Genomic DNA, 71,419 nt, shown 5'->3' on the forward strand with positions numbered 1-71,419 from the left:
GACCATAGAAGGTTTTATTCATCTAAACAGAAAAACAATTATTCTCTAACTTAAATGAATAATCATATCGCGGTAAAAATGATACAATCATATTCATGCTCAACGCAAATACCAAATAATATTTAATTAGTTCTAATATTAATCCCGAAGGTAGAGGGAGTATGCGATGGTGATCTTATCAACCTTGGAATCATTTCCAACACACATCGCCACCTCGCCCTCAACTAGTCTCTGTTCATTTTGTAACTCCTATTTCGAGTTACTAATCATAGCAACTGAACCGGTATCAAATACCCAGGGGCTACTATGAACACTAGTAAATTACACATCAATAACATGTATATCAAATATACTTTTGTTCACTTTGTCATCCTTCTTATCCGCCAAGTATTTGGGGTAGTTCCGCCTCCAATGACCATTCCTTTGCAGAAGAAGCACTCAGTTTCAGGCTTAGGTCTAGCTTTGGGCTTCTTCACGGGAGTGGCAACTTGCTTGCCATTCTTCTTGAAGTTCCCTTTCTTTCTTTTGCCCTTTTACTTGAAACTAGTGGTCTTGTCAACCATCAACACTTGATACTTTTTCTTGATTTCTACCTTCGCCGATTTCAGCATCGCGAAGAGTTTGGAAATTGTTTCCGTTATCCCTTGCATATTATAGTTCATCACGAAGTTCTAGTAACTTGGTGATAGTGACTAGAGAAATCTGTCAATCACTATCTTATCTAGAAGATTAACTCCCACTTGATTCAAGTGATTGTAGTACTCAGACATTCTGAGCACATGCTCACTAGCTGAGCTATTCTCCTCCATCTTGTAGGCAATGTACTTGTCAGAGGTCTCATACCTCTTAACATGGGCATGAGTCTGAAATACCAATTTCAGCTCTTGGAACATCACATATGCTCCGTGGCGTTCAAAATGTTTTTGATGTCCCGGTTCTAAGCCGTAAAGTATGGCGCACTAAACTATCAAGTAGTCATCATACCGAGCTTGTCAAACGTTCATAACGTCTGCATCAGCTCTTGCAATAGGTCTGTCACCTAGCGGTGCATCAAGGCATAATTCTTCTGTGCAGCAATGAGGATAATCCTCATATCACGGACCCAGTCTGCATCATTGCTACTATCATATTTCAACTTAGTTTTCTCTAGGAACATATCAAAAATAAAATAGGGGAGCTATACGCGAGCTATTGATCTACAACATAGATATTATGCAAATACTATCAGGACTAAGTTCATGATAAATTAAAGTTCAATTAATCATATTACTTAAGAACTCCCACTTAGATAGACATCCCTTGAGTCATCTAAATGATCACGTGATCCAAATCAACTAAACCATGTCCGATCATCACGTGAGATGGAGTAGTTTTCAATGGTGAATATCTCTATGTTGATCATATCTACTATATGATTCAAGCTCGACCTTTCGGCCTCAGTGTTCCGAGGCCATATCTGCATATGCTAGGCTCGTCAAGTTTAACCCGAGTATTCTGCGCGTGCAAAACTGGTTTGCACCCGTTGTATGTGAACGTAGAGCTTATCACACCCTATCATCACGTGGTGTCTCGGCATGACGAACTGTAGCAACGGTGCATACTCAGGGATAACACTTACACCATGAAATTTAGTGAGGGATCATGTTATAATGCTACCGCCGTACTAAGCAAAATATGATGCATAAAAGATAAACATCACATGCAATCAAAATATGTGACATGATATGGCCATCATCATCTTGTGCCTTTGATCTTCATCTCCAAAGCACCGTCATGATCTCCATCGTCACCGGCTTGACACCTTGATCTCCATCGTAGCATCGTTGTCGTCTTGCCAACTATTGCTTCTACGACTATCGCTACTGCTTAGTGATAAAGTAAAGCAATTACATGGCGATTGCATTTCATACAATAAAGTGACAACCATAAGGTTCCTGCCAGTTGCCGATAACTTTTACAAAACATGATCATCTCATACAACAATTTATATCTTATCACGTCTTGACCATATAACATCACAACATGCCCTGCAAAAACAAGTTAGACGTCCTCTACTTTGTTGTTGCAAGTTTTACATGGCTCCTACGGGCTTCTAGCAAGAACCGTTCTTACCTACGCATCAAAACCACAATGATTTTTCGTCAAGTTTGTTGTTTTAACCTTCAACAAGGACCGGTCATAGTCAAACTCGATTCAACTAAAGTTAGAGAAACAGACACCCGCTAGCCACCTGTGTGCGAAGCATGTTGGTAGAACCAGTCTCATGAACACGGTCATGTAATGTCGGTCCGGGCCGCTTCATCCAACAATACCGCTGAATCAAAGTAAGACGTTGGTGGTAAGCAGTATGACTATTATCGCCCACAACTCATTGTGTTCTACTCATGCATATAACATCTACGCATAGACCTGGCTCTGATGCCACTGTTGGGGAACGTAGTAATTCAAAAAAATTCCTACGGTCACACAAGATCTATCTAGGAGATGCATTGCAACGAGACGAGAGAGTGTGTCCACATAACCTCGTAGACCGAAAGTGGAAGCGTTTAGTAACGTGGTTGATGTAGTACAACGTCTTCACGATCCAACCGATCCAAGTACCGAACGTACGGCTCCTTGTTGGAAATATGCCCTAGAGGCAATAATAAATGGTTATTATTATATTTCTTTGTTCATGGTAATTGTCTATTATTCATGCTATAATTGTATTGTCCGGAAATCGTAATACATGTGTGAATACATAGACCACAACGTGTCCCTAGTAAGCCTCTAGTTGACTAGCTCGTTGATCGACAGATAGTCATGGTTTCCTGACTATGGACATTGGATGTCATTGATAACGGGATCACATCATTAGGAGAATGATGTGATGGACAAGACCCAATCCTAAGCATAGCATAAAAGATCGTGTAGTTTCGTTTGCTAGAGCTTTTCCAATGTCAAGTATCTTTTCCTTAGACCATGAGATCGTGCAACTCCCGGATACCGTAGGAGTGCTTTGGGTGTGCCAAACGTCACAACGTAACTGGGTGACTATAAAGGTGCACTACGGGTATCTCCGAAAGTGTCTGTTGGGTTGGCACGGATCGAGACTGGGATTTGTCACTCCGTGTGACGGAGAGGTATCTCTGGGCCCACTCGGTAATGCATCATCATAATGAGCTCAAAGTGACTAAGGCGTTAGTCACGGGATCATGCATTGCGGTACGAGTAAAGAGACTTGCCGGTAACGAGATTGAACAAGGTATTGGGATACCGACGATCGAATCTCGGGCAAGTAACATACCGATTGACAAAGGGAATTGCATACGGGATTGATTGAATCCTCGACACCGTGGTTCATCTGATGAGATCATCGTGGAACATGTGGGAGCCAACATGGGTATCCAGATCCCGCTGTTGGTTATTGACCGGAGAGGCGTCTCGGTCATGTCTGCATGTCTCCCGAACCCGTAGGGTCTACACACTTAAGGTTCGGTGACGCTAGGGTTGTAGAGATATATGTATGCGGAAACCCGAAAGTTGTTCGGAGTCCCGGATGAGATCCCGGACGTCACGAGAGGTTCCGGAATGGTCCGGAGGTGAAGAATTATATATAGGAAGTCAAGTTTCGGCCACCGGGAAAGTTTCGGCGGTTACCGGTATTGTACCGGGACCACCTGAAGGGTCCCGGGGGTCCACCGGGTGGGGTCACCTATCCCGGAGGGCCCCGTGGGCTGAAAGTGGAAGGGAACCAGCCCTTAGTGGGCTGGGGCGCCCCCCTTGGGCCTTCCCCCATGCGCCTAGGGTTGGGAACCCTAGGGTGGGGGGCTTCCCCCTTGCCTTGGGGGGCAAGGCAACCCCTTCCCCCCTTCTGGCCGCCGCCCCTTGCCCTAGATGGGCTTTGGCCGCCGCCCCCCCCTCCCAGGGGGCCTATATAAAGGGGGAGGGAGGGCAGCAACACACAGCCTTGGGCGCCTCCCTCCTCCCCTGCAACACCTCTCTCTCTCTCGCAGAAGCTCGGCAAAGCCCTGCCGGAGACCCGCTACATCCACCACCACGCCGTCGTGCTGTTGGATCTCCATCAACCTCTCCTTCCCCCTTGCTGGATCAAGAAGGAGGAGACGTCGCTGCACCGTACGTGTGTTGAACGCGGAGGTGCCGTCCGTTCGGCACTCGGTCATCGGTGATTTGGATCACGGCGAGTACGACTCCGTCATCCACGTTCATTGGAACGCTTCCGCTCACGATCTACAAGGGTATGTAGATGCACTCCTTTCCCTCGTTGCTAGTACACTCCATAGATGCATCTTGGTGAGCGTAGGAAAATTTTAAAATTATGCTACGATTCCAAACAGTGGTATCAGAGCCAGGCCTATGCGTAGTTACTATGCACGAGTAGAACACAAAGCAGTTGTGGGCGTTGAGTTTGCCAATTCTTCTTGCTGCTACTAGTCTTTTCTTGTTTCGGCGGTATTGTAGGATGAAGCGGCCCGGACCGACCTTACACGTACACTTACGTGAGACAGGTTCCACCGACTGACATGCACTAGTTGCATAAGGTGGCTAGTAGGTGTCTGTCTCTCCTATTTTAGTCGGAACGGATTCGATGAAAAGGGTCCTTATGAAGGGTAAATAGAAATTGGCAAATCACGTTGTGGTCATACGTAGGTAAGAAAACGTTCTTGCTAGAAACCTACAAACCACGTAAAAACTTGCAACAACAATTAGAGGACGTCTAACTTGTTTTTGCAGCAAGTGCTATGTGATGTGATATGGCCAGAAGATGTGATGAATGATATATGTGATGTATGAGATTGATCATATTCTTGTAATAGGAATCACGACTTGCATGTCGATGAGTATGACAACCGGCAGGAGCCATAGGAGTTGTCTTTATTATTTTGTATGACCTGCGTGTCATTGAATAACGCCATGTAAATTACTTTACTTTGTTGCTAAACGCGTTAGCCATGTAAGTAGAAGTAATCGTTGGCGTGACGACTTCATGAAGACACAATGATGGAGATCATGATGATGGAGATCATGGTGTCATGCCGGTGATGAAGATGATCATGGTGCCCCGAAGATGGAGATCAAAGGAGCATAATGATATTGGCCATATCATGTCACTATTTGATTGCATGTGATGTTTATCATGTTTTTGCATCTTATTTGCTTAGAACGACGGTAGTAAGTAAGATAATCCCTTATCATAATTTCAAGAAAGTGTTCACCCTAACTGTGCACCGTCGCGAAGGTTCGTTGTTTCGAAGCACCACGTGATGATCGGGTGTGATAGATTCTAACGTTCGAATACAATGGGTGTTGATGAGCCTAGCATGTACAGACATGGCCTCGGAACACACGCAATACACTTAGGTTGACTTGACGAGCCTAGCATGTACAGACATGGCCTCGGAACACGGAGGACCAAAAGGTCGAGCATGAGTCGTATAGAAGATACGATCAACATGGAGATGTTCACCGATCTTGACTAGTCCGCCTCACGTGATGATCGGACACGGCCTAGTTAAACTCGGATCATGTTTCACTTAGATGACTAGAGGGGTGTCTATCTGAGTGGGAGTTCATTAAATAATTTGATTAGATGAACTTAATTATCATGAACTTAGTCTAAAGTCTTTACGCTATGTATTGTAGATCAAATGGCCAACGTTGTCCTCAATTTCAACGCGTTCCTAGAGAAAACCAAGCTGAAAGATGATGGCAGCAACTATACGGACTGGGTCCGGAACCTGAGGCTCATCCTCATAGTAGCCAAGAAAGATTATGTCTTAGAAGCACCGCTAGGTGATGCACCAATCCCACAGAACCAAGACGTTATGAACGCTTGGCAATCATGTGCTGATGATTACTCCCTCGTTCAGTGCGGCATGCTTTACAGCTTAGAACCGGGTCTCCAAAAGCGTTTCGAGAAACATGGAGCATATGAGATGTTCGAGGAGCTGAAATTGGTTTTCCAAGCTCATGCCCGGGTCGAGAGATATGATGTCTCCGACAAGTTCTTCAGCTGTAAAATGGAGGAGAACAGTTCTGTTAGTGAGCACATACTCAGAATGTCTGGGTTGCATAACCGCTTGTCTCAGCTAGGAGTTAATCTCCCGGATGACGCGGTCATTGACAGAATCCTCCAGTCGCTTCCACCAAGCTACAAGAGCTTTGTGATGAACTTCAATATGCAGGGGATGGAAAAGACCATTCCTGAGGTATATTCAATGCTGAAATCAGCTGAGGTAGAGATCAGAAAAGAACATCAAGTGTTGATGGTGAATAAAACCACTAAGTTCAAGAAGGGCAAGGGTAAGAAGAACTTCAAGAAGGACGGCAAGGGAGTTGCCGCGCCCGGTAAACCAGTTACTGGGAAGAAGTCAAAGAATGGACCCAAGCCCGAGACTGAGTGCTTTTATTGCAAGGGAAGTGGTCACTGGAAGCGGAACTGCCCCAAATACTTAGCGGACAAGAAGAAGGCCGGCAACACCAAAGGTATATGTGATATACATGTAATTGATGTGTACCTTACTAGTACTCGTAGTAGCTCCTGGGTATTTGATACCGGTGCGGTTGCTCATATTTGTAACTCAAAACAGGAACTACGGAATAAACGGAGACTGGCGAAGGACGAGGTGACGATGCGCGTCGGGAATGGTTCCAAGGTCGATGTGATCGCCGTCGGCACGCTACCTCTGCATCTACCCACGGGATTAGTTTTGAACCTCAATAATTGTTATTTAGTGCCAGCTTTGAGCATGAACATTGTATTTGGATCTCGTTTAATTCGAGATGGCTACTCATTTAAATCCGGAATAATGGTTGTTCTATTTATTTGAGAGATATGTTTTATGGTCATGCCCCGCTGGTCAATGGTTTATTCTTGTTGAATCTCGAACGTGATGTTACACATGTTCATAGTGTGAATACCAAAAGATGTAAAGTTGATAACGATAGTCCCACATACTTATGGCACTGTCGCCTTGGTCACATTGGTGTCAAGCGCATGAAGAAGCTCCATGCAGATGGACTTTTGGAGTCTCTTGATTACGAATCATTTGACACGTGCGAACCATGCCTCATGGGTAAAATGACCAAGACTCCGTTCTCCGGAACAATGGAGCGAGCAACCAACTTATTGGAAATCATACATACCGATGTGTGCGGTCCAATGAGTGTTGAGGCTCGCGGAGGATATCGTTATGTTCTCACTCTCACTGATGACTTAAGTATATATGGGTATGTCTACCTAATGAAACACAAGTCTGAAACCTTTGAAAAGTTCAAGGAATTTCAGAGTGAAGTTGAGAATCAAAGTGACAGGAAAATAAAATTCTTACGATCAGATCGTGGTGGAGAATATTTAAGTCACGAGTTTGGTACACACTTAAGGAAATGTGGAATAGTTTCACAACTCACGCCGCCTGGAACACCTCAGAGAAACGGTGTGTCCGAACATCGTAATCGCACTCTATTGGATATGGTGCGATCTATGATGTCTCTTACCGGTTTACCGCTCTCATTTTGGGGTTATGCTTTAGAGACTGCCGCATTCACTTTAAATAGGGCTCCGTCGAAATCCGTTGAGACGACACCGTATGAATTATGGTTTGGGAAGAAACCTAAGCTGTCGTTTCTAAAAGTTTGGGGATGCGATGCTTATGTCAAGAAACTTCAACCTGAAAAGCTCGAACCCAAGTCGGAAAAATGCGTCTTCATAGGATACCCTAAGGAAACTATTGGGTATACCTTCTACCTCAGATCCGAAGGCAAGATCTTCGTTGCCAAGAACGGGTCCTTTCTGGAGAAGGAGTTTCTCTCGAAAGAATTGAGTGGGAGGAAAGTGGAACTTGATGAGGTGATAGTCACCCCTTCCGAACCGGAAAGTAGCGCAGCGCGGGAAAATTTTCCTGTGGTGCCTACACCGACTGGGGAGGAAGTTAATGATGATGATCATGAAGCTTTGGATCAAGTTACTGAACTTCGTAGGTCCACAAGGACACGTTCCGCACCAGAGTGGTACGGCAACCCTGTCCTGGAAATCATGTTGTTAGACAACGGTGAACCTTCGAACTATGAAGAAGCGATGGCGGGCCCGGATTCCAACAAATGGCTAGAAGCCATGAAATCCGAGATAGAATCCATGTATGAAAACAAAGTATGGACTTTGACTGACTTGCCCGATGAGCGGCGAGCCATAGAAAACAAATGGATCTTTAAGAAGAAGAAGACGGACGCAGATGGTAATGTGACCATCTACAAAGCTCGACTTGTCGCTAAGGGTTATCGACAAGTTCAAGGGGTTGACTACGATGAGACTTTCTCACCCGTAGCGAAGCTGAAGTCCGTCCGAATCATGTTAGCAATTGCCGCATACTATGATTATGAGATATGGCAGATGGACGTCAAAACGGCATTCCTTAACGGCTTCCTTAAGGAAGAGTTGTATATGATGCAGCCGGAAGGTTTTGTCGATCCTAAGAATGCTAACAAAGTATGCAAGCTCCAGCGCTCAATCTATGGGCTGGTGCAAGCATCTCGGAGTTGGAACATTCGCTTTGATGAGATGATCAAAGCGTTTGGGTTTACACAGACTTATGGAGAAGCCTGTGTTTACAAGAAAGTGAGTGGGAGCTCTGTAGCATTTCTCTTATTATATGTGGATGACATATTATTGATGGGAAATGATATAGAATTCTTGGAAAGTATAAAGGCCTATTTGAATAAGTGTTTTTCAATGAAGGACCTTGGAGAAGCTGCTTATATATTAGGCATCAAGATCTATAGAGATAGATCAAGACGCCTCATTGGTCTTTCACAGAGTACATACCTTCACAAGATATTGAAGAAGTTCAGTATGGATCAGTCCAAGAAGGGGTTCTTGCCTGTATTGCAAGGTGTGCAATTGAGCACGGCTCAATGCCCGACCACGGCAGAAGATATAGAAAAGATGAGTGTCATCCCCTATGCCTCGGCCATAGGGTCTATTATGTATGCCATGCTGTGTACCAGACCTGATGTAAACCTTGCCGTAAGTTTGGTAGGAAGATACCAAAGTAATCCCGGCATGGAACACTGGACAGCGGTCAAGAATATCTTGAAGTACCTGAAAAGGACTAAGGATATGTTTCTTGTTTATGGAGGTGACGAAGAGCTCGTCGTAAAGGGTTACGTCGACGCTAGCTTCGACACAGATCTGGATGACTCGAAGTCACAAACTGGATACGTGTATATTTTGAATGGAGGAGCACTAAGCTGGTGCAGTTGCAAGCAAAGCGTCGTGGCGGGATCTACATGTGAAGCGGAGTACATAGCAGCCTCGGAGGCAGCACAGGAAGCGGTCTGGATGAAGGAGTTCATTACCGACCTAGGGGTGATTCCCAATGCGTCGGGCCCGATGACTCTCTTCTGTGACAACACTGGAGCTATTGCCCTTGCGAAGGAGCCCAGGTTTCACAGGAAGACCAGGCATATCAAGCGTCGCTTCAACTCCATTCGTGAAAGTGTTCAAAATGGAGACATAGATATTTGTAAAGTACATACGGACCTGAATGTAGCAGATCCGTTGACTAAACCTCTCCCTAGGGCAAAACATGATCAACACCAGGACGCAATGGGTGTTCGATTCATCACAATGTAACTAGATTATTGACTCTAGTGCAAGTGGGAGACTGTTGGAAATATGCCCTAGAGGCAATAATAAATGGTTATTATTATATTTCTTTGTTCATGGTAATTGTCTATTATTCATGCTATAATTGTATTGTCCGGAAATCGTAATACATGTGTGAATACATAGACCACAACGTGTCCCTAGTAAGCCTCTAGTTGACTAGCTCGTTGATCAACAGATAGTCATGGTTTCCTGACTATGGACATTGGATGTCATTGATAACGGGATCACATCATTAGGAGAATGATGTGATGGACAAGACCCAATCCTAAGCATAGCATAAAAGATCGTGTAGTTTCTTTTGCTAGAGCTTTTCCAATGTCAAGTATCTTTTCCTTAGACCATGAGATCGTGCAACTCCCGGATACCGTAGGAGTGCTTTGGGTGTGCCAAACGTCACAACGTAACTGGGTGACTATAAAGGTGCACTGCGGGTATCTCCGAAAGTGTCTGTTGGGTTGGCACGGATCGAGACTGGGATTTGTCACTCCGTGTGACGGAGAGGTATCTCTGGGCCCACTCGGTAATGCATCATCATAAAGAGCTCAAAGTGACTAAGGCGTTAGTCACGGGATCATGCATTGCGGTACTAGTAAAGAGACTTGCCGGTAACGAGATTGAACAAGGTATTGGGATACCGACGATCGAATCTCGGGCAAGTAACATACCGATTGACAAAGGGAATTGCATACGGGATTGATTGAATCCTCGACACCGTGGTTCATCCGATGAGATCATCGTGGAACATGTGGGAGCCAACATGGGTATCCAGATCCCGCTGTTGGCTATTGACCGGAGAGGCGTCTCGGTCATGTCTGCATGTCTCCCGAACCCGTAGGGTCTACACACTTAAGGTTCGGTGACGCTAGGGTTGTAGAGATATATGTATGCGGAAACTCGAAAGTTGTTCGGAGTCCCGGATGAGATCTCGGACGTCACGAGAGGTTCCGGAATGGTCCGGAGGTGAAGAATTATATATAGGAAGTCAAGTTTCGGCCACCGGGAAAGTTTCGGGGGTTACCGGTATTGTACCGGGACCACCGGAAGGGTCCCGGGGGTCCACCGGGTGGGGTCACCTATCCCGGAGGGCCCCGTGGGCTGAAAGTGGAAGGGAACCAGCCCTTAGTGGGCTGGGGCGCCCCCCTTGGGCCTTCCCCCATGCGCCTAGGGTTGGGAACCCTAGGGTGGGGGGCTTCCCCCTTGCCTTGGGGGGCAAGGCAACCCCTTCCCCCCTTCTGGCCGCCGCCCCTTGCCCTAGATGGGCTTTGGCCGCCGCCCCTCCCTCCCAGGGGGCCTATATAAAGGGGGGAGGGCAGCAACACACAGCCTTGGGCGCGTCCCTCCTCCCCTGCAACACCTCTCTCTCTCTCTCGCAGAAGCTCGGCAAAGCCCTGCCGGAGACCCGCTACATCCACCACCACGCCGTCGTGCTGTTGGATCTCCATCAACCTCTCCTTCCCCCTTGCTGGATCAAGAAGGAGGAGACGTCGCTGCACCGTACGTGTGTTGAACGCGGAGGTGCCGTCCGTTCGGCACTCGGTCATCGGTGATTTGGATCACGGCGAGTACGACTCCGTCATCCACGTTCATTGGAACGCTTCCGCTCGCGATCTACAAGGGTATGTAGATGCACTCCTTTCCCTCGTTGCTAGTACACTCCATAGATGCATCTTGGTGAGCGTAGGAAAATTTTAAAATTATGCTACGATTCCAAACAGTCCTCCGTGTTCAGCACATGTTCAGCACGATGACGTCCCTCGAGCTCTTGATCCAGTAGAGGTTCGAGGGAGAGTTCCATCAGCACGACGGCGTGGCAACGGTGATGACGAAGTTACCGGTGCAGGGCTTCGCCTAAGCACTACAACGATATGACTGAGGTGTAAAACTGTGGAGGGGTGCACCGCACACGGCTAAGAGATTGTCTGTTGTGCTTTGGGGCCCCCCTGCTCCCGTATATAAAGGAGGGGAGGAGGAGGCCGGCGTCCAAGGAGGGCGCGCCATAGGGAGAGTCCAACTAGGATTGCCAATCCTAGTTGGAGTCCCCTTCCTTTCCAAGAGGGGGAGAGAGGGAAGGAGGAGGAGAGGGAGAAGGAAAGAGGGGGGCGCCGCCCCCTCCCTTGTCCAATTCGGACTTGCCACGGGGGAGGTGGGGGGCGGCACCCCTTGCGGCCCTACTCTCCTTTCCACTAAGGCCATGAAGGCCCAATACTTCCCCGGGGGGTTCCGGTAACCTCCCGGTACTCCGAAAAATACCTGAATCAGTCCGGAAACATTCTGGTGTCCGAATATAACCTTCCAATATATCAATCTTTACCTCTCGACCATTTCGAGACTCCTCATCATGTCCGTGATCTCATACGGGACTCCAAACAATCTTCGGTGATCAAATCACATAACTCATAGTACAAATTGTCATCGAACGTTAAGCGTGCGGACCCTACGGGTTCGAGAACTATGTAGACATGACCGAGACACATCTCTGGTCAATAACCAATAGTGGAACCTGGATGCTCATATTGGCTCCTACATATTCTACGAAGATCTTAATCGGTCAAACCGTATAACAACATACGTTGTTCCCTTTGTCATCGATGTGTAACTTGCCCGAGATTCGATCGTCGGTATCATCATGCCTAGTTCAATATCGTTCCCGGCAAGTCTCTTTACTCGTTCCGTAATGTATCATCCCTCAACTAACTCATTAGTCACATTGCTTGCAAGGCTTATAGTGATGTGCATTACCGAGAGGGCCCAGAGATACCTCCCCGATACATGGAGTGACAAATCCTAATCTTGATCTATGCCAACCCAACAAACACCTTCGTAGACACCTGTAGAGCATTTTTATAATCACCCAGTTACGTTGTGACGTTTGATAGCACACAAGGTGTTCCTCCGGTATTCGGGAGCTGCATAATCTCATAGCCAGAGGAACATGTATAAGTCATGAAGAAAGCAATAGCAATAAAACTAAACGATCATTATGCTAAGCTAACGGATGGGTCTTGTCCATTACATCATTCTCTAATGATGTGATCCCGTTCATCAAATGACAACACATGTCTACGGCTAGGAAACTTAACCATCTTTGATTAACGAGCTAGTCAAGTAGAGGCATACTAGGGACACTCTGTTTGTCTATGTATTCACACATGTAGTAAGTTTTCGGTTAATACAATTCTAGCATGAATAATAATTATTTATCATGATATAAGAAAAAATATAAATAACAACTTTATTATTGCCTCTAAGGCATATTTTCTTCATGACTTCCCCGTGTTCTCTTTCGGTAGTGTAGTCGTGCTCCCGATATCCCAGTATTTGCCGTGTTAGGCCTTGTACAATGGTAGATGCTTAGGGAGGTGCTTAGAAAAATAAACCGGGTTTTTTTGAAGCACCGGTGCCTATTTCTATAGGAGAGACGCTTAGTTAAGCGTCTACCCTGTACAAATAAGCACCGGTGCTTAAGGAAATCCTGGTTTATTTCTCTAAGCACCTCTCCTAAGCACTTCCCATTGTACAAGGCCTTAGAGGGCTATCTCTCCACTTTGTATTATTTGATCGTGTACTTTGTTTGCCGCTTTATAGATAAAGCGGGGTGTGAGTTGTGTTTCGAGTTACTGGATCAATGCAGTGGTTGGTTTCATCACGATTTTCCTCAGTTTTGGCTCCTGCCCTATTGTGAATATGCTTATATACTGACGTGGAAACTAGCTACGGTGTGTGTGTGTGGGGGGGGGGGGGGGGGGGGGTGCTCTAAGAAACTTTGGAGATGTGGCTTATTTTTTGTGCCGATTTGAGTCTGTAATGCCCCTGAACTTCAACTTTGCGGCCATGGAAATGTTACCTGGTCTACTGGTTGGGTGCAAGGCTGAGTGGAATGCGGGGGAGAAGAAAATGAGTTGCTCAAGCCTCCAGGGCCTTTGGAGCGCAAGCCGCGTCATACGTGTGAAATTTCAGTTCCTAGTTAGAGGAAAGCTGCTCGGGAGTAGCTTGCGCATTTGCACCAACAAACTCTTGAACTACCAAATTAAGTTGTCTGAAGTCTGCCACCTATTCTTTCAGGCTTCAGTACCCTCGAAGCTTGTTCAAAAGCTCAAAATAAGCGACCAATTTTGCAGCTTTTCCTTTTGTGTTTTTCTTGATGTTGCCCATGGTTTCTTCTGTTTCGGGAGCTAAGCAATATATTTGGTGATAATTACAACATAAGACCTCAAGGAAGCTACCGAGAACTCAGTGGCAGCAGCCGTCTAACAAATCACAATAGAGTACTTGTCAGTGCAATCTAAGAGGAAATTTTGATTGGAACTATGACAATGAGTTGCATAGACTGCGGATTGTTTATCCAAGACTCCTTAACGATAGAATTAGAAATGTAATTGCACACTTTGAGCATGTCTAAACTGAATCCATGAGTACTGAACCTTCTGGGATCGATGGAACTGTCGGTGAATCTTTTATATTGCTGACGATTATCTTTCATTATATCCGTGCAGACTGTAATGTCGGAACACTATAATGTCCAGGTAAAAAAAAAGTATATTCCTTTGTTTCTAACCAGTATCATCGCCACCACCTTTCTCGGCAAACGCTATCTCAAACAACAATCGCCGCGCCAGTCGCACACAGGCCGGTTGGTCACAGCTTCAATCTGGAAATTAACATCTACCGCACCTGGCTTTGCCTACTCCCGTTTTGTGTTTTATAGCTTTGTAGACAGCATAAATTTCATAGTGAACCCAAAGACCCAAAATTTGAACATTTTTCAGAGAAAAAGTGGAGAAGTCTTCAAACACCCCCACAAGAATTTTTGGTATATTATTACCCCTCCAAGAAAGCTTAGTAGTGAAGTAATCTTTTTTTTGAATCATCAATAACTTTATTCCTCAAACAATTTTTGGAAGATTTTGTTTTATATTATTACCCCTCCAAGAAAGCTTAGTAGTGAAGTAATCTTTTTTTTTTCTGAATCATAAATAACTTTATTCCACAAACAATTTTTGAAAGATTATGTTGTACTTCCTTCGTCCCATAATATAAGAACGTTTTTGACACTAGTCTAAAGTCAAAAACGTTCTTATATTATGGGACGGAGGGAGTATATTATTATCCCTTCAAGAAAGCTTAGTAGTGAAGTAATCTTAGCTGTGAAGAAAACTTGGCTATGTCCTACAGACCTCACAAAGGCTGGGATCCACTCTTAAATAGTCCACAAAGCACACGTTCGTATCCCCCAAATCTTTGCCCTAGCCACCTATACTCCCCCACCCAGCTTTTCAGCTTTCAGGCGGCGCCTTCCAGCGAGATGGATCTGAGATCTGACACAGGTGCTGCCGGGGGAATTGCTCGTTGATGTGCTCCGCCGCGTCGCACCGTGCGGCCTCGCCGCGTGGCGCTGCGCCTGCAAGGCGCTGCTGGGCATCATCGACGCACGCCGCCTGTTGCGCACGGACCTTCTCCCGCACTCTGTCGCCGGCATCTTCATCAACTTCCACAGCGAAGGTTTGCCGGAGTTCTTCGCCCGTCCCTCGACGGGCCCCACCATCTCCGGCAGCTTCGACTACCTGGCCCCTACCGATGGGCGCTCCCAGTATCGCGGTAAAATAGAGGATCACTGCAATGGCCTTGTCTTGCTCGAAGATTATTTGGAGAATCATTATGTGGTTAACCCGGCAACGAGACAGTGGGATTCTTTGCCGCCCCGCCTGTCCATGTCGAGGTCCAAGGAGATGGATGCGGACTTCAGGTACCAAGAGTACCTCGTGTTTGATCCCACGGTATCACCTAACTATCAGGTGTTTGTGATCCCAAATCCTAGGCGCAAAACGAAGCCCGAAGATTTTGGTTACAACAAAAGGTTGGATGAACTAGACCCCGTTATGGAGAAATCTGAATGGCCGCCATCTGTGTGCGCTTTGCACGTTTTCTCCTCGAGGTCGGGCCGTTGGGAGGAGAGGTCTTTTATTCGAGATGGGGAGGCTGCAGGCACCATTGCTGATATGCGGCAGCATTCGGAGTGGTACTATGACAAGCATTATGCTGTCTACTGCCGGGGTGCACTTTATGTGCACTGCAAAACTGATTTCATAATGAGGTACCTATAATCACTTCCACATCATTTTTTTATATCAGTTCATCAATGATTAAAATATTTACCACTTGTATGATTTATTAACAATTTGTTGTGCAGGATCTCTTTGTCAAATGACAAGTACCAAGTAATTAAACCACCGCTACATGGTGAACTGGGCGAGTTCCAAAAGCTCCATCTTGGACGATCAGAAAAAGGGGTTTACCTTGCATCTTGTGAAGCGTCTCTTATTATGGTTTGGGTCCTTGACGAATCGTGTGGCCAAATGAATTGGGTCTTGAAGCATAGCAGTTGCCTTCCACCCATACTGGATTATGATCGTCCTGTTCTTGGCCCATGGGTCTTACAAGATATTAACTATAATGGGTATCTCAAAGAGAGAAAGGAGCTCATTGAAGGTGGCGAAGATACGGAATACATGAAGGAACTAAAAGAAAACAAATTAGAGTTAAACTCCGGCAAGGAAGAGCTAGTGGAAGAAAAGTTTGAATGGGACTCTGAAAATGACAACATACTTCATAAGGAAGATGTGGTTGATGCTCGTGGCAATGGATACTTTGATATCCTTGGATTCCATCCATATAAAGAGATTGCCTTTCTGGGTGTATCAATGTACAGAGGAATTGCCTATCATTTGAAAGATTCGAAGGTTCAGGACCTTGGCTACTTATATCCAACAACTTGTCATTTGGCATTGCCGAACGAGTGTTTCATAACCGAGTCATTCCCATACACACCTTGTTTGACAGGGCACCGGTAAGCAATTAACAAGAATGTACAAGGGCATCTTAGAGACTGGTATGCTGGTTGGAACCCAATTGAACATCACAATAAATGGCCTAATCATGTTTAAGGCCTTGTTCATTTTTATTTAGCACTGGATTTATAATTATCCAATCAAGTGTCCATATTTTCCATATCGGTTCTAAAAACATGTGACGTAACAGTGTATCATGAGAAAAATGGGGAAAATATATCAAATATACTTCATTGCTCTGTTCAACAACGCCAGTGTGTTTCTTTCTTATGTATCATCTATGTCGGAAACCAATATTTCGCTCAGCGGTATTATTTTTCCCTATTAATTTTGTTGTTGTTTTCCCGGTCCAGTTGGTGGCTGGTTTCATCCTTGTCTGTTGTCTGAATTCTTGTCCTGCTTATATTCTGGTACTCTTGGTCTTGTATGCCTAAGCTTCTCCAGGAAAAGGTTTACGGATTGCAGTGGAAATAACATCCACTCTTATTCTTATTATAACCGAGTTGACAATCAGAATAAATGGCCTGCTCATGTTTATGGCCTTGTTCAGTCTTACTAGCATTGAATTATATATACTTATCCATTTGAATCAAGTTACCATGTGCGGTTCTAAAAACATGATACCTCACAATGTATCACTAAAAAAACATAGAGCCATTTATTTGTTCTGTTACGTTACCTCCTTCAATTCTTTGTTTAATAAACTATCAAGCTGCACACATATATATCTTCTTCTGTTTCATCTACATCGGGAGCCAATATTTTGCTCAGCGGTATCTTTCCCCCCCTCTTGGTTTCGTTGTTGTTTTCATGATCCGTTTTATAGTTGGTTTCATCCTGTTTTTTCCTTACTTTCGGTTCCTGCTGTGTCGATATTGTGTTACTTCTTTTGAGCTTAAGCCTGTAGAGAAACATGCTCCGATGGGGGTGGGGAGCTCTAAGAAACAAATTTTCCTATTCTTTTCAGCTTTTCAAATTTTGGCTTATTTTCTGTGATTTGTTGAATCTGCAACGCCACTGAGCTTCAACTTTGCGACGCTGGAAATCCTACCAGCCAGTAGCAAGGCCGAGTGGAACGGGTGGGAACAGGATGTTAGGCTCTCATGCCTCTTGGACCTTTGGAGGGTAAGCGGTGTCATCTTTGCAAATTACAGTTCGCCTTTTGATTACGGCCTATGAGAGAACCCTGGGAAACTGCTCAGGTGCAGCTTGCGAATCTGCACCAAAAACGCTGTAGCTATACCAAATAAAGTTGCGCCGAAGCCTGCTCTCTACTCTTTTTGGCTTCAGCAGCCTCAAATCTGGCTCAAAAGCTCAAAATAGGTGACCCTTTGTGTAGATATTCTCTTCGTGGTTTGTTCATCGCAGCTTGTGCTAGCTTCATTCCAACTAATATTCATGCTTCCAAATAATGGATGCATTTATGTTTTTTATGGTAGAGCACATATTGTTTTGAACATGACAGGAAGTAGAATATAATGGTTATTCGAACACCCTGCTGATGTGTTGAACTTTTTGGTCTGAGCTATATCTATTAACTTGTACTCCCTCTTAGTGGCAAAAAATGCCTTACATTTTGAGACAGAGGGAGTATTTTGTGCTTTTAAGCTTGAAAATGTATACAACAGGTCTTTGCCGGTGCAAAATAAAATAAAATAAAATAAGGTACTTGGGCACTGAGATATATTTTGACTATATATCAGATAAAATTACGTTTTTGAAATAGGTGCTCACTAATGTTATTAGTAAAACTATTAGTAAATGAATAGTTCAATTAATTATGGCATTTGGTACTGTACTCAAGCATTTGTATCAGAACAGTTTGTAACTTGTCACCTAGCTACATGTTTACTACACAGGTCTGTACTTCGATATAGGAGCTGATCATTCTGCAGCATGTTACACAATTGAGTATATATGTTGTAGTGTAGAGACTACTTGGTTCTTTTTTCGGTTTGCTGCCTCTTTTTTTTTTTCTGATTTGTATCCTCGATCAGCATTATGGCGCTTCAGATGAACTCGTGGAGATGGCAGCTGTTTCTGCAGAGCTTTATTTTTTCTTCTAATTGGTACCGATCCCATTAATCTAACCTTTATGACCTTGCTTTTTTTCCCACAGAAATCTAATACAACTTGGCTTGTAAAAAGAAAAATCTTTGACAGATGCAAGACAAATAGATAATCAAGGTGAAGTTAAAACATACTTCTTAAATCTAAAGAGTACTTTTCAAGTGTTGTTTCTGTATGTATGCTCCCAGCTAAGAGAAGAATTTTATTGTCTTGTTACCCAAATTACTTGCTTTTTGCAATGCCAGGTTCAGCAATTTGCAGGCAAACGAACTATGCGTGAAAGGTACTCCCTCCGTCCCAAATAATATAAGAGTAGTACTTGCCAGAATAACTTGATGTCCCCAATGCACTCGCTGAAGCTTTCTAGGAAGTTATCTGACCCATGTTGCATCATCAGATTTTTTATCCTGGTGCAAAATATATAATTTTTTATCCCTGATGTTTTTCATGTAGTTCTTTCATGACTATAGTTCCCCAATGACCTCGCTAAAGCTGCATGAACAACAACACCCCACAATGTTTTTCATGTAAAAGTTTTTTCATCCCCGAAAAACAAAACAGAGGGAACTTCTCCTTTAAATAAAACGGTAAGTAGACACAAGGTTTTAAATCATGCTTCATGGTCTCTCACATGAATAGGAAAAATCTATCATGCTTCATAGACAACCTCGCTTTTCAGTTACACTATATCCCTTTCTTACTGTTACAAATATGAAATATATTAACTGAGATTTATGTTGTAACAAAATTTGATTTTGCATTTATATTATTCCAGTGAACTACGGCAGGCATTGGATCAGTTTGAACCAATCTATTCATTATCAAGAGAAATATAGAAGGATCGGACAGCTACAAAATATAAGACTGTTTAGGACCTGAGTTACACAGAAACTATACAACAAACAAGATCAGTCGGGTAAGTACAACTTAACACCCCCCCCCCCCCCCCCCCCCACACACACACCCCTATGCACATATTTTCAACACTTCGGGACTCCGCTTTCTCTCCAGCAGGTATCGTCGACCGTCCTCTGTTCCTATTCAAGTAGGTGCTAGCTTGGTCCGCCTAAACATGTCTTCACTATGGTAAGTATGTGCTTTGTTTCGAGCCAGACCCTCGTTGAATAGAAAGAGAGCACAGGAGTGGAAGAGTAGAGCAGAATGTGACTATCTCTTCTGTTAGCTTTCTCAAGTTGAAGTAACTTGAGGCAGGTAAGAAACATTAAAGCATTTTTTTTACATTTATTTCATGGGGGGTGCATATAAGTTTTCTGACAATATAACTTTCAGTTCTTAAGCTTGCATTGTCACTAATATGAGCATACTATCTTAATTAAATTACTAATGCATCTGCCTTGATTTTAGGTCCTAAACATTAATATGAAACTAATACTACCATGGAGGCACGGGCAGGAACTAACCGTCGTGTCCTCATGTTGCGCCAGCAACTCGGCAAGCCACATAGCGTCACTTTCCGCCAATTCATTCATCCTCCCATGTATTTACATTCTTGCATTGCAAACTTCATTCGAGATTGCGATGACATATGACAGACCCAGTTAGAGGAAGAAAGGAGGCTAAGGCAGGAATCTGAAGTCGTAAGGGATCACCATGACAAAGAACGGAGTGCACATGAGCAGGAACATGCGCAGATGTTGGAGGAAACATAGAAACAACTACAGGCGCTTAGTGCACAAGTGCTAGCTCTTACTAAGGAGCTGCCTCCTCCACCTCCAACCCCACCTTCACAACAGTAGAGGACATGTCTACGGAGCTCATCTTCTGCACTCATGCCAGTGTTGCGCCGCTTTTGAACTTTGTAATATGACTTGTATAATGTGCTCGACTAGATCATCTTGAAGCTGAGAGTCAAGTGCTCAGCACCATTGTTCTGATAACAATGTGATCTCATTATTGATAACAACCTTGTTACTATAACAATGCTCATGATCATCATCAGTAAATGAGCTAGTTTTAGAGGCATGATTAGGTATCATATTGGCTGTCGTGTTCGTCGCAACATCCGCATGTTGAAGCGTTGCCGATGGCTGTTCTAGCAACGCTCGATGCAAGTTCTAGCACCCTGCACCACCACCCACAGCATTTTGTGCTGTCGGTTGCAACATTCGCGGTCAACGCTCATGTCGGTCGCAACACGCCCTACACTGGTGGTTCCAACGTCCCACGCTACCGGTCACAACTTCGGCTCCTGCCGGCCGTAGCACACCCGGCTGCTAGTTCCAACATCCTAAGGCCTCTGCTGGTTCCGGCATTCCTACTGTTGGTTCCTGCACTGTCGCATCCCTCCGTCGCCGTGGACGCATCTCGTAGGTGCCACGGTTGCAACTTTCCACTAGCTGGTTGCATCCCTACCGTTGGTTCCGGCATCCTGCGCCACCGGTCACAGCTTCGGCTCCTGCTGGTTGTAGTACACCCGACTGCTAGTTCCGACATCCCAGCACTGCTCGTCGGGTAGTCTGAGGATGCACCTCTGCTGGTTCCAGCACCATTGCATCCCTCGGTCGCCGTCGTCAGATCTCATAGCTGGTGCCACAGTTGTGTAGCTTTCTTCCAGCAGGCCGCAGCTCCGCAGATGGGCGGTTGCAGCTTCTCCGTCGAGGCTCGTGATGTTGTCACAACGCCCATGTGCTTCGGTCATAAAGAGGTTGTAGGGGGGTGGCGAGGTGGGGGAGGCCACTGGCGTGCCTGATGGCGAGAGGCGGGGCACCCCCTTCGCCCATGCAGCGACATCGCCTCCATCTTCCTCCTCCCTACGTCGTCGGCTCTTCTATCCTTCAGTGGACAATGCGCGCGTGGAGCAGCATGGTCGCTCTGTCACAAGTTGGAGGCAAAACTGTAGCAGCATTACGATTAGCGTAGTCCAGACGCGCGGCGGCCTTTGTGGTGGCAAGAGAGAGCAGAGGGGAGGCGTGCTAGGACGGCCATCCGTGATGATCCCCACACAAAGATGCAGGGGAAAAGTGAGATGGGAACGAGAGGACCGGGTTTCTCGGTCGACGACAAGGAAAGGGAAAAAGGGAAACGGCGGCATGTGTCCACAACGGTGGCATGTCTCCACTTCCAAAACCGCCCAGGTCTTCGCAGGCGGCGCCTTCCAGCGACATGGATCTGACACAGGTGCTGCCGGAGGAAATACTCGCCGACGTGCTCCGCCGCGTCGCGCCCACCTTCTCCGGCAGGTTCGACTACGTGCCCCATGCCGGTGGTACCGATTGGCGCAAAATCAAGGACCACTGCAATGGCCTCGTGTTGCTGGGTAATAATTGGGATTGGGAGGATTGTTACGTGGTTAACCCGGCCACGCGGCAATGGGATTCTCTACCACCGCGTTCGTCTGTGTTGGAGGAGATACATGATGACCTCAGATGCGAATATCGCCTCGTGTTTGATCCCATGGTGTCGCCTAACTACGAGGTGTTTGTCATCCTAATTCCTCGCTACAGCGGCGAACCAGAGGATGAAGCAGCAGACCCTGTTATATTGGAGGAACCTGTATCCTACAGCCGGTCAATGGTTTTTGCAAAAAAATTACGCAAGACGTGGTGCTTTCTGCAGCGAATCTGTATCCTAGTGTTTTTCGCAAACCTAGCCCTCAAAGTGGTGGTTTTATGCAATTTACTCGCGAACCAGAGGATGAAGCAGCAGACCCTGTTATATTGGAGGAACCTGAATCTGAATGGCCACCATCATTGTGCGCTTTGCATGTTTTCTCCTCAAAGTCGGGCGGTTGGAAGGAGAGGTCTTTTTTTCAAGAAGGGGAGGCTGCTGCCACAGTTTCTGGAATGCGGGGGCATTTCGACTGGTCTGACGACAGACGCCATGCCGTCTACTGCCAGGGCGCACTTTACTTGCACTGCAAAACTGATTTCGTAATGAGGTACCTAATTGCTCTTTAATTAGAAATCAGTTTTTTTATCAGTTCCTTATTGATTAATTTTCTTCCACGTCCATATGTTTTCTTAGCATGTTTATTAATGACATGTTTTGCAGGATCTGTTTGTCAAATGATAAGTACCAAGTAATTAAACCACCCATGCATCATGAACCGGGCGAGTACCGAAATTTTCATCTTGGACGATCAGAAAAAGGGGTGTACCTTGCAACTACTACTTTTGGAACGTCTCGTCTTATGGTTTGGGTCCTTGAGGAATCATGTGGCCACACGAATTGGGTCTTGAAGCATAACAATTGCGTTACACCTATACAGGATGATCTTCGTCCTGTTCTTGGGCCATGGGTCTTACAAGATATCAACTTCGGTGAGTATCTCAAAGAATGCAAGGAACGTAATCAACACGACGAAAACTTGGAATGGCTAATGGAAATGAAACTAGAGTTGAACTCCGGCAAGAAAGAGCTAGTGGAAGAAAAGTTTGAATGGGACTCTGAAAATGACAACATTCTTCACAAGGAAGATATGGGTGACGGTCGTGTATCTGGATACCTTGATATCCTTGGATTTCATCCATATAAAGAGGTTGTCTTTCTAGATGTATCAAAGTGCAGAGGGTTGGCCTATCATTTGAAAGATTCAAAAGTTCAGGACCTTGGCTACATATACCCAACAACTTGTCATCTAGCATTGGGGGCTGCGCGTTTTATAACTGATTCATTCCCATACACACCTTGTTGGACAGGACTGCAGAAAGCCACAAGAAAGTAGAAGGCCATCTTGGAGTCTTGTACGATGGTTGGGACCCAATTGACTGTGGGAATAAATGGTCTACTCATGTTTATGGCCTGGTTCAGTCTTATTAGCAACATTGAAATTATACTTATCCTTTTAAAGAAAGTTTCCATGTTTCAATTGTGGTTGTAAGAACATGGAACCTCAGGCTGTATCATTAAAAAAACATATAGAGTTGTTTACTTGTTCTGTTACGTTATCCATTTCGTTGTTTATTAAACTATGGAACAACGCCTATGTATTTCTTACTCTGTTTCATCTACATTGGGAACCAATATCTCACTCCGCGGTATCTTTCCCCCCTCTTGGTTCCATTGCTGTTTCCCCAATCAATTTGTTCGTTGGTTTCCAGATCCGTAGATCACCTAGCGACGACTACAAGCACCGAAGCGAGATGTAATTTTTATTTCTGGTGTTCGTTGTATTGCCATGATTGAAGATGAATAGATTGGAAGTTTTTCCGCCAAAAAAAAATCTGGTTGTTGGTTTCATCCTGATTTTTCCTTACTTTGGGGTCCTGCTCTGCCTATACTGTGTTACTTCTTTTGAGCTGAAGCTTCCCAAGAAATATGCTCATAGTTTGCAGTGCGAATAAGCTCCGGTGGGGATGATGGCAGCTCTAAGAAACTGTTTTTCCTATTAATTTCTGGTTATGTAATTTTGTCTTATTTTCTGTGCTAGTTGAGTCCGTAATGCCCCTGAGCTTTGCCGTGGTGGAAATGCTCTGAGCGAGGCTGACTGGAAAGGGAGGGAAGAGAAATGTGAGGCACTTGGGCCATGGAGGGTAAGAAGTATAATTTGTCTGAAATTACCGTTCCTAGTCAGACAGCATTTCTATCAGCCTCTCCGAGAAGTTCGGGAAACTGGTCGGGAGTAGCTTGCGACTTTGAGCATGTAGAAACTCTTGAGCTAACAAATTAAGTTGGCCTGAAGCCTGCCCTCTGTTTTTCATTATATTCTTTATTTTTTCTCTAAATTAGTGAAACCTGTTAATCATACACATTTTGTTAGTCATACACATTTTGCGACCACCTCAATAGTTTGTGGAGTGTTTTCGTACTGTACATGTACAAATGTATCGTTAAGAATCATGGTAGCAAATAAATTAATTGATGATGGCATTATATTATTATTCACTGTTGGGAAATGCTAGCTAATTGTGCTGCCACTACACATTATTGATTTACTTAGTTGTTACTTACATATTTTTTGCGGGGACTTAGTTGTTACTTACTGCTACTGAAAAGGGTAGATATTTGTTTAATTTTTCCCATTTCTATGATGGTTTGCCAAGTTACTGTGGAAAACTATTAGTAAATGAGCAGTTCGATTAATTATGGCATTTGGTACTCTCAAGCATTTGTATCAGAGCAGTTTGTATATTGTCACCTACTTACATGTTAACTACACAGGTCTGCACTTTGATATAGGAGCAGAATATTATGCAGCTTGTTACAGTTACACAATTGAGTTTGTTATAGTGTAGATGTTGGGAATCGTAGCATAATTTTGAAATTTTCCTACGCTCACCAAGATGCATCTATGGAGTATACTAGCAACGAGGGGAAGGGAGTGCATCTACATACCCTTGTAGATCGCGAGCGGAAGCGTTCCAATGAACGTGGATGACGGAGTCGTACTCGCCGTGATCCAAATCACCGATGACCGAGTGCCGAACGGACGGCACCTCCGCGTTCAACACACGTACGGTGCAGCGACGTCTCCTCCTTCTTGATCCAGCAAGGGGGAAGGAGAGGTTGATGGAGATCCAGCAGCACGACGGCGTGGTGGTGGATGTAGCGGGTCTCGTGCAGGGCTTCGCCGAGCTTCTACGAGAGAGAGAGAGAGGTGTTGCAGGGGAGGAGGGAGGCGCCCAAGGCTGTTTTGTGCTGCCCTCCCTCCCCCCCCCCTTTATATAGGCCCCCTGGGGGGGCGCCGGCCCTGGAGATCAGATCCAAGGGGGGGCGGCGGCCAAGTGGGGGGAAGGGGTGCCTTGCCCCCCAAGGCAAGGGGGAACTCCCCCCCCCCCCCAGGGTTCCCAACCCTAGGCGCATGGGGGGAGGCCCAAGGGGGGCGCCCCAGCCCACTAGGGGCTGGTTCCCTTCCACTTTCAGCCCACGGGGCCCTCCGGGACAGGTGGCCCCACCCGGTGGACCCCCGGGACCCTTCCGGTGGTCCCGGTACAATACCGATAACCCCCGAAACTTTCCCGGTGGCCGAAACTGGACTTCCTATATATAATTCTTCACCTCCGGACCATTCTGGAACCTCTCGTGACGTCCGGGATCTCATCCGGGACTCCGAAAAACTTTCGGGTTTCCGCATACATATATCTCTACAACCCTAGCGTCACCGGACCTTAAGTGTGTAGACCCTACGGGTTCGGGAGACATGCAGACATGACCGAGACGCCTCTCCGGTCAATAACCAACAGCGGGATCTGGATACCCATGTTGGCTCCCACATGTTCCACGATGATCTCATCGGATGAACCACGGTGTCGAGGATTCAATCAATCCCGTATACAATTCCCTTTGTCAATAGGTATGTTACTTGCCCGAGATTCGATCGTCGGTATTCCAATACCTTGTTCAATCTCGTTACCGGCAAGTCTCTTTACTCGTACCGCAATGCATGATCCCGTGACTAACGCCTTAGTCACATTGAGCTCATTATGATGATGCATTACCGAGTGGGCCCAGAGATACCTCTCCGTCATACGGAGTGACAAATCTCAGTCTCGATCCGTGCCAACCCAACAGACACTTTCGGAGATACCCGTAGTGCACCTTTATAGTCACCCAGTTACGTTGTGACGTTTGGCACACCCAAAGCACTCCTACGGTATCCGGGAGTTGCACGATCTCATGGTCTAAGGAAAAGATACTTGACATTGGAAAAGCTCTAGCAAACGAAACTACACGATCTTTTATGCTATGCTTAGGATTGGGTCTTGTCCATCACATCATTCTCCTAATGATGTGATCCCGTTATCAATGACATCCAATGTCCATAGTCAGGAAACCGTGACTATCTGTTGATCAACGAGCTAGTCAACTAGAGGCTTACTAGGGACAGGTTGTGGTCTATGTATTCACACATGTATCACGATTTCCGGACAATACAATTATAGCATGAATAATAGACAATTCCCATGAACAAAGAAATATAATAATAATCATTTATTATTGCCTCTAGGGCATATTTCCAACAGTCTCCCACTTGCACTAGAGTCAATAATCTAGTTACATTGTGATGAATCGAACACCCATTGCGTCCTGGTGTTGATCATGTTTTGCCCTAGGGAGAGGTTTAGTCAACGGATCTGCTACATTCAGGTCCGTGTGTACTTTACAAATATCTATGTCTCCATTTTGAACACTTTCACGAATGGAGTTGAAGCGACGCTTGATATGCCTGGTCTTCCTGTGAAACCTGGGCTCCTTCGCAAGGGCAATAGCTCCAGTGTTGTCACAGAAGAGAGTCATTGGGCCCGACGCATTGGGAATCACCCCTAGGTCGGTAATGAACTCCTTCATCCAGACTGCTTCCTGTGCTGCCTCTGAGGCTGCCATGTACTCCGCTTCACATGTAGATCCCGCCACGACGCTTTGCTTGCAACTGCACCAGCTTACTGCTCCTCTATTCAAAATATACACGTATCCGGTCTGTGACTTCGAGTCATCCAGATCTGTGTCGAAGCTAGCGTCGACGTAACCCTTTACGACGAGCTCTTCGTCACCTCCATAAACGAGAAACATATCCTTAGTCCTCTTCAGGTACTTCAGGATATTCTTGACCGCTGTCCAGTGTTCCTTTCCGGGATTACTTTGGTACCTTCCTACCAAACTTACGGCAAGGTTTATATCAGGTCTGGTACACAGCATGGCATACATAATAGACCCTATGGCCGAGGCATAGGGGATGACACTCATCTGTTCTATATCTTCTGCCATGGTCGGGCATTGAGCCGTGCTCAATTGCACACCTTGCAATACAGGCAAGAACCCCTTCTTGGACTGATCCATACTGAACTTCTTCAATATCTTGTCAAGGTATGTACTTTGTGAAAGACCAATGAGGCGTCTTGATCTATCTCTATAGATCTTGATGCCTAATATATAAGCAGCTTCTCCAAGGTCCTTCATTGAAAAACACTTATTCAAATAGGCCTTTATACTTTCCAAGAATTCTATATCATTTCCCATCAATAATATGTCATCCACATATAATATGAGAAATGCTACAGAGCTCCCACTCACTTTCTTGTAAACACAGGCTTCTCCATAAGTCTGTGTAAACCCAAACGCTTTGATCATCTCATCAAAGCGAATGTTCCAACTCCGAGATGCTTGCACCAGCCCATAGATTGAGCGCTGGAGCTTGCACACTTTGTTAGCATTCTTAGGATCGACAAAACCTTCCGGCTGCATCATATACAACTCTTCCTTAAGGAAGCCCTTAAGGAATGCCGTTTTGACGTCCATCTGCCATATCTCATAATCATAGTATGCGGCAATTGCTAACATGATTCGGACGGACTTCAGCTTCGCTACGGGTGAGAAAGTCTCATCGTAGTCAACCCCTTGAACTTGTCGATAACCCTTAGCGACAAGTCGAGCTTTGTAGATGGTCACATTACCATCTGCGTCCGTCTTCTTCTTAAAGATCCATTTGTTTTCTATGGCTCGCCTTTCATCGGGCAAGTCAGTCAAAGTCCATACTTTGTTTTCATACATGGATTCTATCTCGGATTTCATGGCTTCTAGCCATTTGTCGGAATCCGGGCCCGCCATCGCTTCTTCATAGTTCGAAGGTTCACCGTTGTCTAACAACATGATTTCCAGGACAGGGTTGCCGTACCACTCTGGTGCGGAACGTGTCCTTGTGGACCTACGAAGTTCAGTAACTTGATCTGAAGTTTCATGATCATCATCATTAACTTCCTCCCCAGTCGGTGTAGGCACCACAGGAACATTTTCCCGCGCTGCGCTACTTTCCGGTTCGGAAGGGGTGACTATCACCTCATCAAGTTCCACTTTCCTCCCACTCAATTCTTTCGAGAGAAACTCCTTCTCTAGAAAGGACCCGTTCTTGGCAACGAAGATCTTGCCTTCGGATCTGAGGTAGAAGGTATACCCAATAGTTTCCTTAGGGTATCCTATGAAGACGCATTTTTCCGATTTGGGTTCGAGCTTTTCAGGTTGAAGTTTCTGGACATAAGCATCGCATCCCCAAACTTTTAGAAATGACAGCTTAGGTTTCTTCCCAAACCATAATTCATACGGTGTCGTCTCAACGGATTTAGACGGTGCCCTATTTAAAGTGAATGCGGCAGTCTCTAAAGCATAACCCCAAAATGAGAGCGGTAAATCGGTAAGAGACATCATAGATCGCACCATATCCAATAGAGAGCGATTACGACGTTCGGACACACCATTTCTCTGAGGTGTTCCAGGCGGCGTAAGTTGTGAAACTATTCCACATTTCCTTAAGTGTGTACCAAATTCGTGACTTAAATATTATCCACCACGATCTGATCGTAAGAATTTTATTTTCCTGTCACGTTGATTCTCGACTTCATTCTGAAATTCCTTGAACTTTTCAAAGGTTTCAGACTTGTGTTTCATTAGGTAGACATACCCATATCTACTTAAATCATCAGTGAGAGTGAGAACATAACGATATCCTCCGCGAGCCTCAACACTCATTGGACCACACACATCGGTATGTATGATTTCCAATAAGTTGGTTGCTCGCTCCATTGTTCCGGAGAACGGAGTCTTGGTCATCTTACCCATGAGGCATGGTTCACACGTGTCAAATGATTCGTAATCAAGAGACTCCAAAAGTCCATCTGCATGGAGCTTCTTCATGCGCTTGACACCAATGTGACCAAGGCGGCAGTGCCACAAGTATGTGGGACTATCGTCATCAACTTTACATCTTTTGGTATTCACACTATGAACATGTGTAACATCACGTTCGAGATTCATCAAAAATAAACCATTGACCAGAGGGGCATGACCATAAAACATATCTCCCAAATAAATAGAACAACCATTATTCTCGGATTTAAATGAGTAGCCATCTCGAATTAAACGAGATCCAGATACAATGTTCATGCTCAAAGCTGGCACTAAATAACAATTATTGAGGTTTAAAACTAATCCCGTAGGGAGATGCAGAGGTAGCGTGCCGATGGCGATCACATCGACCTTGGAACCATTCCCGACGCGCATCGTCACCTCGTCCTTCGCCAGTCTCCGTTTATTCCGTAGTTCCTGTTTTGAGTTACAAATATGAGCAACCGCACCGGTATCAAATACCCAGGAGCTACTACGAGTACTGGTAAGGTACACATCAATTACTAGTATATCACATATACCTTGGGTGTTGCCGGCCTTCTTCTTGTCCGCTAAGTATTTGGGGCAGTTCCGCTTCCAGTGACCACTTCCCTTGCAATAAAAGCACTCAGTCTCGGGCTTGGGTCCATTCTTTGACTTCTTCCCGGTAACTGGCTTACCGGGCGCGGCAACTCCCTTGCCGTCCTTCTTGAAGTTCTTCTTACCCTTGCCCTTCTTGAACTTAGTGGTTTTATTCACCATCAACACTTGATGTTCTTTTCTGATCTCTACCTCAGCTGATTTCAGCATTGAATATACCTCGGGAATGGTCTTTTCCATCCCCTGCATATTGTAGTTCATCACAAAGCTCTTGTAGCTTGGTGGAAGCGACTGGAGGATTCTGTCAATGACCGCGTCATCCGGGAGATTAACTCCCAGCTGAGACAAGCGGTTGTGCAACCCAGACATTCTGAGTATGTGCTCACTAACAGAACTGTTCTCCTCCATTTTACAGCTGAAGAACTTGTCGGAGACATCATATCTCTCGACCCGGGCATGAGCTTGAAAAACCAGTTTCAGCTCCTCGAACATCTCATATGCTCCATGTTTCTCAAAACGCTTTTGGAGACCCGGTTCTAAGCTGTAAAGCATGCCGCACTGAACGAGGGAGTAATCATCAGCACGCTGCTGCCAAGCGTTCATAACGTCTTGGTTCTCAGGGATTGGTGCTTCACCTAGCGGTGCTTCTAAGACATAATCTTTCTTGGCTGCTATGAGGATGATCCTCAGGTTCCGGACCCAGTCCGTATAGTTGCTGACATCATCTTTCCGCTTGGTTTTCTCTAGGAACGCGTTGAAATTGAGGACAACGTGGGCCATTTGATCTACAATACATAGTGTAAAGATTTAGACTAAGTTCATGATAATTAAGTTCATATAATCAAATTATTTAATGAACTCCCACTCAGATAGACATCCCTCTAGTCATCTAAGTGAAACATGATCCGAATTCGACTAGGCCGTGTCCGATCATCACGTGAGACGGACTAATCAAGATCGGTGAACATCTCCATGTTGATCGTATCTTCTATACGACTCATGCTCGACCTTTCGGTCCTCCATGTTCCGAGGCCATGTCTGTACATGCTAGGCTCGTCAAGTGAACCTAAGTGTATTGCGTGTGTTCCGAGGCCATGTCTGTACATGCTAGGCTCGTCAACACTCGTTGTATTCGAACGTTAGAATCTATCACACCCGATCATCACGTGGTACTTCGAAACAACGAACCTTCGCAACGGTGCACAGTTAGGGTGAACACTTTCTTGAAATTATTATAAGGGATCATCCTACTTGCTACCGTCGTTCTAAGCAAATAAGATGCAAAAACATGATAAACATCACATGCAATCAAATAGTGACATGATATGGCCAATATCATCATGCTCCTTTGATCTCCATCTTCGGGGCACCATGATCATCTTTGTCACCGGCATGACACCATGATCTCCATCATCATGATCTCCATCATTGTGTCTTCATGAAGTCGTCACGCCAACGATTACTTCTACTTCTATGGCTAACGCGTTTAGCAATAAAGTAAAGTAATTTACATGGCGTTTATTTAATGACACGCAGGTCATACAAAATAATAAAGACAACTCCTATGGCTCCTGCCGGTTGTCATACTCATCGACATGCAAGTCGTGATTCCTATTACAAGAATATGATCAATCTCATACATCACATATATCATTCATCACATCTTCTGGCCATATCACATCACATAGCACTTGCTGCAAAAACAAGTTAGACGTCCTCTAATTGTTGTTGCAAGTTTTTACGTGGTTTGTAGGTTTCTAGCAAGAACGTTTCTTACCTACGTATGACCACAACGTGATTTGCCAATTTCTATTTACCCTTCATAAGGACCCTTTTCATCGAATCCGTTCCGACTAAAGTAGGAGAGACAGACACCCGCTAGCCACCTTATGCAACTTGTGCATGTCAGTCGGTGGAACCAGTCTCACGTAAGCGTACGTGTAAGGTCGGTCCGGGCCGCTTCATCCTACAATGCCGCTGAAACAAGAAACGACTAGTAGCGGCAAGAAGAATTGGCAAACTCAACGCCCACAACTGCTTTGTGTTCTACTCGTGCATAGTAACTACGCATAGGCCTGGCTCATGATGCCACTGTTGGGAATCGTAGCATAATTTTGAAATTTTCCTACGCTCACCAAGATGCATCTATGGAATATACTAGCAACGAGGGGAAGGGAGTGCATCTACATACCCTTGTAGATCGCGAGCGGAAGCGTTCCAATGAACGTGGATGACGGAGTCGTACTCGTCGTGATCCAAATCACCGATGACCGAGTGCCGAACGGACGGCACCTCCGCGTTCAACACACGTACGGTGCAGCGACGTCTCCTCCTTCTTGATCCAGCAAGGGGGAAGGAGAGGTTGATGGAGATCCAGCAGCACGACGGCGTGGTGGTGGATGTAGCGGGTCTCGTGCAGGGCTTCGCCGAGCTTCTACGAGAGAGAGAGAGGTGTTGCAGGGGAGGAGGGAGGCGCCCAAGGCTGTTTTGTGCTGCCCTCCCTCCCCCCCCCCTTTATATTGTTGGGAATCGTAGCATAATTTAAAATTTTCCTACGCTCACCAAGATGCATCTATGGAGTCTACTAGCAACGAGGGGAAAGGAGTGGATCTACATACCCTTGTAGATCGCGAGCGGAAGCGTTCCAATGAACGTGGATGACGGAGTCGTACTCGCCGTGATCCAAATCACCGATGACCGAGTGCCGAACGGACGGCACCTCCGCGTTCAACACACGTACGGTGCAGCGACGTCTCCTCCTTTCTTGATCCAGCAAGGGGGGAGGAGAGGTTGATGGAGATCCAACAGCACGACGGTGTGGTGGTGGATGTAGCGGCTCTCCGGCAGGGCTTCACCGAGCTTCTGCGCGAGAGAGAGAGGTGTTGCAGGGGAGGAGGGAGGCGCCAAAGGCTGTAGTGTGCTGCCCTCCCTCCCCCCCCCTTTATATAGGCCCCCAAGGGGGGTGCGCAGCCCTTGGAGATGGGATCTCCAAGGGGGGGGGCGGCGGCCAAGGGGGGAAGGGGTTGCCTTGCCCCCCAAGGCAAGGGGAAACTCCCCCCCCCCTAGGGTTCCCAACCCTAGGCGCATGGGGGGGAGGCCCAAAGTGGCGCCCCAGCCCATTAGGGGCTGGTTCCCCTCCACTTTCAGCCCACGGGGCCCTCCGGGACAGGTGGCCCCACCCGGTGGACCCCCGGGACCCTTCCGGTGGTCCCGGTACAATACCGATAACCCCCGAAACTTTCCCGGTGGCCAAAACTGGACTTCCTATATATAATTCTTCACCTCCGGACCATTCCGGAACCTCTCGTGACGTCCGGGGTCTCATCCGGGACTCCGAACAACTTTCGGGTTTCCGCATACATATATCTCTACAACCCTAGCGTCACCGGACCTTAAGTGTGTAGACCCTACGGGTTCGGGAGACATGCAGACATGACCGAGACGCCTCTCCGGTCAATAACCAACAGCGGGATCTGGATACCCATGTTGGCTCCCACATGTTCCATGATGATATCATCGGGTGAACCACGGTGTCGAGGATTCAATCAATCCGTATGCAATTCCCTTTGTCAATCGGTATGTTACTTGCCCGAGATTCGATCGTCGGTATCCCAATACCTTGTTCAATCTCGTTACCGGCAAGTCTCTTTACTCGTACCGCAATGCATGATCCCGTGACTAACGCCTTAGTCACATTGAGCTCATTATGATGATGCATTACCGAGTGGGCCCAGAGATACCTCTCCGTTTACACGGAGTGACAAATCCCAGTCTCGATCCGTGCCAACCCAACAGACACTTTCGGAGATACCCGTAATGCACCTTTATAGTCACCCAGTTACGTTGTGACGTTTGGCACACCCAAAGCACTCCTACGGTATCCGGGAGTTGCACGATCTCATGGTCTAAGGAAAAGATACTTGACATTGGAAAAGCTCTAGCAAACGAAACTACACGATCTTTTATGCTATGCTTAAGTTGGGTCTTGTCCATCACATCATTCTCCTAATGATGTGATCCCGTTATCAATGACATCCTATGTCCATAGTCAGGAAACCATGACTATGTGTTGATCAACGAGCTAGTCAACTAGAGGCTTACTAGGGACAGGTTGTGGTCTATGTATTCACACATGTATTACGATTTCCGGAAAATACAATTATAGCATGAATAAAAGACTATTATCATGAACACAGAAATATAATAATAACCATTTATTATTGCCTCTAGGGCATATTTCCAACAGTCTCCCACTTGCACTAGAGTCACTAATCTAGTTACATTGTGATGAATCGAACACCCATTGCGTCCTGGTGTTGATCATGTTTTGCCCTAGGGAGAGGTTTAGTCAACGGATCTGCTACATTCAGGTCCGTGTGTACTTTACAAATATCTATGTCTCCATTTTGAACACTTTCACGAATGGAGTTGAAGCGACGCTTGATATGCCTGGTCTTCCTGTGAAACCTGGGCTCCTTCGCAAGGGCAATAGCTCCAGTGTTGTCACATAAGAGAGTCATTGGGCCCGACGCATTGGGAATCACCCCTAGGTCGGTAATGAACTCCTTCATCCAGACTGCTTCCTGTGCTGCCTCCGAGGCTGCCATGTATTCCGCTTCACATGTAGATCCCGCCACGACGCTTTGCTTGCAACTGCACCAGCTTATTGCTCCTCTATTCAAAATATACACGTATCCGGTCTGTGACTTCGAGTCATCCGGATCTGTGTCGAAGCTAGCGTCGACGTAACCCTTTACGACGAGCTCTTCGTCACCTCCATAGACGAGAAACATATCCTTAGTCCTCTTCAGGTACTTCAGGATATTCTTGACCGCTGTCCAGTGTTCCTTGCCGGGATTACTTTGGTACCTTCCTACCAAACTTACGGCAAGGTTTACATCAGGTCTGGTACACAGCATGGCATACATAATAGACCCTATGGCCGAGGCATAGGGGATGACACTCATCTCTTCTATATCTTCTGCCGTGGTCGGGCATTGAGCCGTGCTCAATTGCACACCTTGCAATACAGGCAAGAACCCCTTCTTGGACTGATCCATACTGAACTTCTTCAATATCTTGTCAAGGTATGTACTCTGTGAAAGGCCAATGAGGCGTCTTGATCTATCTCTATAGATCTTGATGCCTAATATATAAGCAGCTTCTCCAAGGTCCTTCATTGAAAAACATTTATTCAAATAGGCCTTTATACTTTCCAAGAATTCTATATCATTTCCCATCAATAATATGTCATCCACATATAATATGAGAAATGCTACAGAGCTCCCACTCACTTTCTTGTAAACACAGGCTTCTCCATAAGTCTGTGTAAACCCAAACGCTTTGATCATCTCATCAAAGCGAATGTTCCAACTCCGAGATGCTTGCACCAGCCCATAGATTGAGCGCTGGAGCTTGCATACTTTGTTAGCATTCTTAGGATCGACAAAACCTTCCGGCTGCATCATATACAACTCTTCCTTAAGGAAGCCGTTAAGGAATGCCGTTTTGACGTCCATCTGCCATATCTCATAATCATAGTATGCGGCAATTGCTAACATGATTCGGACGGACTTCAGCTTCGCTACAGGTGAGAAAGTCTCATCGTAGTCAACCCCTTGAACTTGCCGATAACCCTTAGCGACAAGTCGAGCTTTGTAGATGGTCACATTACCATCTGCGTTCGTCTTCTTCTTAAAGATCCATTTGTTTTCTATGGCTCGCCGCTCATCGGGCAAGTCAGTCAAAGTCCATACTTTATTTTCATACATGGATTCTATCTCGGATTTCATGGCTTCTAGCCATTTGTCGGAATCCGGGCCCGCCATCGCTTCTTCATAGTTCGAAGGTTCACCGTTGTCTAACAACATGATTTCCAGGACAGGGTTGCCGTACCACTCTGGTGCGGAACGTGTCCTTGTGGACCTACGAAGTTCAGTGGCAACTTGATCCGAAGCTTCATGATCATCATCATTAACTTCCTCCCCCGTCGGTGTAGGCACCACAGGAACATTTTCCCGCGCTGCGCTATTTTCCGACTCGGAAGGGGTGACTATCACCTCATCAAGTTCCACTTTCCTCCCACTCAATTCTTTCGAGAGAAACTCCTTCTCTAGAAAGGACCCGTTCTTGGCAACGAAGATCTTGCCTTCGGATCTGAGGTAGAAGGTGTACCCAATAGTTTCCTTAGGGTATCCTATGAAGACGCATTTTTCCGATTTGGGTTCGAGCTTTTCAGGTTGAAGTTTCTTGACATAAGCATCGCATCCCCAAACTTTTAGAAACGACAGCTTAGGTTTCTTCCCAAACCATAATTCATACGGTGTCGTCTCAACGGATTTAGACGGTGCCCTATTTAAAGTGAACGCGGCAGTCTCTAAAGCATAACCCCAAAATGAGAGCGGTAAATCGGTAAGAGACATCATAGATCGCACCATATCCAATAGAGTGCGATTACGACGTTCGGACACACCATTTCTCTGAGGTGTTCCAGGCGGCGTGAGTTGTGAAACTATTCCACATTTCCTTAAGTGTGTACCAAATTCGTGACTTAAATATTCTCCACCACGATCTGATCGTAAGAATTTTATTTTCCTGTCACGTTGATTCTCGACTTCACTCTGAAATTCCTTGAACTTTTCAAAGGTTTCAGACTTGTGTTTCATTAGGTAGACATACCCATATCTACTTAAGTCATCAGTGAGAGTGAGAACATAACGATATCCTCCGCGAGCCTCAACACTCATTGGACCACACACATCGGTATGTATGATTTCCAATAAGTTGGTTGCTCGCTCCATTGTTCCGGAGAACGGAGTCTTGGTCATCTTACCCATGATGCATGGTTCGCACGTGTCAAATGATTCGTAATCAAGAGACTCCAAAAGTCCATCTGCATGGAGCTTCTTCATGCGCTTGACACCAATGTGACCAAGGCGGCAGTGCCACAAGTATGTGGGACTATCGTTATCAACTTTACATCTTTTGGTATTTACACTATGAACATGTGTAGCATCACGTTCGAGATTCATCAAGAATAAACCATTGACCAGCGGGGCATGACCATAAAACATATCTCTCAAATAAATAGAACAACCATTATTCTCAGATTTAAATGAGTAGCCATCTCGAATTAAACGAGATCCAGATACAATGTTTATGCTCAAAGCTGGCACTAAATAACAATTATTGAGGTTTATAACTAATCCCGTGGGTAGATGCAGAGGTAGCGTGCCGACGGCGATCACATCGACCTTGGAACCATTCCCGACGCGCATCGTCACCTCGTCTTTTGCCAGTCTCCGTTTATTCCGTAGTTCCTGATTTGAGTTACAAATATGAGCAACCGCACCGGTATCAAATACCCAGGAGCTACTACGAGTACTGGTAAGGTACACATCAATTACTTGTATATCACATATACCTTGGGTGTTGCCGGCCTTCTTCTTGTCCGCTAAATATTTGGGGCAGTTCCGCTTCCAGTGACCACTTCCCTTGCAATAAAAGCACTCAGTCTCGGGCTTGGGTCCATTCTTTGACTTCTTCCCGGTAACTGGCTTACCGGGCGCGGCAATTCCCTTGCCGTCCTTCTTGAAGTTCTTCTTACCCTTGCCCTTCTTGAACTTAGTGGTTTTATTCACCATCAACACTTGATGTTCCTTTTTGATCTCCCCTTCCGCTGATTTTAGCATTGAATATACCTCGGGAATGGTCTTTTCCATCCCCTGCATATTGTAGTTCATCACAAAGCTCTTGTAGCTTGGTGGAAGCGACTGGAGGATTCTGTCAATGACCGCGTCATCCGGGAGATTAACTCCCAGCTGAGACAAGCGGTTGTGCAACCCAGACATTCTGAGTATGTGCTCACTAACAGAACTGTTCTCCTCCATTTTACAGCTGAAGAACTTGTCGGAGACATCATATCTCTCGACCCGGGCATGAGCTTGAAAAACCAGTTTCAGCTCCTCGAACATCTCGTATGCTCCATGTTTCTCAAAACGCTTTTGGAGACCCGGTTCTAAGCTGTAAAGCATGCCGCACTGAACGAGGGAGTAATCATCAGCACGCTGCTGCCAAGCGTTCATAACGTCTTGGTTCTCAGGGATTGGTGCTTCACCTAGCGGTGCTTCTAAGACATAATCTTTCTTGGCAACTATGAGGATGAGCCTCAGGTTCCGGACCCAGTCCGTATAGTTGCTGCCATCATCTTTCAGCTTGGTTTTCTCTAGGAAAGCGTTGAAATTGAGGACAACGTGGGCCATTTGATCTACAATACATAGTGTAAAGATTTTTAGACTAAGTTCATGATAATTAAGTTCATATAATCAAATTATTTAATGAACTCCCACTCAGATAGACATCCCTCTAGTTATCTAAGTGAAACATGATCCGAACTCAACTAGGCCGTGTCCGATCATCACGTGAGACGGACTAGTCAAGATCGGTGAACATCTCCATGTTGATCGTATCTTCTATACGACTCATGCTCGACCTTTCGGTCCTCCGTGTTCCGAGGCCATGTCTGTACATGCTAGGCTCGTCAAGTCAACCTAAGTGTATTGCGTGTGTTCCGAGGCCATGTCTGTACATGCTAGGCTCGTCAACACCCGTTGTATGCGAACGTAAGAATCTATCACACCCGATCATCACGTGGTGCTTCGAAACGACGAACCTTCGCAACGGTGCACAGTTAGGGTGAACACTTTCTTGAAATTATTATAAGGGATCATCCTACTTGCTACCGTCGTTCTAAGCAAATAAGATGCAAAAACATGATAAACATCACATGCAATCAAATAGTGACATGATATGGCCAATATCATCATGCTCCTTTGATCTCCATCTTCGGGGCACCATGATCATCTTCGTCACCGGCATGACACCATGATCTCCATCATCATGATCTCCATCATTGTGTCTTCATGAAGTTGTCACGCCAACGATTACTTCTACTTCTATGGCTAACCGTTTAGCAACAAAGTAAAGTAAATTACATGGCGTTATTCAATGACACGCAGGTCATGCAAAATAATAAAGACAACTCCTATGGCTCCTGCCGGTTGTCATACTCATCGACATGCAAGTCGTGATTCCTATTACAAGAATATGATCAATCTCATACATCACATATATCATTCATCACATCTTCTGGCCATATCATATCACATATATCACTTGCTGCAAAAACAAGTTAGACGTCCTCTAATTGTTGTTGCAAGTTTTTACGTGGTTTGTAGGTTTCTAGCAAGAACGATTTCTTACCTACGTATGACCACAACGTGATTTGCCAATTTCTATTTACCCTTCATAAGGACCCTTTTCATCGAATCCGTTCCGACTAAAGTAGGAGAGACAGACACCCGCTAGCCACCTTATGCAACTAGTGCATGTCAGTCGGTGGAACCTGTCTCACGTAAGCGTACGTGTAAGGTCGGTCCGGGCCGCTTCATCCTACAATGCCGCCGAAACAACAAACGACTAGTAGCGGCAAGAAGAATTGGCAACATCAACGCCCACAACTTCTTTGTGTTCTACTCGTGCATAGTAACTACGCATAGGCCTGGCTCATGATGCCACTGTTGGGAATCGTAGCATAATTTAAAATTTTCCTACGCTCACCAAGATGCATCTATAGAGTCTACTAGCAACGAGGGGAAAGGAGTGGATCTACATACCCTTGTAGATCGCGAGCGGAAGCGTTCCAATGAACGTGGATGACGGAGTCGTACTCGCCGTGATCCAAATCACCGATGACCGAGTGCCGAACGGACGGCACCTCCGCGTTCAACACACGTACGGTGCAGCGACGTCTCCTCCTTTCTTGATCCAGCAAGGGGGGAGGAGAGGTTGATGGAGATCCAACAGCACGACGGTGTGGTGGTGGATGTAGCGGCTCTCCGGCAGGGCTTCACCGAGCTTCTGCGCGAGAGAGAGAGGTGTTGCAGGGGAGGAGGGAGGCGCCAAAGGCTGTAGTGTGCTGCCCTCCCTCCCCCCCCCTTTATATAGGCCCCCAAGGGGGGTGCGCAGCCCTTGGAGATGGGATCTCCAAGGGGGGGGCGGCGGCCAAGGGGGGAAGGGGTTGCCTTGCCCCCCAAGGCAAGGGGAAACTCCCCCCCCCCTAGGGTTCCCAACCCTAGGCGCATGGGGGGAGGCCCAAGGGGGGCGCCCCAGCCCACTAGGGGCTGGTTCCCTTCCACTTTCAGCCCACGGGGCCCTCCGGGACAGGTGGCCCCACCCGGTGGACCCCCGGGACCCTTCCGGTGGTCCCGGTACAATACCGATAACCCCCGAAACTTTCCCGGTGGCCAAAACTGGACTTCCTATATATAATTCTTCACCTCCGGACCATTCCGGAACCTCTCGTGACGTCCGGGATCTCATCCGGGACTCCGAACAACTTTCGGGTTTCCGCATACATATATCTCTACAACCCTAGCGTCACCGAACCTTAAGTGTGTAGACCCTACGGGTTCGGGAGACATGCAGACATGACCGAGACGCCTCTCCGGTCAATAACCAACAGCGGGATCTGGATACCCATGTTGGCTCCCACATGTTCCACGATGATCTCATCGGATGAACCACGGTGTCGAGGATTCAATCAATCCCGTATACAATTCCCTTTGTCAATCGGTATGTTACTTGCCCGAGATTCGATCGTCGGTATCCCAATACCTTGTTCAATCTCGTTACCGGCAAGTCTCTTTACTCGTACCGCAATGCATGATCCCGTGACTAACGCCTTAGTCACATTGAGCTCATTATGATGATGCATTACCGAGTGGGCCCAGAGATACCTCTCCGTCATACGGAGTGACAAATCCCAGTCTCGATCCGTGCCAACCCAACAGACACTTTCGGAGATACCCGTAGTGCACCTTTATAGTCACCCAGTTACGTTGTGACGTTTGGCACACCCAAAGCACTCCTACGGTATCCGGGAGTTGCACGATCTCATGGTCTAAGGAAAAGATACTTGACATTGGAAAAGCTCTAGCAAACAAAACTACACGATCTTTTATGCTATGCTTAGGATTGGGTCTTATCCATCACATCATTCTCCTAATGATGTGATCCCGTTATCAATGACATCCTATGTCCATAGTCAGGAAACCGTGACTATCTGTTGATCAACGAGCTAGTCAACTAGAGGCTTACTAGGGACAGGTTGTGGTCTATGTATTCACACATGTATCACGATTTCCGGACAATACAATTATAGCATGAATAATAGACAATTACCATGAACAAATAAATATAATAATAACCATTTATTATTGCCTCTAGGGCATATTTCCAACAGTAGAGACTATTTGGTTCATTTTTTTTGGTTTGCTGCCTTATTTTTCTTTCTTATTTGTTTAGGGTTTGAGATGTATTCCAACTATTCTGATTCTAGTTCAAAATGAGATAAAGTGGATGCTTTAGAGACATAATATATTCTAATTTCTCTTACTCTAGATCTGATAAAGTGATTAGACTTTCAGTTCTGCAGATGTTAGGTCATGAGCTCAATTATTTTGTTACTCGTACATATTTTGCAACCACCTGAATAGTTTGAATCGTGGAGTGTTTGCTTACCACACATATATACAAATAAAACATTAAGAATCGTGGTAGCACAATGTTTGGTTTTGGTGATGGAGTAATATTGGTATTTACTGATGGTAAATGCTAGCTTAGTTGCTGCTACCCATTATTGATTTATTTACTTAGCTGTTCCTTAATCTTTTTTGCAGGACTTGGCTGTTTTTTGCTGTCATTGAAAAGGCTAGACATTTGTTAATACTTCTATCTCTATAGTGGTTGGTCCCCCTCATGTCGAACAAGACGTTGTTAGACTGGTGGATACGCTCATCGAGTTGCAAAAGCAATGTGGCAGGAAAAATCTTAGAGATCCACCATTGCGTTAATCCTGGTGGATGATTTGGAAAGAACGAAATGAGAGAGTTTTCAGACAGACTATAAGCACGACAGCCACAATGTTCCCTAAAGTTCAGATTGGTTCAAAACTTTGAGCAGATGCTGGTAGAAGGCGCGCACTAGCACTTGCTGAACAACCTCTTAACCTGATTGAGCTCCCTGGCTTCTGTTTTAGTTTAGGTCCTTTCTTTATGTTATTCTTTCACCTTTAGCCTCATGGCTAGTTCCTGTTCACCTTGTTAAACATCATGTATAGAGGCGTGTGCACGTATTGTATTCTGTTGTAATCCTAGCTAGGTTATTATGGATGGACTCCTCCTTATCTCCTGTATAGCTTTACGTGAGGATCAAGTCTCTGTAATAACCTAGGCAACCTGTACCTCTCGGTTGATCTCTGATCGATCTATATAACGTGAACACGTCCCTGCCGCAGAGGCATACGCTTCCAGCCTTCTCTCACATGGTATCAGCAGCACAGTAGATAGGCCAACATTTGGTCCTTTTTCCATGAGCCAAAACCTCAGCAGCTCATGTCAAACTAGTTGATGAAAGGGAATCTGTGACAACATATATAGTAACAATCATCTAGTATTAATTACGGTGAACTTATTTGTTCCTACAGGGAGGTAGGACTGCAATTTTCAAATCTTGTAAATATATTATTAATCTGGTTCAGTTGAAGCAATCTCTTCCAAGAGACAAGCTTGATTTGGTGTGCACACACACACACACACACCCACACGCGCGCGCGCGCACACACAGTTTTCTGCATTTTTCTTCAAACATGGTGAGCCTAAACTGAACCAAAACGTCATACCATCCAAAACTGAAGCACCAAAACGTACAGAGTGCGGGCTTTGGTTCAGTTTGAGGTATTCTGAACTGCCGTAGATGGGTGAGAGGGGAAGCTCACTCACCACGTTTTGGTTCAGTTTAAGGTGAAGATGGATGGATGTTGGCCTGCTGCTACATCTCCTCTCTCTGACCACTCTACCTGCTGCACCTACAGAGACAAGACGAGGCAAGGTTCAGAGAAACAGAGAAGAGAGGAGAGGGGAGAGGGAGAGCAAGTGGTGGCTTACCACCTACGCAAGCAAGTGGCAAAAGAAAGACCGTAGAATATAATTTTAACATATCAGACTCAGAGGATGAAGTAGACCCTGCTATGGACGAATCTGAATGGCCACCGTCTCTGTGCGCTTTGCATGTTTTCTCCTCAAGGTCGGGCTGGTTGGAGGAAAGGTCTTTCGTTCGACAGGGAAAGGCTGCTGGCACCATCGCTGATATGCGATCTTCTGACTTGTACGAGAGACGTTATGCCGTCTATCACGGGGGGCACACTTTACGTGCACTGCAAAACTGATTTCATAATGAGGTACCTAAAACTCTTTAAACTCGTCTATTTTTCTCCTACCAATTTCTTCATGAGTGACGTATAGTATTTTCTACTTACATGGTTTATTCGCATGTCTATTGATGGTATATTTTGCAGGATATATTTGACAAATGATACATACGAAATAATTAAACCACCGATGGATGGTGAACTAATTGAATGCCGAAAGTTTCGTCTTGGACGATCAGAAAAAGGGGTGTACCTTGCATCTATTAGTCGTTTTGGGTGGTTTGCATATACTTCAATTACATATCGTCTTCAGGTTTGGGTCCTTGAGGAATCGAGTGGCCAGACGAATTGGGTCTTGAAGCATAACAATTGCCTTAGACCTACAATGCCTTATGACGGTCCTGTTCTTGGTTCATGGGTCTTACAGGATATTAACTGCAACGAGTATCTCAAAGAGTACAAGAAGCACAATATAACACCTGACGATGACGTGGAACAACTATTAGAAAAGAAAATTAAGTTGATAAACTCCGTCAAGGAAACGCTAGTGGAAGCAAAGGTTGAATGGGACTCTGAAAATGTTGACATTCTTGACAATGAATATATGGTTGGTGGTTGTCACGACGGACACATGTATATCCTTGGATTTCATCCATATAAAGAAGTTGTCTTTTTGAATGTATCATCATACAGAGGAGCGGCCCCATGCAGAGGATTGGCCTATCATTTGAAGGATTCAAAGGTTCAGGATCTAGGCTACTTGTACCCAACAATTTATCATGTATTTTCAGAGTTCGAGCAGTCCATAACCGAGTCATTTACATACACACCTTGTTGGACAGGGCACCCGGAAGCAACAAGAATGTAGAAAGTCATCTCAAAGACTCGTATGTTAGTTGGACCAATTGAATATCCTGTCAAAGGCTTTGTTCTTTTTTATTAGCACTGAATTTATCCATTTGAATAAAATTTATATGTTCTCCGTTGCCGTTTTAAGAACATGAGATCTAAGATTGCGTCATTAGAAAACGAAAAAACATATCTTATATAACCATTTACATCATGATATGTCCATCATTGGTTTGTTTGACAACTCCAACAGTGATTCGTGAAGGACCCGGGATCATTTAGATAGACATAGCAGAATAATTACTAATAGCAATTCTAGCCGATCCCCTAAAAGTCTACAAGGGAGTAAAATTTTCAGTATACTCCTGTAACCGGCACCTAGCCGAACTCCTAAAATCTATAGAGTACATTTTTTTACTCCTCCGCCGAAAAGAACCCCCATGACGCCTAAATATACTAGGTGCCCACGCGGCTGATTAAAATCTTGCCCGCCTATTTTTCCCGCCCTCGCGGCTGCCTCCTTCCCGCCGCCGCCCGCTCCATGCGCCGCCGTCGCCACCGATGGCTGCCTCTGTTGCCAGAATGGGTAGCCAAGAGCCTTCTGCCACACCGCCGGCCACCATTGCTGGCTTGTCCCCACCGGAAACCACCCCCGCACCGCCGCCCGCACGGAAGAAGAGGTTGGGGGGGGGGGGGGGGGTTGAAAAATGTTCACTGTCCGGAAGCACTGGCTCCAACCCCATGCAAGTCCGCCGGGGGTGGCCACTGCCTCTTCGGCGATGGTCGGCTGCCCTCGCACAACTCCCGGCAACGGCGAGAGAGCTATGAAACCGACGGCCGCGGCATCGCGGTCACCAAGGAGGACGCGAAGATGAAGAAAAGGAAGGCCTCTCCGTCCCCCCGTCCACGTCCGGCGCATCATTCATCATCTCCGGCCATCCATACGGCCATTGTTCCATAAATTATGAAAATAATGGAAAAAAAATCATGCGTCTTTATACATTAGTTAATACAGAAGCTGCAGTAGGTAATTTTCTAAGTATGTTGCATACGCTCAAGCAAAACGTTTATAGTTTTCAAAGTAAAGAATGTTTCAGCCTGTTTGCAATGGCACCCTGCCTTTGGGTCGGATGCATGATACGGGTATAAATATGCCGCAGTTGGGTCCCTGGAGAGGAGCGGTACACAAATTCCACACGAGACGAGGGGAGAAGCGAGAAAATCCAGCGAGGAAAGAAATGGGCCCGAAGAGAGAATACGATGACCTGGCCCAGCCATCGAGCGAGGGAAGCAGCGGAGACGACGACGGCGGCGGCGGCGATGCTAGACCGACGAAGGCCCCACGGTTGCCGGCAGCACCGCCACCGCCCGCGCAGTCTCCCTCTCGCGACCAGACGGGGCTTCCCACCTCACCGTCCCCGCTTCAGCCTCCAGGGTCCCCGCCGCCTCCCGCCGACAAGGATCCGGTGAGTTCTCAGCGCCTTGTACCATCTTGGGTTGCGATTGCTCGGCGATCTTTTCGCCAGAATCTGGTCCGGTCGGCGAAATTGCGTGTTCTTGCCCTGTTTCTTGCGCCCAGTTTGTGGGGGATACGAGTTCTTGGCTGGCTGTCGGATCGGGCGCGGTGGTCAGTTCATGGGGGGATGAGTTCTTGGCTGAAGCATCAGCTGCGGTCGTAGGTTCCTCGAATGGATTGGCTTGACACTTCTGCAAGTTCTTGTAGTTCGGGGGGATTTTCTAATTTGACCCAAAATTGTGTTCTGATAGTTCTTGGTACAATCAGCTGAACTTGGTAACCTAAGAAGGATGTTCTGGTATTCCCCGTTCACTCCATTTGTGCTGGAAAATTCCTCTTATACAAGGAATGCTCTACCATTTTCTAGGTGGAGCTGGAAGAAGGGGAGCTAGGAGATGATGAATATTCAGGGGAGGACGAAGAGGATGATCAGGATTCGGAAGGGGAGCTCGGGGGGTCACTTCCTGGTAACTTCCTCTCTACACTATTCATGGGTGATCTGAGGAAACATACCAGATGATATCATTTCATTGTAACTTATTCTCTCTGCTGGTCAGATGGGAGAACGGATCGTGCCCTCACTGGTGGTTTCCGGTGGCCACATGCTCGTCCGACAGCATTAGGACCTCAGGTGAGAATGCTGTACCTCGGAGTTTTTTAAGCTCTTCAACCATGAAGTGAATGCACTCTATAATGCAGTAAATTATCTTTTTCGTGCTCGGTTCAATTTCAGACCACCTGAGTGTACCTGACCTCCCAAACGTCCTATTAGTCTATTACCGTAGACTATCACAAGATATTCATTTTTTTTTTGCCAATTGACTATCACATGATATTTGGGAGTTACATTCTCAAACATTTCCTCAGTAAACTTGCTCAGTGCCCCAGTCGTTCTGTGTTTGTTTACTCTTTCAGTATATAATCTTAGATGTTGTATTGAGCAATTGCAGTGGACCTGATGTCAGCAGATGTTAAAGCAAGATCAGTGTGAAATGTAATCGATATTTTGCACCTTATGATTTCTGCTTCTTTGAAACAAAAGTTCTCTTACCATGAAGTCCTCAAGTTTTTCCCATGTGTGAAAACCATAAAAACAATTTTGCTTCATCAGTATTACTGTTCAAATCCATTCTCAAGATAGATGAATGTTGCATATCATCCATCATGCCTTAATGCTACCTTTTGTGATTCTTATTCTTGTCATTGTAGGAACAACTCTCGGAATTGGTTCGTGAATCTCCAGATAATTCCATCATCCAGGAAAAGATGAAGGTTTGTCTGCCTTCAGCTAATTTCATGCTAAGCATTGTCATTATTTAGTTTGTTGTGCATATCTGAAAATCATTTTGTTATATAGATTCTCAGTAAGCATTATGTGCTCTTCAGAAGAACTCGCCAAGATGGCAGCTGTTTTTACAGAGCTTTTATGTTCTCCTACATGGTAACTGTTTCAGTTTACTTAATCATGATGATGGTGTTCCTTTCTTGATCTGCATGGAAATGTATTACAAAATAGGCTTGTCTACAGGAGATCCTTCGACAGATGCAAGATAAACAAGCTGAGGTTACTCGTCTTATGGAATGTTTGGATATGTCTAAAGATAGATTCTCTTGTCTTGAGTGGAACAAAGCATACTTCTCAATAGATCCTGAAGAATACTTCTCAAGTGTTGTTTCTGTAAGTACTGTACTAGCTTACAAAGGCATAAACATTTTTCCCCTTATCTCCTTATCCATTTATGTACACAATAATTATGTGGGACATATATAGTTGCTAACAATAGTATGTATCTCTTTTGTTGCCTGAATTGTTCTAAAAAATAACTGAACTCATGCTGCCTCGTCAGACTGTTAACCTTCAACCATCTCCTAAAAATTAACAGACTGAACAATGCCTTAAAGAAAATAACAAATGGATAAGATGATGCAGAGTGCGGAACACTACATGGGTAGGGCACTAGAATGTTTTATTCTTTAACAGTTGTATAAAATTTTCAGTTTGCCATGTTTTATGTTGTTCTTGATGATTGTAGTTTCGATTTCAAATTTTCGCTCAATTGTGGGCACTATGCCACTATCTAACAGCTATAAGTGCTTGCTGCGAACACCAAATTCACTATGAACATAATTGAGCATTACGTATCAATCAGCATGATCTTTGGCTGGGTTTATATGATATTGTTTCGCCACTACTTCTGGAAGAGGGATGGACTCCTGTAGCACTTTGACATTCTCTTCATGATATAGCTTAAATTACATACATAACCTAGTGTCTGCACTTTGTTTCAGGAGCTCAATGAGGTTCTCGATGTCATTGCAGCAGGGTATGTGTATGTTTTAACTTGATTTTCATAGAAAGGTCTTGACGATATGTTTAAGATACCTTCATTTCGTGTTAGTTATATTTTTGTTTACAAGCAAATTCTTTTGTTTTTTGTAGCTGTACTTCTGAATGGCTGTACCAGAGAAGCCTGCAGGAGTCCTTTTCAGGCAGGAGTAAGGATAGCAATCCTTGCTTAGGATGTGTTGTTTGTCTATTTGTTCTGTATATAACATGTTATTTTTGCCAGTTATATCTCTCCTTAGGTTGATTACTGAGACTGAAATCCGTACAGACGAGTTCTACAAGCAATCTATCCCTACAAATTTGAATGTCCTCCAGGTGGAATTTCTGCTCCCTCGTACTATCCTCGGATATCATTCTCGATATACTACATATGGATTATCTTGCCCTCTTTGTCTTCCAAGACTTGGCATACTAATTACCTTTCTCTCTGGATAAACATTTAAACTCAGAAATAAAGTTTGCCACTAGTGATTTACGATATAAAGATAACCAATACTACGTTTACCACTGACAGATTACACTCACCATTATTCCACATATATGGTTGTGATAACAGTTCTGTTGGAAAGCGGTGCGATCCCTGGATGCTGAAGCTACCACTACACAAATGAGGGCTTTAACGTATGCACTTGGCATACCGTTGCGTGTCGAAGTCGTGGACAAGAGCTCGACTGATCGAGGTGTGTTAGTGAAGCGCCTCGATTTCTTCCATGAGTCCGACTTGGAGAAGGGCCCTCTCCGTTTGACTCGGAGCTACCTTTCCTCGAGCACAGCTCCTATACCGCTGAAGCAGGGAAGCTACGATGCCGACTTGCTATCATCTGATGGCACACCCATGCTGACCTTACTGTGTCGGCGTGGCCATTGTGACATTCTTTACCGCAAGTGAACAAACTATGCGAGTTCGCTCGCTCGACAAAAACTTCCCTCCGGGATGATTATAGGGAAACCTAGTAACAGTCTTGTATAGTGTGTGTGGCCGTTTGTCGGTCTGCTCCCAAACAACCTGTAACTACTTCTGCTACGAGGTTTACCCTGAATGACATGCCATGCTCGGCTCCTTGGTTCTCTTGTTCTTGCTGAAGCTGCTGTTAGTTACTCATGTATTTCGAAGGAAGCTACAGAATAGAAGATGTGATAGGAACATATGAAGAATTATTGGGATACTGTTGTGTGCAAGATTTGCAACATCAGGCCTGGCTTATATCAGATTCTTCGAGTAAGCAATTTCGATATGAGCTTGACTGCTAATGCAAAGTCAAGAACTTCTTTGAAACCAAACCTGGATTATATCAGATGAATTGAACATCGAATGTGAATCTTGTGTAATCTTTAATTTTACTTTTCTTCACAGGCCTCTTATCTCTTCACAGATAAGCGAGAGTGAATACACATAACTTTTTTTCAGTTTGTGGCAGTGTGTTTCTAGGGCATGAAATTCTGACTGATGCAGTATGGTGCCAATCCCAGTTACTTTCAAATATCGAAACTTGCACTTCTCCAGCGAGAACTTAAATGCTATTTATATGAACTTAAATGCTTGTTGCACAACTTACATCATTGTTAATTGCTTCACATTTGTTGATAGCCCAATTTCTTCTCAGTTTAGGCTTTTAGCTGATCGACGTCTTGGCGTTGTCCAAGATGAGTTTCGCACTACTCTCGGTTGTTCAGACCATTACTATAGTAAAAGCCATGCAAGTGCCAGGAAAAATGGGTTTCAGTCAAAACCGAAGCCATCTATTGACACTAACATAGAAAAAACTCGACAACTCGAGGGCCTCCTGAAACAACAGATAATTTGTCAATCGTAGGTCACAACCACGCTATGTGAGTAATATCAGGACCTATAAGATCTAGATATCGATAATAAAATACTATATGAGTAGCAAAATAAAACTGATATAGCAAGCAGTAACCCATCAGGGCTATCCTCAAAGGAAAAAGAAAAATCCAGAGCTGCTCAGCCACACTTTCCAACACCAAGCTACTCCCTTCTAATTTGCTTCCTGGACGTAGTATAGTTAGCTGCGCTATGATGTGTCCCCGTTTGGTCACAAAGGGATCTGGTTGAGCAAACAGCCTGAGTCTTGTTTAACAGACTAGGATCTTTGTATTTCGTAGACCGCCCACCAAAGGCTTACGATACCGGATGGCACACGAACAAACCAGCACAAGAAAGCCATGGCGGTAGCAGTCATGAAGTTTGGACAGTGATTTCCCGGGCAAGATCTGAGATCATTGTCAAGGAGAACGGTGATGCCTGCCGATCCACACGCTGCGCTGAAGATCATTGCTCCTGTGACCTATGGACAAAACGTCAGGGTCAAAAACCAAATTGTTTTTAGGAGAAATAAAGATAGACATGACGGGTAAATGATTCTTTGCCTATTCAAAACACAATGAATGACAGATGGTTGTTTGTTTGAGGTGCCTGAGAAAACATGACTTACCCAGTCCCCAAGAGCAAGTATGCTGAAAGCTCGGGCATTTCGGAAGGAACGTTTGAAAAGAAGTGCATAGAGATCCACAATGGCCACAGCGAGGCTCCACAGGCATTGCACAGTTGCTGCTACTATGAGGTAGCTGCTCAAAAGAACAACAATACGTTCATCTACAGAAGAGAGAAAAATCCTGTATTTTGAGTTCTAACAGCAGCATCCTAAGTGAAAAACCGTTGATTTACGGCACTAAAAATATAATGTACCATACTAGTACTTGTTTCACGCTGATACTACTCCCAATACTGAATGTAGATCTTCAAATGTTTTCCTCAAGGAAGGAAATGTATGCATGCGATTGTCCAATTACAATCATACTATCCTGAATTCTGGTAACCAAAGTGTGAACAACACTTTTCAGCGTACACAACAAAAATGGTTTTGACTGAATGCCTAGATAACTATGTCATGTGAATTGTCCAAACAAAAAAACCATGTGAAGATCAAACTCCTGATTTTTGCAGAAAATGCTTATGACTATGGATTTATGGTCAGAAAAAAATCTCAAGCTAAACATTGTTGTGTCCAAAAAACACAACTGAGAAAACATCACAGTGAACATGATCACGCGACCATCTGATCGTACTGCCTCTTTCAGGCTGCCAAGCTAACTGAAAAACTGCACGAACAGATATATACGAGCATTTCTCAAGGACACAATACTAATTAATTTCCACTGCAAACTTATGCCTGAAAGAGGGAGAGGGAGAGACGCTGGAAAGTTTGGCTAATGCAGTCATTCAAAGGCACATACATACATAACCCACACGATGAAGAATAACCCCTGAAAAATTCTGTGAAACCCGACAGGTAGACGATGTAGCTACTGCAAATTGGCTCCGAAACAAAATTGAAACACTAGGAAGAAAATCGCGGAGCAGGAGAGGAGAAGGCAGAGAGCAGGAGGAGAGGACGCACCGGAACGCGGTGACGGAGGCGAATCCGTGGGTGGACGCCATGGCGGCGAGCGCGGCGGCCGCGAAGGCGGCCTGCGCGAGGCGCATCCCGGGCCGGCACCGCTTCCCCCGGTTGCTCATAATCACCCCAGGCGGCGCGTTCCCGTCCCCGTTCGCCCCCTCACCCTGCACCGCCGGCGCTGCCGCCTGCTGCCCCTGCACCTGTCACTACGCCGGCGGCGCCGCCACCACCGCCGGGTGGGGGTGCACCACCGGATGGCTGTACAACCGCGGCATCGTCTCCTTTCCTCCCTTGCAATCCTCCCTTCCTCCTCGACCCACGCAACCAAAAGGTGGTAGCTAGTAGAAGTACCTTGCTTCGTCTGTTGGTTTCTCTTCTCACTCCAAGCTAGAGTCCCAATGACAGTGAGTGAGCGTTCAGTTTAGACACTCTGAGTCGACCCTGGGGCCTGCACGTGGCACCTTGGTCTGGTCTTTGTGAGCTTTGAAATTTCCTCCCAATTGTTTCACTTTTTTCTTTTACCATTCGGTATGGGTGGTGAGATATCTCAAAAACAATGAACAAATGTTATTACACTTTTTAAGATTTTGTAGTTTCTTGTTCGCAAGATCGAGCATGTTCAACTCTGGCTGTAAGGAAAGGTGGTCCATCACTCCACGTCATTACTAAATGTGCTTGCACCGTCCATTCACACCTCTCTCTCTCTCTCTCCCCCTCTCTCTCTCTCGACCACAATTCTTTCTCCCTCCAGGATCTCCAGACAATCTTACGTGCAATGCATGTATTCTGTTTCATTAAAAATGAAAAAAAAAAATCATCATAACAGTTTGGCCTCACTCGCAAGGTTGGTTGGTTAGGAGTACAGTGGTATCCCCATCCTAGCAATTTCGAAAACAGTTTAACCATAGCCGTTTGCGCAAGAAAAGTAAACCCACATGAAAACTATGACAAAACATAGAGGAAACAATATTCATACACCATTCGAACCACCTGCATCTTGCAAAAATCAGCTAATGGTTTATCAGGGGCTGACATCGAGGAGTCGGTGTCAATAGTGCCACTGTGCCAGAGGGCGCGTCAGGGTTTCAGGAGCGTTGGCTGACCACATGTAACTCAAACCAATAACATCGCGCAAAATGCAAATCATTACGTAGCTTCAAAGTGTTCACACATCATTGCACTAGTTAACATATTAATCATGGATTTGTTGGAATCACTCGTCCATAGACTTGACACATGTTCGTAGATACATCCAACCTCTTTATAATACCATGCGAGAAATGTCATAGCAAATTAAACGTATCACATTACATTAGTAAAACAGATGGGTGACACTTTCAAGTTCAGTGCAAGGCAAACAACTAGTGTCAGACTGTCAGCTAACTTCTGTCACTTAGCAAAATTATCCATGCTGAGTAGCTTGTGATGAGTCTTTGTAAAAAAAACTTGTAGTGAGTCAAAAGCCACAAGAAGACATGCATCTTTTTGTTGGGGGGGGGGGGGGGGGGGGCATGGGAGGCATGAGGTCCCACTATAGTAAACAACATTAATTTACAAAGAAACTGAACTGAATAAACTCTAGAACTATGCAATTTTCAAACCTTAGGATCTCCGTATACTCTTACTTATAACTTTATTTGCTAAAATAAATATTGCTTAAACGTTGTACCAAATATTTTAGTTATTAAGAATCTAGGCTCACAATACGGTAGAAATATGTAGAAATGTTTTTCATATCATCAATTGGTATTTTCCTCTTCTTCTTCTTACTAAGTTTCTAGGGGAAGAGAGAGAAAGGAAAATAATTAGCTGATCCTAAGAGCCATGTCTAGATGTTCTCTCTGGTTTAGCGGCGCTTTAGCGGCCGACGATCGCTAGCGAAAAACCATCTTTGAGAGTGTGATCTCGATCAGTCTCCCCCTCTAGTCCGTCGTTCTGATCCTCTCCTCTCTGCCCTTCCACTCCTCCGACTAGGCTTCTTTCTTGGCAACTCGGGATGATTATGAGGAAATCCTTGCACGGTTGCCCATGCTTGGTTGGTTTCAGAGTTAGAACACTGCTAAAGCATTGGTGGACGTGAGAGAGGGTGGTGTGGACAACTCTCTGATGGCGAAGGATGGGTCAAGTGCACTAGGGGATGGCTCCTAGGGGGAATTCATATGTGGAAGCTTGGCGGTCAGGCGTCGAGGATCTCATGGCGCGACTGAATCTCATTGTGGCTGAGGCAAAAACCATTTTTATAAACAATGTAGAAGAGATGGGAGGATCTAGAGCGGAATCTCATAGGCAAGGTCCTGGCGCCCAACAACTGGCATATCCAAACAATCTCGTTTGCTATGTGGTAAGGCCATCTTCAAGAAGGTTTACAGAAGACCATCTTTTGAAACCTTCTCACTATTTTTTTGCAGGATGAAAACATTCTCACTTATCAAGAAGGTTGAGAGGGTTTTCATAATGCCATCTTTGCTCCGGATTATCTTTCTGTCATTTTGGATGTTCATTCTCAGATATGTTCTTGGACGATGGCGACCACTTCATATGTTTTGTAATCCTTGTATGCATCATTTTTTACTCCATCTGTTTGCAAGAATTTCTCCAAGTTTACAAATCACTCCAAGTTTTTAAATTTCCATTATTATTTTTCTGAATTTTTGGTAATTTTCAAAGTTTCTAAATTACTCCATTTTTGCAGGCATCAAAGCGAGTGGTACTGTAGAGCAAACAATGCAATCTAAAAATACCCCAAAATCGGTGCACTTGCAATGCATGTTGCTAGCCACTGGAACTAATGAGTGTAAGTGACTGATAGGTAGCATGAAGCTTTAAGAACTAACTGCGGCGGTAGATCTGAACAACGCTTGGAGCGCCCTGTAGCTACACAGTGCCAACCACTCCATGACGAAGAGGACCGCATGCCACTGTAATGTCTCGTCGGCGGGCCCCAGCAGCCGGGGGGCCTCACGCAAAAACTTGAACGATGATAGGAGGGCCCTGCTCCTGTGCAGTTTTACCATTGTACCCTGGGGGGCCGGCCTATAAGACACCCCCCCCCCCCCCCCCCCAAGGCTTCCATGCAAGGGGATGATCGCTCGGCCCACACAGACACTCTCATACACCAAGAGAAGGCGAGAGTTAGCTCTTCTTCCTCCTCCACCCAACACACCTCAAGGAGCGCCATATTGTAGCCCTCTTGTGATCCATTCCAGTAGATCTTGGAGGACTAGGGGTGTTACCTCCCACAGAAGGTCCCGAATCTGGGTACATCGCGTGTCGCACACCGCTTGTACGCAATCTCGCTTCCGGAACCCACCAGCATCCTCGAGCCCCAACCACGTTCGATAAGCCGACTCATGGCATCTGCCGTGAGCACACCACGACACCTCACTAGATGTTTCATTTCATTTTTTAACAACCCATTTGACTCAATTGTGGTTCTATAGAGCATTCTCGCCAATACCCACACATGGCTTACGTTGTAATTCCAACATCCACGCGTGCACCATGAGGGCATACATATCACAAGTACGCCCATTGCAGGAGAGAGAGGGAGGGACTCGTTTTTGAAATTTCTAAAGCTGCGTACAAAACTTCAGTAACAGAAAAAAATAACCCGAAAAACCCAAAAAAAGCAATTAAAAAGAAGAAACCAACACAAAATGTTATGGAAGTTCCTAAAACCGGAGTAGCACGAGGTGCTAAGTGGGTTGGCCAAAATCTCAGTGTCATGTGCGAAGCACCACTATTCGCAGCTTCAGTGAAATTGGTAACTAACGGGTAATCTTTGTATAGCGAAAAAGGCTTTCGTCCCGTTTTATATATAAAGCACCAAACAATAAGCACCCAGTATAAACACACGCCACGCCACCGCAACACACGCACACACCCAGGGCAGGATACAAAGGCGTTGAGCGCAGCAACACCACCCGTAGCACTACCACGCAGAGATGGAGCTACATATGACGATCCATGCTTTCCAAGGCGGCGCCTTCAAGAAAGGAACGACACCGGCGCGCTGCCACCGCCCGATCCTAGGATCAGAGTTTTCCCCGGAGCCGCATGACGGGCAATGAGAGCCACGACGATGCCTTCAAGAAGGGAACGATCTTCGCCGCCGCCGGCCTGTCCGAAGATATAACAGGTTTTCACCTCGGCAAACACTCACCGCCACCGAACGCCACACCACGGCAACCACACCGCCCACACGGCCATAGAGACCGGGCAGCACCAAGGCACGGGCTATGCCCACGAGCACCGCGCTACCACCACCAGGGCCGCCGCCCCAGCATCCAAGACCTTGACACCACCTCACCCGAGACCCGTCGCACCCCAACAAAAGAGACGAGCGGAAAGGTCCCACCTTTCGCACCCTCGGGCGACCCCCAGCGTCGAGACCCAATAGGTCGGCCAAAACTGGCGTCCACCGACCCGTCCTGTAGCCCCGAGCGCGAGACGAGCTCGGTCCAATAGCATCGAGAGGGGGACGAGGTCAGTCCTGCTGCACCGTGCGCGAGACGAGCTCGGTCCTGCTGCATCGGGTGCGGGACGAGCTCAGTCCTGCAGCACCGGAGCGCGAGACGAGCGGTGGACTGCAGCTGGGAGAGGACCAGCCCATTGATGGGAGTAACGCCCGGGCGACGAGGAGATGGGGTGAAGGTCGAGACAGCCCGACCGTAGACGAGCCGACGCCGGAGAAGCCGGCCGCTGCCGCGAACAGATCCGTCGAGCTACTGTGGAGCCACCACGACGCCGGGAGGCCATCACCGAGACCTCCCCACGCCGCCGCCCACGGCCGGAGCAGCGGCCACGCCCGGCTGCTGCCCAACCCGCGCCGCCTGCCGGAAAACTCGCATTAGATCCGGCCGGCACGCCCCCACCTCCACCAGCACCAGCCCACCTCCGACCCCGACCGAGAGGAGAAGGAGGCTGAGCCATGGCCCGAAGAGAAGGGGTCCACTGGGACCTGCCCGCTGAAGCCCGTGGTCGGATCTGGACCACCGCCGCCACCACAGGCACGTAGCCGCCGCGCCGCCGCCGTCGCCCACCACGTCGCCGCCGTCGCCCACAACGCCGCCGCCGGGAGCCACCGCCGAGCCCCACGCACGCCCGGCACCGCCGCCAGGATCGGCCGCCCCACATCGGCCACCCCCGAGCAGCGGAGAGAGGGGCCCCGCCACCTGCCACCGCGGGGGGCTTTGCCCCGGCGGCGAGGGCGGGGAGGAGGAGAGGAGGGGGGTGCCCGCGCCGCCGCCCGAGTCGCCCGCGGGAGGGATGACGCGGGGGCTAGGAGGAGGAGAGGATTCTCTCTTGTAATCTTTGTATACAAGGCCACCCTACCTTCTTGGGCGTTGTAGTGTTTTTTTTTCTAGATTCGTTTATTCAGAACATTTTATGTCTTGAACTGTTAGATTTCTTGCATTAACATCTTCAAAGCCCGAAAGCAGGTTTGCGGGTTTTCACTCTCTTTTTCAAGAAGCATAACTGTGCTTCCCGCGAAAGCAAACTATGCTTTCATGAGGTGTAAATATGTGCTTTTCATGGAAGCACTTTATTCTTTTGAGAAAGTATCGTTATGCAAATCTGTACTTATATAAGAAGTAAATCTGTAGTTTTCGCGGAAGCATAATTTTGTATTCTTTCTAGGAAGTATAGTTATGCTTCCTAAAAAATGTTGACACAAAAAAGCCAAAAAACTGATTTAAAACCTGAAAACATGTACATAAAATAAAAAAACCGAAATTCAGAGAAAGCCCACAACGCACGACACGTGGCGGCGGCTGGACGCCACTTATGTGCTCCGGCAAAGGTAACCCTTGGTTAATTGCTTTTTCTTGAGGGGCTTGGTTAGTATTTGGGCAACCCTCGTGATTTGGGCTGTGCAGGACTGGGGCTGTGTACATGTAATAACTGTCGGTACTGCTGCCGGAAACATAATTCGCATCCAATTTGGCCCTCGTACGATCGGCACAAAAAGAAAAAGAAAAAACCCTCGTACGACCGACTTGATCCAACCCTAACAATTTTCACGTTCGTTCTGGTCAAAAAATCTTTCCGCGATGGCGCGATCGAACCCCTCGCCTGATCCAACCCTCGCACGATCGACGCGATGGCCGCCGCCGATCGTCTCTCCGTGCTCTCCGACCTCTCAGACGACCTGCTCGCATCCATCATCTCCCTCCTCCCTGCCAGGGAAGCCGCACGCACTGCCGCCGTGTCCCGAAGATGGCGCCCGCTCTGGCTGCGCACGCACACCCTCAACCTCGACACCAGCTACTACGGCCGCATGATCGCCGACTTCCTCGTGAAGGAGCGGCTGCTCCGCGACGCCCACGCCGCTCTCGGCGCCACCGGCCGGTGCCTCGTCAGGAGGCTCTCGCTGTTGGTGACCGAACCCAGCAAAGACAAAGGTTACGACACGTACGGTTGGATGCCCAAGAAGCCGAGCCACGACACCTACGACCTCACGGCCTCCTTCCTCGCCGCCCCAGCGCTGCGGCACGTCGAGGAGCTCCGCGCCGGGATCGTGTTAAACAAGGACGACGTGCCCGTGTTCAAGCGGAAGAAAGAAGAGCAGGCGCTCCTCGTGTACAAGCTCGAACAGGCCGACCTGAACCTCGGACGGACGTATGTTCAAGACTGTTCCGTCGGGTACCAGGGCCTCCTCTGCTGTCTTCAGCACGCCAAGGTTCTTAGATTGAAGCTGCCGAACATCAAGAGCCTCACCGGCGTACTGGTCAAGCTGGTCCGTCTGGAACGGTTGGAGCTCGAAGGGGGATTGACATGGCCAAGAGACGATGCAGCCGAGGCCGAGGCTATCACGGACCTTCTGCAATGCTGCCCCGTGATCCACGGCCTGCGGATTCGGATTTTGCCAAATCCTTATGATGATGCCAGGAGAAGGAATAATGTATCTTTACGAGATTTTGACGTGTCTATGGACTTGTTCGGGAAGCGTGACTCGGAAGAGATGGTTCCCCTCATGCTCGACGGCGACACTAGTGCCATAGAAGTTGTCCCGAAGCTCCCGGGCTTGACCGGTCGCCAGTTCGATTGCTTGCAGAGTCATCTGAAAATTGTGAGGTTGGAGTTTGAGGTGACGGAGCTGAGTAGTTTTGAGGTTTGCCTTGCCAGGTTCTTTGCGGAGAACTGTATTGCCCTTGAGGTCCTCGAAGTCGATGATGGAAAGCAAAGGTTTTTCAGCCATATCGGTTGGATTGTAGAGAGATGGACAGCTAATGCGTCGAAACTGAGGAAACAAATGGAACGAGATTCTCCTCAAGAGGAAGAGGCGATGGTGAGCGTGAAAAGGAAAAAGGATGATGGTCTACAGCGCAACGTTAAAAATCAAATGTTAGGTCTTGTAAGAGTGAAAGATAACCGAAAGTGCCTATGTGAGCCCGAGCTCCTGTACGCTCGCTATCTGTGCCGCTGCTTTGCCCCGAGATGCTCGTCATAAGTAGTATAGGACCAGGTATACTGCTTGTATTCGAATAAATATAATAGGCCCATGGCCCACATCTGACGAATGACAGACTTAACCCCGTTACCTACGTCCGGCTGGCCCGATGTAACCAGACTAACGCCGTCGCGTTGGAGAATTTATTGGGCTGGCCACCCATCCGACACGGCGCTATCCCTCTGCAGCACGAGCTCTCATGCTTTGTCTCCAAAGAAACCTAACTCTCACCCTACCCACGAAAAACGATTCCAGTAATACAGTACACATTTGCCAACTAAAAAAAAAGTAGTACACATTTGTATGCCACAACTAAGATCAATTTCCCAAAATATGATAATACATTTCTAGAGTGCATCGGCGATATTATCTTCTGCTTAATGCGGGCACTAGAAAATATGATAATTTAGCATTATAGCACATCGTATACTAACCAACTCAAAACTTAGGACATCTCTATGCTGATTCTCAAACCGCCCGCACACATTCGGTCGCACAGTCTGGACGTATTATGTCATCCAACGCGATGCCCAATCGGTCCGCGGACCGGTCCGAATGTCTGCTTTTTCATAAACCGGAAGCAAACAGGGGGGCTTTACGTGTGTCCAGACCGCTACCACGCACACGTCGGGCAATCTGATTCCACCCAAAATCGTCTCCATTTGTGAAAGTCTCTGGTTATTTTTTCCCTTAATATTAAAAGAAAGAGCATGAACTCTTTCTTATTACCTTGCTGCTATTTGTGCATTTCAGATATCAAGGAAAGAGCAGCCGCACACAGAGCCATGGATCTCCCCCTTGTATGCCTCTAGTAGAACCAAGGTGAAGACCGGTGGAGATGTGTTACCTGAGGCATGAACACTTCCCAGAAAAAAGACATTGCAGGACCGGACGGAGTAGGAGGAGTTCAAGCAAAGGTATCCTCTTCATCCCCATGCCCACCAAATCCATCAACTTCCTACCCACCCTGGGAGTGGGAGCTATCGCATTCCAATTTAGGATGACCATCGTTGTTGATGTGATGCTTTGTCTTGTCATGTGCTAGTATGATGTTGCAATGAAGTTGCAACAAGATGTCATACTTGCTGACATTATTGAACGGTGACCTCCCTATAGAACAAAAAGCTACACATTGTGTGGTGATGCTGTGCATTGTAGGATTTAGCATGCTACCATTCAATCAAGTGCATGTTGCAAGTATAAGAGTAGAATGTTTCTGTGTAGCATGATTTTGTCGTGAAATAGTATGATGAGCAATTTGTGGTTTGGCGTTTTGGCTGTGTGGTGGGCTACCAAAGAGAAAAGAAGTCATCTCCTTCAAGCATCCTACCGACTGACCTTGTACCCTGTCATGTTTGTCCTGCAGGAAGCAATGGAGGATCATCGTGTTTTTGCTGGTCCGCGCCAAGAACCAGCGGCCATGGATTAAGTTTACAGTTTACTTTATTTTCGTGTAATCCTGTAGGATGTAGCATTGGGTCTGGATGCTTGCGTGTACTGGGAGGGAGTGAATTTTGTTGTGGTGTGGAGCCCCTTGCTTTCTTGATAAAGCAGGGGACCAAATGCTGAAAATTACCTTTTGAAATCTTGTAGTTGATGTATGTTAGAAAGAAAGAGAGAAAGGAATTCTTTTTGATGATCTAAACCGACCGAATCTATCCTTTTGTAATCTTGAAGTAGTAATTAAGATGGAATCAAGAAAAGGAAACAAAGCCCTTGTCTTCTTGATCTAAATAAATGCCTCTGTTGTTTTCTGATGATCTAAATAAAGGACTTGTCTTGTTGATGACACAATCCACTTGGTGTCACCTACCTGCCTATGGTCCATTTACTTATAAACTCTATCTAGCTGGTATATGCTTCTTCCAATGAAGCCGTTTTGACTAGGATTGAATGAATCAGCTCCAAACTTATCTAGGTTCTGAATCAATCAATCAATCAATCTTGTGTAATTTTATAACATATCAGCTGATTGGATCGTCTGCTTTTTGAATTCCCAAGAGAAGATTTTATTTTATTGGGTAAAATGAAGTTGGTCTCGCTTGCTGATACATATATCCTAGGGGAGCATATTATATACCCCCGTCCCGAAATAAATGACTCAAATTTATAGTAACTTTGGGACGGAGAGAGTATGTAGCAAAGGAGAAGATGTATCCTTGTAACGATGATGATTATGAGAAATTCGATGCAGCCAAGCCAAGATGATTTTAATTTTGCTGGAGAGAAGAAAAGTGATCTGATTTGGTTTATTGTTAGATGCTGCCAAACTGAAGTGTAAAGCGAGCAAGCAGTGTACTTTAATTACACCCACCCATCCATCCATTTATTTTTGGGGGATGCCCACTTTGGTGCGTACACATTTTTTTAATGCCAGCGAGCCAGCCCATGCATACATGTTTGGGGTAGTCAAAAGTAAAGGCCGGCGGCCAACCATCACACAAACAGGACGCTTTGCCTTCTACTCCCTCCGTTTCTAAATACTTGTCTTTCTAGGCATTTCAACAAGTGACTATGTAGAGTGTAGATTCACTCATTTTACTCCGTATGTAGGCATTTCAACAAGTATTTAGGAACGGAGGAAGTACGATTAATAGGCTTGCATGTGCGTAGGGATGCGAGCGAGGTAGCTAGCCAAGGAGATGGAGGGCCTGGCTTGCGCCATGTCATCGATCTGCGGCAAGACCTTTCCTCAAAAGCTAGAGCTTGTTCTCTCGATGCCTCCATCTCTCTTCTATATATACAAGAAGGAGTCGCACATCCGCGTGCGACTTGGGCGACGGCGAAGGGCGAGGCGATGCTTCCCTGCGAGTGAGTGAGTGTTTGCTTTGGGCGTGTGTGTGTGTCTGCGTTTGGCTTTGTTCTTGCAGGGAGGAAAGGGGAAAGGATTCGGTGGCGTGGACGAGCAGATCCGGCGTACTAGACATGGCCGATCGAGGAAGTAAGTGCAGGAATCCAATCCAAACCGCCCCTCATCAGATCAGATTCCGCTCGTACATAGCGTAATGAGAGACCAGTTTCCTTCCGTGTTTTGTTTCCGCCGGAATCGTTGCTTAATCTCCGTCATCAATCAATCAATCTAACCAACAAACTTTTTTGTTTGGCGCGGCACAAGCGCCACGCCTTTTCCTTGGGGAGGTGTGCTTGATGGACAGGAGCGGCAGGACGCGCCAGATGGAGAAAGACCACCCTTGGTGACTGCATGCATGGCGGAGGATGGGAACAGCCGCACCTGGGGATCCATGGACTCTGTTCGTCACAGCAATACTTAAGAGTTAAGACTTGTTCTTTAGATTATGTTGCACGTCACCATCCATTTCCCTTTTCCCTGTCTGCATCGCCTCTACATTAGAATTTCGCTCCATCTGTTTACTTTGCTCCAATGCCTTAGCTCTCCATCTCTCTACCGTCCAACCTATGTGGGCGAAAAACCACTGCTTTCCATCATCGACTTCGAGGACCTCCAGGTCCATGCAGTTCTCCGCAAAGAACTTGGCAAGGCAAACCTCAAAGATACTCTGTTGCGTCAACTCAAACTCCAACCTCACATTTTTCAGATGACTCCCCAAGCTACCTGTCAAGCTCGGGAGCTCCGGGAGAACTAATGTGGAACCAAAGCCGTCGTCGAACATGAGAGGAGCCATCTCCTCCGAGTCGCGCTTCTCAAACAAGTACATAGACACGTCAAAATCCTGCAAAGGTACATTAGCAGCAGGAGGATGTGGCAAAATCCGAATCCGCAGGTCATGGATGACGGGGAAGCATTGGAACAGGTCGGCCATGGCGCCAGCTGCATCATCTATGGGGCATGCGTTGCAGGATTTATAGGGCACTTCGAGATCCAGCCTTTCCAGACGGTGCAGCGTGACCTGGACGCCGGCAATGCCCATGATTTCCGGCACCTTCAATCTGAGAACCTTGGCTTGCCGAAGGCAACGGAGAAGGCTCCCGTATGTGGCCGACCAGTCACTGACACCGTACGTCGTCCGCCCAAGGGTCAGATCAGCCTGTTCCAGCTCCGAGGCCGGCGATTTCATGGAGAACTCCACAAGGAGTCCGTCGTACCTAAGGGCTCGCAGGCGGCGCGTCGAGCTCGATCCGTTTGATGGTCGTCTCGCCGTCGTCCGGCAACGTGAGCGTGAGTGTGGTGAGGCTCGGGCAGTGCGGCACGAAATTCTGGCAGCGGGTGTCGTCTTTGCTGCGGCCGAAGTACGTGTGACTTTCAATGTGCAGGCTGCCAAGGGTCGGCGCAGCACGGATGATGTCTTCGAGGTCCGTCGTCGTCGACGAGCACTTGCAGAGCCGCAGCGTGGCGAGTCGAGGGAAGGCTGTGGTGCCAGGTGATGACTCGAGATGGCAGCGCGCGAGGTCCAGGACCCGGAGGGTGTGCCCCGGTAACGTGGCAGGGTCCAGCTCGTACACGCGGTGTGCATCCTCTTCTTGTTTGTTCTGCTGGGGGACCGGCATGGGCACGACGATCCCGGCGTGGAGCTCCTCGATTTGCCTCAGCGCCGGGGTGGCGAGGAGGGAGGCGGTCAGGTCATAGGTGTCGCTGCTCCGCTTCGGCGTGTAATAGTAATAATCATCCTTGAAGTCATCTGCGCTCGGTCCGGCCACAAGCATCGAGAGCTTCCTGACGGTGCACCGGCCGGTGGCGCCGAGGGCTGCGCGGGCGTCGCGGAGCAGGCGGTCCTTGACGTGGTAGTCACGGATCGTGCGGCGGTAGTAGCTGGTGTCGAGGTTGATGGCGTCCGTGCGCAGCCAAAGCGGGCGCCGTCGCCGAGAGAGGGCGGCGGTGCGGGCGGCCTCCCTGGTGGGGAGGAAGGAGATGACGCTGGCGAGCAGGTCGTCGGGGAGGCCGGAGAGGCGATCTGTGGCGGCCATCGCGTCGTGTGAAGGGTTACATCCAGGAGGGGAAAGAATGAAACGGATCTTAAATTATCTCGGCGGCTACGAGTTGCAACGTAGTCGGACCTTTCTCAGGTCAAACTGGTCGCTTTTTTTCCCCGGGATGGATCGGATGAAAGTTTGCAGCAGCCGAGAAATAGCACCCATGATTTTTTTCTTTTGAGAATATCTAGCGGATCCGTGAGTTTTCTTTACGGGATTGCTAATTCTCAATCGACTGAGTTTCAGAAGATACTATATTCATGGGATTTTACTTGAAGATTTGTGCAATTTTTTTTTGTTTTTCTTTCTTATATGTTATGTAATTTGATTTAGACTTTGGTTCAGTCGACTTAGACCTAGCCACACCATGAGAAATATCTTTCCTAACGAACGCCAAAAATTGTTATTGGAAACAAATAAATTCATGTTGTTTTTAAGACTTTTGCTATGCTCTTAAGTAAAAAATTGTCATGTACTAGTACACAAAGATAGCAGAAAAAGCCCGAGTAATTGCTATGTGTTTGATCGGATATGACGGTCCTAAGGGCATTCATGGCCCACACTGTCAGGTGAAAAGTCAAGCCAACTGGCCATATTCGCCCCCACCCCCTCGCTCTCGGCTGCCACCCTGCCGATCCCTGCGCCGCGCACCGCCCACCACCACTAGATAGGTCATTCCCCGCCGGAAAAGAGAGGAGGTTTCGCCGCGGCAGCCTTTCCAACACCGTCCGGGCGATTTTTCCGGCGTTCCGGCCGCTAAGGGCGGTGTACCGGCGGTGAGCGCCCGCAAGGTGTTCGACGATTTGCCTGTTCGGCGATTGACTTAGACGACGAGGAGGCGCTCGCCGCGCTGCTGGAGGAGGAAGCCGAAGCTGACGTCCAGAAAGAGGAGCATCTCATGGTCCTCGCCGCCCTCGTCGGCCTACTCGCGAGCAATGAAAAGCCGCGGCGATGTGGCTCGGCGCCGGGGCAGATGAAAGCAAAGAACCGGCATTGTCTGAAAGGCTACTGCATGCTCTACCACGACTACTTCGCCGACGCTCCACTGCACGGCGACAAAGTATTTCGGCGCCATTATCGGATGGGCCAAAAGCTTTTCCTCAGGATTGTGAATTTCATCCGGGAGTTCGACAACAATTTCAAGTGCAAGAAGGATTGCACCGGCAAACTTGGATTCACCTCAATCCAGAAGTGCACGACAGCGATGAGGATGCTTGCATACGGAGCTCCCGGTGATTCACTCGATGACTATGGGCGCATGGCCGAGTCCACAACCATTGAGTGTTTCTACAAGTTCTGCGGGGCAATGGTGGCAGTGTTTGGACCGCAATACTTGCGAACACCCAATGCGGAAGACACTGCTCGAATGCTAGCACAGAATGCAGCAAGAGGATTTTCTGGGATGCTGGGAAGCATCGACTGCATGCATTGAAAATGGAAGAACTGCCCATTTGCTTGGTACGGGATGTACAAAGGCGCCAAAGGCGGTTGCAGTGTGGTACTTGAGGCGGTGGCCACACAGGACCTCTGGATTTGGAACTTCTTCTTCGGTATGCCAGGAACTCACAATGACATCAACGTGCTGCAGTGCTCTCTGTCTTTGCCAAGGTTGTTGAAGGTCATTCTCCTCCGGTGAACTTCGAGGTCAATGGGCGGCACTACAACAAGGGGTACTACCTAGCTGATGGCATCTCTCCGAGATGGTCTACATTTGTGAAGACTATCTCAAACGTTGTGCCAGGAGGCAAGAAGTCCCACTTTGCCAAGGTGCAGGAGGCTTGCAAGAAGGATGTCGAGGGGGCATTTGGTGTGCTCCAATCTTGATTGGCTGTTGTCCAGTACCCTGCTCAGACCTGGTCGAATGATCAAATGTGGGAGATCATGACTTGCTGTGTCATCTTGCACACATGATCATCGAGAGCGAGCAGGAAGAGCCAGTGTTTGACACTAAACCATACTACAGGCAGGGTCCTCTAGCCGAAGTTGATCACCAGCTACCGGCAACCTGGACTGCCTACTTCAATATGCGTCAGGAGATCCGAGACCCACAGGTGCATCAACAACTGCAGCAGGATCTGGTGGAGCACCTATGGAGGATCAATGGCGATGCCTAGCTCGACGTGTGATGAAATATGAGTTTTTATTTCTTGAACTATATAATTTGTATTGAACTATTTGGTGTTGTACTATTTGTTGAACTATTTAATTTTTATTGATTCGCTGTGATGAATATGTGACACAAAAACCATGCCGAACCACGCCGAATATGGGCCGATTCGCGCCGATATCGGGCCTTTTTTCGCCGAAAATGGGCCGAAAGGCGACAAGAAATGGGCCGATATCGGCGCCTGGGGGCGACGGCTGGATGCCCAACTGCCCCCAGAGCCGATTCTACCGCCGGCTCGCCCCCAGGCGGCGATTTTTATGCCTCCGGGGGGGGGGGGGGGGGGCAACAGCTGGAGATGCTCTTACACACCGGGTACAGATTTACACAGCAACTTAAAGGCTGACAAAAATTTATCATGCAACTTATGTTCGGATACATTTAAATACATTTCTTTATTTTCCATCAACGGTATATTAACTCTGCATGTATGGCACACCAGCGTGGCAGCGGTCCCACACACTCTATCTCTATCATCATGTGGGTTCCACCTATCAGGAAGCAGGGGACGACGGTAGCTTGCCGCTTGTACCCTGCACCTGCTAGGGTTTCTCCTGCCTCCCGTCCGCGCCGTCGCCGGTCTACCTCGGTTCTGTGGTCTTAGGACCATGAAGGCGTGATGGATCCTGGTCCTTGCCGGCGGGAGGGCTTCGTTTTCTGATGTTTTCTTTTTAGTTTTGTTCGGATTTCTGTCCTACTCAGAGATGCGAGGTGGAGGCGGCTCTCTGCGGATGGAATAAGGTACTCCCCGCCTAGTCCCCGTTTTGATGATGTTTCTAACATCGTCGGAGGGTGTGTGGAGGTTTGTCTCCGGCGGTTCTCATGAGATTTGGTGGGCGTTTGTCTTTGGTGGATCCACGTGGATCCGGTCTACGTTCATTTGTGTTCGTCTGTCTATAGGTTGGACACTTCCGATCTACACTTTTCTTCATCGGGGGCGGTTGCTATTCTGGTGCGCTGGTCCTATGGGGCCTTAGCACGACGACTTCCCGACTGTCTACTACAACAAGGTTTGCCCGGCTTCGATGAGGAGGGGCGATGATGGCGGTGCGCCTTCGCCTCGCTCTAGTGCCTGTAGTCGTCGCTAGGTGGTCTATGGGCCTGGATGTATTTTTTTACTTCTGATGTTCTTTGTACTATCTTAACAATTGATGAATAGATTGGAAATTTTCTTGCAAAAGAAAAAAATGAAAGCAGGGGAAATTAATTGTAACTAATAGAAAGCATGAACTATAACAAGAAATGATGAGAGCTAAGGGCATCTCCAGCAGTTCGCTCAAAACCCTTCCCATATAAGTGTGGTAACGGCTCCCCTAATAATTTTGGTGGGGTTCACATGAGTGCGGCTGTAGCAGTTTCCTGTAAACATCTCTCTAACCTGAGCTTGAAAGATGTCTCTCTCTCTTGCGAGAAATAGGGAGATTTCATTATTCAAGGCGGCTTTTCAGCCGTACACAAATTTACAACTTCATCTATGCCTGTACCAAACCAAATGGCAGTATGGGGTGTACTACATCCATAGGCTACGAGGCTATGACTAACTTTATTTTAAATACGCCTAATATGCGTAATTGAAATCTCGCGTGGATCCTCTGACATCTGTAACTGGATGTCGTGCACAAGACTCATGTATCCTGAGCGGTCCCTAGAACTCGCATTTAGCATCGAGACTGCATGAGCACAGTCCAACTCAATCGCAATGAGTAATCACGCCATGAGCTCGCTGCCTCTAGTCCATCATCACATGTCGTGAGCTGTCTGCATGGTGTCATCACATAGCACCATTCCACCACAGGCCGCCCTTGTTTCGTTGATGTAGCTCCCATCTGTATTTAATTTGGTCCAATCATGGATGGGCGGCCACCGTCTCTCTCTCTCTCTCTCTCTCTCTCTCTCTCTCTCTCTCTCTCTCCACGGAAGACTGGGGGACCTCCGGCGACCCGAGAACCTCCGACGGCCAGCTACGTGTGGGAGCGAGGTGGCGGTGGTTCAATGTCGTGCTGACGTGACATGGTTTGAAAAACTATAGGGACAGATTGCATCACTCCCTCGATATAAGCAGAGATTTCTTGTTATTTCGGAGAGATCCTAAGTTTTTCTGGGTTTAGGAAAACTGTGGGAGCAGTTTTTTCCTCAACTTTCCCTATGCGTCATTTTTTGTGAATAAAGGAACTGTCGGAGATTCTTTAATTACTTTCTTCCAAACCATCACATTTCAATCCCCCCCCCCCCCCCCCCTCTCTCTCTCGCTCAAAAAAAGAAGAAGGATATGGTGGGACTAAGGGAGGCGAAGACGGTGACCAAGCTACTTCTGGATGTTGCTACTTATTTTATTTGGTCTTGTAATTGTGTTGGGTGCTCATGTCCTTGTAATAATGTTTTGTTTAGGAGTGCCAGGAACTGTGTTGGGTGCTCATGTCCTTGTAATTTTATTTGGTCTTGTTTGAGCTCTGTATTTAAAGCTAGGGCATTATGACTAAAAAATAAAAATAATAAGGTCACACTGCAATTGTACCAACTAAATGGAATATACAAATACAAAATTCAATCGCACAAAACATGCAATAGGAATAAGTAAAACAATATAAATGCTAAAAAATCGTCACTAAACTTCACAAAAATGAATGACTTACACTTTAGAAAGAAAAAGTGTTTCCCCCTTCAGAAATTGATTCCACGTAAGTATTGCAATGAAAAGCTTGAGTCAAAGGACAAATGTGAAATATATTACATAATTATTTATGGGGTTTAGATGGAAAACACAAATTTATCAAAACTTCAGTAGTATATATGAGTATGTGGCTAACTACAAGAAAGTCTTTCGTGTGCCGGCCCTAGCCCAGCTTTCAATCTCCTTTTTCAGACCAGTTTGCACTCCAAAACGCTCCCTGCTGAACACGACACACAGCCTCTCAAGAACAGTCGCATTGCGGAACAAGAGACGAGCCAACAACCTTTGTGTCTCGTTCCCCTCATAGTGCACCATGTTAATCTCCTTCATCCTCAGTTGCAGGCACGTCGTCGAGGAGCTCGCCTCGTCGGGAACCACCACGGTAGCATCGCTGCCCCTTTGACCATCATCGCTCGCCGTTGTCATGCGTCGTTGCTTCTTCTCTGCCATGTAAAATGACAAGACCTCTAGGTTTGGTGCATGTTCTAGGATGTCATGCACGATAGCCACGAACGCACGACTCTCGACACGTCCCTGCAGCACGAGCCGCGTCATCCAAGTGAACGGCGGGAGCTTATCCGCCGGCGCGAGGCACATGGTGTGTAGGCCTCCATGGTGCAGGTGGAGGCACTTTGACGCCGAGAAACTCCATAGGAACCGCCGGAACAAGTCGTGGTCCTTCGCACTCACTGATGTGCAAAGGTCGATGATGCATGATGGGATCCCCCGTGGTGGCGAGCCGTCAAAGTTCAGGAGGGACTCGGAACGCATGTCGCCGCGATATTCTAGGGATGCCATCTCCGTGGCATCGATGTGGATGGACTTGATGTTGTGGCAGCACGTGAGAGCGAAGCGGCGGAGGCGTGTGTGGAGTAGGAAGAAAGTCCTGAGGCGGTGGATGGCTTCCAGCGTTAGATCGAGGAGGCGAGGACACCCCAAGACCAGCCTCTGGATGCTCTTCCCGGAGTCATGGTGGATGCTCGTCAAACGCAGCGTCTCGAGGGCCGGCAGGTGGACGGATGCCCCATGAGACAGCTTGAGCCGGCAATGGGTGAGGCTGAGCGTCTTGAGTGTGGCACACGAGAAAATCCTTGTGGGGAGGAGGTAGGGGAGCTTTCGGCCGTAGGGCCCTTCTTCATGGTCATCGGAGTCGTCGGTTCCGGTGAAACTCGTCCGATTATCGCTGGTGCAGATGGGGCCGATAACGAAGCGCAGGTCGAGGTGGAGGTCATGGCCGGCGTACTGCAGCACGTAGGAGAGCCACTCATCGACGTGGAGCGTGTCCCAGCCGGGGCGAAAATCGTCGAAGGCGAAGCGGAAAGTGCGCAGCGGCACGTGGCGGCCGGCGCAGCGGAGGCGGCAGAGCAGCGCGGCGCTGATGCCGTCCAGGAGCGCGTGGCTGCAGCTCTTGTACTCCTTGGCCTCAAAGTAGTGGCTCTCCCAGTCGGCGGACCTCTCGCCCTCCTCCTCGTCGTACCAGACGATGTGCACGTGGCCGAAGATGTGGCGCCACCGCCGGCCCAGCGCCGCCGCGCGGCCGGCCTCGACGGTCGGGAGGTGGGAGAGGATGTCGCCCAGCACGCTGTCCGGGAGGGCGCTGATGCGGTCCCGGCGGCTCAACGGCGACCCCATGATCTCGCTCGCTCGAAGAAACTCCCGGTGGCCTACAACTTCGATCGGATCTGATCTTGGCCGCCACGTACTGAATCGGATCGGATCTCTTTCCTCCGTATATACTGTAGAAGTACACGGTTTCCAATACATACAGTTGCACGGTTTTAAGGGAGTGTTTGGTTCAGAAGTCCTAAGACCTTTTTTAGTCCTGTAAAAAAAGTCCCTAGAAAAAGTCCCTCGCATTTGGTTCCTAGAGACTTTTTAGGGACTTTTTCTAGTCTTTGGGATTAAAAATCCCTGAAGCAAACACCCCCTAACTTGGTGCGATCCGTGAAAAGCGCGATTTCCTAATAGTAACAAATTACAACTCCAACTCAATCATGGCGGCGCGTGGAGATCGATGGCAATGGTGCCCTGGCACTACTCATGGCCATGGTCATGGCCGTGGCACTGCTTGGACTGCCTCGGCGGCGAGCGCCTGAGCGCCCTCCCGGACAGGGCGCTGGTGCGTGTCCTCTCGCACCTCCCTTCCGTCGAGGCGGCGCGCACCTCAGCGCTGTCCCGACGGTGGCGCGGCGTCTTCGCGGGCGTGCCCGTCGTCGACCTCGTCGACGAGAAGATCAAGCACCGGCGGGGGGCCTACAGGCTCACGTGCTTCGACGTGAAGGTGACGAAAGCGATCCTCTCCAGGGGCCAGGGGATTCCGATCCGTGCCTTCCGTCTCCTCGCGCTAGACCCGCCGCGCATCCTCGTCGACCAGTGGATTGTCACCGTCGCCAGCTTGGGCGTCGAGGAGATCGACGTCACGCTGCGGTACTCGCACATCTACCGCAGCAAGCTCTGCCCCTTCAGCGGCACCAAAGCCTCGGCCGATTTCGACTACTACCACATGGGCAGCTACACCGGGACGCCATCGCTGCTCTTCCATTGCCGCACGCTGCGCCGGCTGCGCCTCACAAACTGGACGCTCGAGCTGCCCTCGGGCTTTGGCGTCGGCGTTGGCGTCTTCGCGGCGTGCCTACAGACGCTCTGCCTCAAGCGGATCATGGCCAGTAACGAGGTGATCGTGCAGCTGCTCTACGGTTGCCCGCTCCTCGCCGACCTGATGCTGGAGGAATGCCCGGGCGCCACGGAGATCACCGTGCCCAGCGACCGCCTTCGGAGCTTCGCCATGGTCTGCTGTCACAACGCCCGGCGCGTCGTGCTGTACACACCATGCCTGCGATCGCTGCGCTACAAGGGCGGACTCCCTCCGGACACCTCGTTCCTCCTCCTTGCCGGCTACGAGGACGTCGCGGCGGTGACAATGGACATCTGCGAGGACCTGACCAGCAGATCACCAACGGAAGTCTCTCCGGTCATGCGTCTGATCAGCTGGTGCAGGAACCAGGAACCTGACGTATCTCCACCTCGCCCTGCGCCCGTGGCATACTACTGCAGCGAGTTCATGGCCGTGGCCGGATGCCTGCCCGAACTGAGGCACCTGGTCCTCA

At 47.1% G+C, this 71,419-nt stretch overlaps 5 protein-coding genes across 5 annotated transcripts; 3 read left to right on the forward strand and 2 right to left on the reverse strand.

The window, feature by feature from the left end:
* The first annotated feature begins 14,895 nt into the window (after positions 1–14,895).
* Positions 14,896–16,761, forward strand: LOC109782883 (uncharacterized). Its single transcript, XM_073507799.1, has 2 exons — positions 14,896–15,758; positions 15,855–16,761. Exons 1-2 carry the CDS (start codon positions 15,376–15,378, stop codon positions 16,513–16,515), a joined length of 1,044 nt encoding a protein of 347 aa, XP_073363900.1. The 5' UTR covers positions 14,896–15,375; the 3' UTR covers positions 16,516–16,761.
* Positions 16,762–21,705: 4,944 nt separating this feature from the next.
* Positions 21,706–23,266, forward strand: LOC141040694 (uncharacterized). The gene is made up of 3 exons (XM_073506811.1): positions 21,706–21,931; positions 22,090–22,480; positions 22,594–23,266. The coding sequence occupies exons 1-3, from the start codon at positions 21,706–21,708 to the stop codon at positions 23,264–23,266; spliced, it is 1,290 nt and encodes a 429-aa protein (XP_073362912.1).
* A 21,807-nt stretch (positions 23,267–45,073) lies between these two features.
* LOC109772745 (OVARIAN TUMOR DOMAIN-containing deubiquitinating enzyme 1-like) lies at positions 45,074–48,789 on the forward strand. Its single transcript, XM_020331443.4, has 10 exons — positions 45,074–45,318; positions 45,736–45,835; positions 45,926–45,999; positions 46,578–46,640; positions 46,726–46,809; positions 46,897–47,046; positions 47,658–47,692; positions 47,809–47,864; positions 47,939–48,030; positions 48,272–48,789. The coding sequence occupies exons 1-10, from the start codon at positions 45,091–45,093 to the stop codon at positions 48,602–48,604; spliced, it is 1,215 nt and encodes a 404-aa protein (XP_020187032.1). The 5' UTR covers positions 45,074–45,090; the 3' UTR covers positions 48,605–48,789.
* A 242-nt stretch (positions 48,790–49,031) lies between these two features.
* LOC141041514 (CASP-like protein 5A3) lies at positions 49,032–51,415 on the reverse strand. The gene is made up of 3 exons (XM_073507800.1): positions 51,135–51,415; positions 50,169–50,301; positions 49,032–50,021 (listed from the first exon to the last, which is right to left on the reverse strand). The coding sequence occupies exons 1-3, from the start codon at positions 51,251–51,253 to the stop codon at positions 49,818–49,820; spliced, it is 456 nt and encodes a 151-aa protein (XP_073363901.1). The 5' UTR covers positions 51,254–51,415; the 3' UTR covers positions 49,032–49,817.
* Positions 51,416–68,447: 17,032 nt separating this feature from the next.
* LOC109772741 (F-box/FBD/LRR-repeat protein At2g26030-like) lies at positions 68,448–69,944 on the reverse strand. Its single transcript, XM_020331440.1, has one exon. It carries the CDS (start codon positions 69,942–69,944, stop codon positions 68,448–68,450), a length of 1,497 nt encoding a protein of 498 aa, XP_020187029.1.
* Positions 69,945–71,419: the final 1,475 nt, after the last annotated feature.

This window comes from Aegilops tauschii, chromosome 2 (assembly GCF_002575655.3).
Source record: "Aegilops tauschii subsp. strangulata cultivar AL8/78 chromosome 2, Aet v6.0, whole genome shotgun sequence".
In the NCBI taxonomy this organism is placed as follows: Eukaryota; Viridiplantae; Streptophyta; class Magnoliopsida; order Poales; family Poaceae; genus Aegilops; species Aegilops tauschii.

Coding starts and splice junctions, on each gene's coding strand:
- LOC109772745 (XM_020331443.4), top strand. CDS start 45,091: ATGGGCCCGAAGAGAGAATACGATGACCTGGCCCAGCCATCGAGCGAG. Junction 47,047..47,657: donor ACTTCTCAAGTGTTGTTTCT/GTAAGTACTGTA, acceptor ACTTTGTTTCAG/GAGCTCAATGAGGTTCTCGA. Junction 47,865..47,938: donor GGAGTCCTTTTCAGGCAGGA/GTAAGGATAGCA, acceptor TATTTTTGCCAG/TTATATCTCTCCTTAGGTTG.
- LOC141040694 (XM_073506811.1), top strand. CDS start 21,706: ATGGATCTGACACAGGTGCTGCCGGAGGAAATACTCGCCGACGTGCTC. Junction 21,932..22,089: donor ATGGGATTCTCTACCACCGC/GTTCGTCTGTGT, acceptor GTTATATTGGAG/GAACCTGTATCCTACAGCCG. Junction 22,481..22,593: donor AAAACTGATTTCGTAATGAG/GTACCTAATTGC, acceptor CATGTTTTGCAG/GATCTGTTTGTCAAATGATA.
- LOC109772741 (XM_020331440.1), bottom strand. CDS start 69,944: ATGGGGTCGCCGTTGAGCCGCCGGGACCGCATCAGCGCCCTCCCGGAC.
- LOC109782883 (XM_073507799.1), top strand. CDS start 15,376: ATGTCGAGGTCCAAGGAGATGGATGCGGACTTCAGGTACCAAGAGTAC. Junction 15,759..15,854: donor AAAACTGATTTCATAATGAG/GTACCTATAATC, acceptor TTTGTTGTGCAG/GATCTCTTTGTCAAATGACA.
- LOC141041514 (XM_073507800.1), bottom strand. CDS start 51,253: ATGAGCAACCGGGGGAAGCGGTGCCGGCCCGGGATGCGCCTCGCGCAG. Junction 50,302..51,134: donor GCCTCCGTCACCGCGTTCCG/GTGCGTCCTCTC, acceptor TCTTTTGAGCAG/CTACCTCATAGTAGCAGCAA. Junction 50,022..50,168: donor TACTTGCTCTTGGGGACTGG/GTAAGTCATGTT, acceptor TTTTGTCCATAG/GTCACAGGAGCAATGATCTT.